This window comes from Salvelinus alpinus, chromosome 12 (assembly GCF_045679555.1).
Source record: "Salvelinus alpinus chromosome 12, SLU_Salpinus.1, whole genome shotgun sequence".
Taxonomy (NCBI): domain Eukaryota; kingdom Metazoa; phylum Chordata; class Actinopteri; order Salmoniformes; family Salmonidae; genus Salvelinus; species Salvelinus alpinus.
Window position 1 is genome coordinate 50277340 of NC_092097.1, and position 60948 is coordinate 50338287.

Below are 60948 nucleotides of genomic sequence, written 5' to 3' on the forward strand. Positions count from 1 at the left end.
GTATGTGTCGAACTGCTGTTCTTTAAGAAATTAAATTCACTACTCATTTAATATTTCCCTTTTCAAAAACATTACAGGCTACATAGACAGGCTCCTGGATCTCCTCATCAATGAGGTCACCCTTGATCCAGCGCCGTATGTGGGGAAGCTGTGTGATCTGTCCATCCCAGGATCCCTGTCTGCACAGTACGAGAGGCCTGATATGGACATTTATATTATATGTGACATTTGAAATCTTCTATAGATTCCCTGTTAATATGCATTGACTCCCGATTCAGCAGTCTCTAATCAATTATCTGCTTGCACCTGTTGGGCATATTACGCACATCAGGTGTTTCTTCTTAAGTACGAAGGCATAAGGCTGAAACGTATGCTCCGTTCCCTTTAACTGATGAAGGCATAAGGCTGAAACGTATGCTCCGTTCCCTTTAACTGATGAAGGCATAAGGCTGAAACGTATGCTCCGTTCCCTTTAACTGATGAAGGCATAAGGCTGAAACGTATGCTCCGTTCCCTTTAACTGATGAAGGCATAAGGCTGAAACGTATGCTCCGTTCCCTTTAACTGATGAAGGCATAAGGCTGAAACGTATGCTCCGTTCCCTTTAACTGATGAAGGCATAAGGCTGAAACGTATGCTCCGTTCCCTTTAACTGATGAAGGCATAAGGCTGAAACGTATGCTCCGTTCCCTTTAACTGATGAAGGCATAAGGCTGAAACGTATGCTCCGTTCCTTTTAACTGATGAAGGCATACGGCTGAAACGTATGCTCCGTTCCCTTTAACTGATGAAGGCATACGGCTGAAACGTATGCTCCGTTCCCTTTAACTGATGAAGGCATAAGGCTGAAACGTATGCTCCGTTCCCTTTAACTGATGAAGGCATAAGGCTGAAACGTATGCTCCGTTCCCTTTAACTAATGAAGGCATAAGGCTGAAACGTATGCTCCGTTCCTTTTAACTGATGAAGGCATACGGCTGAAACGTATGCTCCGTTCCCTTTAACTGATGAAGGCATACGGCTGAAACGTATGCTCTGTTCCCTTTAACTGATGAAGGCATACGGCTGAAACGTATGCTCCGTTCCCTTTAACTGATGAAGGCATAAGGCTGAAACGTATGCTCCGTTCCCTTTAACTGATGAAGGCATACGGCTGATACGTATGCTCCGTTCCCTTTAACTGATGAAGGCATAAGGCTGAAACGTATGCTCCGTTCCCTTTAACTGATGAAGGCATACGGCTGAAACGTATGCTCCGTTCCCTTTAACTGATGAAGGCATAAGGCTGAAACGTATGCTCCGTTCCCTTTAACTGATGAAGGCATAAGGCTGAAATCCATTTCTTTTAATATAGCACATTGCACTTTCACTTTTTGTATTCTTTCAAGCACAGATTAAATAAATAATATTATTTTGGATCTCGGCCTTCTTGGGTTATTCCTTTTCATAGTTGAGTGGGAGTACCTATTGGACTCCACAGATATTTTCTCAGCCACCCACCAGCTGCCTTTCATTCTAGCCTGAGAGCAAAACCCTCATACTGGCTTTCTACTGACAAGGAGGAGGATATAACTGGATTTGTCTCGCTCTTCATTCTTGGGGGTGACTGAAGCCAAGTGGGTGACTGAAGGCTGCTTAATTGATGTGGGGTATATAGTTGGTTGTATTTCCTAAAGCCTAAGTACTCCACTTTCATGTGATGTGATATTACATTTTGTATTGTTTTTTTTTCAAGCATTTGGACATTATTTCTCATTCGTGTTCATGTTGATCAATCATTGTAAATGATCAAATACATGTCAGATCAATACATACAATTGTGAACATATTGTTATTTATAATGCTAATGGAGAGGCACCAAAAAATTGTCCAGCACACTTATTGTATGTGTTTTCATGTACATTCCCGGATGTCTACGCTTGTAAGATGCTCTGGATAAGAGCGTCTGCTAAATGACTTAAATGTAAATGTAAATGTAAGATGACTCGGGCTTTACTAAGCATTGTGAAGTGCAACAAAAACTGTTAAATCCCCTTGGATTGATGAGGAATAAGTCTGGCAGCCCAACCGATTGGCAAACATACTGCAAATTGAGAAATCATGTGACCTAAACTAAATAAAAATAAACTATACTATGATACAAAGAATGATAGTAAAAAGCTTTGGAGCTCCTCAAATGACATTTTGGGCTAAAAGGCACTCGGCTCCATCATTCACTGAATCAGAAAATCACAAAACCCACTAATATTGCCAACTACTTTAATGATTTTAGGCATGACATGCCAGCCACAGACACTGACACTGCACATCCAAGTATATCTCATCAAGTTATGAAAGACAAGCATTGTACTTTTGAATTCCATAAAGTGAGTGTGCAACGCTTAACAAAGAGCTGCAGTTAGTTTCAGAATGGGTGCCAAGGAATAAGTTAGTCCTAAATATTTGAAAAACTTAAAACATTGTATTTGGGACAAATCATTCACTAAACCCTAAACTTTAACTAAATCTTGTAATGAATGTGGAAATTGAGCAAGTTGAGGTGACTAAATTGCTTGGAGTAACGTTGGATTCTAAACTGTCATGGTCAAAACATATTGATACAACAGTAGCTAAGATGGGGAGTAGTCTGTCCATAATAAAGCGTTGCTCTGCCTTCTTAACAACACTATCAACCAAGCAGGTCCTACAGGCCCTAGTTCTCGCACCTGGACTACTTTTCAGTAGTGTGGTCAGGTGCCACAAAAATACTATTGTCTCAGAACAGGGCAGCATGGCTGGCCCTTAAAAGTACACAGGGAGCTAACATTAATGATATCTATGTCAATCTCTCATGGCTCAAAGTAGAGGAGAGTTTGACTTCATCACTACTTGTTTTTGTAAGGAGTGTTGACATGCTGAATGCACCGAGCTGTCTGTTTAAACTACTAGCACACAGCTCAGACACCCATGCATACCCCACAAGACATGCCACCAGAGGTCTCTTCACAATCCCCAAGTCAAGAACAGACTATGGGAGGCGCACAGTACTACATAGAGCCATGACTACATGGAAACTCTATTCCACATCAAGTAACTGATGCAAGCAGTAGAATCAGATTGAGAAAAAAAACAGGTAAAAATACACCATTTGGAACTGCGTGGACTGTGAAGAGACACACACATAGGTACAGTGCCTTGCAAAAGTATTCATCCCCCTTGGCATTTTTCCTATTTTGTTGCATTACAACCTGTAATTTAAATGTATTTTTATTTGGATTTCATGTAATAGACATACACAAAATAGTCAAAATTGGTGAAGTGAAAAAAAAAAAAAAAACTTGTTTAAAACAATAAAATGGAGAAGTGGTGCATGCATATGTATTCACCCTCTTTGCTATGAAGCCCCTAAATAAGATCTGGTGCAACCAATTACCTTCAGAAGTCACATAATTAGTTAAATAAAGTCCACCTGTGTGCAATCTAAATTTCACATTATCTGTCACATGATCTCAGTATATATACACACACACACCTGTTCTGAAAGGCCCCAGAGTCTGTAACACCACTAAGCAAGGGGCACCACCAAGCAAGCGACACCATGAAGACCAAGGAGCTCTCCAAACAGGTCAGGGACAAAGTTGTGGAGAAGTACAGATCAGGGTTGGGTTATAAAAAAAAGTCTGAAACTTTGAACGTCTCATGGAGCACCATTAGATCCATTATTAAAAAATTAAAGAATAAGGCACCACAACAAACCTGTCAAGAGAGGGCCGCCCACCAAAACTCACAGACCAGGCAAGGAGGGCATTAATCAGAGAGGCAACAAAGAGACCAAAGATAACCCGGAAGGAGCTGCAAAGCGCCACAGCGGAGATTGGAGTATCTGTACATAGGACCACATTAAGCCCTATACTCCACAGAGCTGGGCTTTATGGAAGAATGGCCAGAAAAAAAGCCATTGCTTAAAAAAATTATAATTGGCATGTGGGAGACTCCCCAAACATATGGAAGAAGGTACTCTGGTCAGATGAGACTAAAATTGAGCTTTTTGGCCATCAAGGAAAACAGTATGTCTGGTGCAAACCCAACACCTCTCATCACCCCGAGAACACCATCCCCACAGTGAAGCATGGTGGTGGCAGCATTATGTTGTGGGGATGTTTTTCCTCATCAAGGACTGGGAAACTGGTCAGAATTTAAGGATTGATGGATGGCGCAAAATACAGGGAAATTCTTGAGGGAAATCTGTTTCAGTCTTCCAGAGATTTGAGACTGGGACGGAGGTTTGCCTTCCAGCAGGATAATGACCCTAAGCATACTGCTAAAGCAACTCCTGAGTGATTTAAGGGGAAACATTTATATGTCTTGGAATGGCCTAGTCAAAGCCCAGACATCAATCCAATTGAGAATCTGTGGTATGACTTAAAGATTACTGTACACCGGCAGAACCCATCCAACTTGAAGGAGCTGGAGCAGTTTTGCCTTGAAGAATGGGAAAAAATCCCAGTGGCTAGATGTGCCAAGCTTATAGAGACTTGCAGCTGTAATTGCTGCAAAAGGTGGCTCTACAAAGTATTGACTTTGGAGGGGGGGATAGTTATGCACGCTCAAGTTTAGTTTTTTTGTCTGATTTCTTGTTTGTTTCACAATAAAAAATATTTTGCATCTTCAAAGTGGTAGGCACATTGTGTAAAAAAAATATACACCCCCCCAAAAATCTATTTTAATTCCAGGTTGTAAAGCAACAAAATAGGAAAAAAGCCAGGGGGGGGTGAATACTTTCGCAAGCCACTGTACAGACACATGCATACGCACAAGCACTCTACACACACACACGTACATTGTAATTTTGTTGTATCGTGGTATTATACATTTTGTATTGTAGATATGTAGTGGTAATAATGTTATGTACTGTTTTATCTTTTGTTTTACATGTACCGTAAGCGCCTTAATGTGTTTGGACCCTTTGAGCCAGCTAATGGGGATCCCTAATAGATACAATAAGTGATCTGTATTCTGTATTTAGTTACAAAACAATTGAAATGCAATTGTGTATTGCTGCCGTTTGTCTGATATCCAACAGTGTAACGATCGTCGTGGGCTGAAGGAGTGGACCAAGGTGCGGCGTCATACGTGTTCATGATATTTATTTAACTCACTAAGAAAAAAATAACAAAAATAGACCAACACGAAACAGTTCTGTCTGGTGCAGACACAAAGACAGAAAACAACTACCCACAAAACCCATCTGGGCAAGAGCTACCTAAGTATGGTTCTCAATCAGAGACAACGATAGACAGCTGCCTCTGAGAACCACACCCCGCCAACCAACAAAGAAATACAAAACATAGAACACAGAACATAGAATGCCCACCCCAACTCACGCCCTGACCAAACCAAAATAGAGACATAAAAAGGATCTCTAAGGTCAGGGCGTGACAAACAGTCCATTATCAGCTCTTGACTATGAGAGCATTTTGCAGAGAAATGGGTTGAAGCATACAATTTAGGCTCTGAATTTACCTGGCCCATTGTTTACCTTGTTACCTCAAAGAGCAGTCATTCAAGGTGAGCTCATGAATATAAGCTCCCCACCCACTCAGGTACAATTTCTTAAATTCTGAGCATTTTAATAGTGTAAAACTATTATGTTTCGGTCGTTCAAAGGCTAAGGTTAAAAAAAATGGAGTAATGGGTCCACCACTTGGATCAAACACACAACCTTCTGATCCAAAGTCTTGGGCAAACCCAAACAGAATCTGCAGGGATTTTTCTATTTTCTGCAGCGATTTCTGCTGAAAATCTGCACAAAGCTTTTTTTTTGCCTCCACTGTAGTAACAATATTTAATTACACTGGGAACATGGTTTTATGTAACTGAATGCTTAATTCGGTGTATAAGATGACAATGAACCTACATTTTAGTAGAAGGATAACTGTAATAAAAAATAAATAAAAAACTCTACACAGACCCAACTTTTAAATTATAATTCTATTGGAAACGTTTCCTTATGGAAAAACATGATAGATAGAGCGTCATCAACAAAGTGCAAAGGCAAATAAAATGAGGATTCCATCTACTGTATAAATACAAACACCAAATAGATAAGATTAACAATTCTCTCTCTTCATTCCATTTACCATATAACTATTAATGAACAATTATCACATTTCTTCAAACCAAAACACGGAGAGTGGTATAGTTGTTGTGTGTGTGACTGACATGCTTTTTAGTGCCCAATGCTATTATACTTTGCAATCAACAACATTAGCATTTCTCTGTGAGGCTCCTTCTAAGCTGACTAAATAGCATCTGATAATGTGAGAAAAGTCTCTATACCTCCACTGAGGTAATGTGGGGACACAGATGTATCGCCGCAATGTGAGCTAAGGCTGTCATCCTATCCTGACTAGCAGCCCACCAGTCCACTGCACTCACTTCCATAGCATCTGCCTTGGCGATGTCTATTTATCTGTGCCACTCCTCTGCAGACACCTGGCTCAGAGCAGGGATGGCATGGACATAGTCCGTAATGTTCTTTCTTGCCACCTGGTCTTGATCTAGAACAGTTAGTGACGAGAACATGTGAAGGCAGGGGTTCTTCTCCAGCACAGTCTGCAACGTGGTGGAGCATGCTGCCATGGCAAACTGGAACAACTCAGTGCAGGAGAACCGGTCTTCCTCTGGAAGCTGCCCCAGCAGCTTAGTTGTATGAAGGCGCCAGTCATCAGCCACAGCTGTTCTGCCATACTCAAACTGCATTTGCAGGTCCTCCAGATTGCTGGTGATATTGTGGGCTGTTGGCACAGAGGTGTCCTCCAGCTCTGTCAGGTTAGCCACTCCACACAATGAACACTGCCTGGGCCTTCAGCTGGGCCTTGTGTTCCCTCCGCAGCTCACAAAGGTCCTGGACACAATTCACCGTCTCTGGTAAGGTCGTAGTAAAGCCGGTGAGCACATCCATGTACTCTGCCAGGTACTCCACAACACGAATCCAGGAGCCCCACCTGGTCTGCACAGCAGACAGGCATCACAGGAGAATGGCCATGTTCCAGGATGCTCTCAGCTCCAGACGACTCTGGGTTGCCTGACAGAACCCCTTCTTCACCACACACAGCCTATTCACGTCCTCAAACACCTCTGGAGAAACCTCCAGCGCCAGGCTCACGAGATGGGCAAAACAGGTGACATGTCCAGAGTTTGGGAAGAGGCACCTCAAATCAAATTTTATTGGTCACATACACATGGTTAGCAGATGTTCATGTGAATGTAGCGAAATGCTTGTGCTTCTAGTTCCGACTATGCAGTAAAATCTAACAAGTAATCTAACAAATTCACAATAACTACCTTATACACACAAATGTAAAGGGATGAATAAGAATATGTACATATAAATACATGGATGAGCGATGGCTCTGCAGCATAGGCAAGATGCAGTAGATGGTGTAGAATACAGTATGTACATATTAGATGAGTAATGTAGGATATGTAAACATTATTAAAGTGGTGTTAAAGTGACTAGTGATACCTCTATGTAAACATTATTAAAGTGGTGTTAAAGTGACTAGTGATACCTCTATGTAAACATGATTAAAGTGGCATTATTTCAAGTGACTAATGATACCTTTATATTCTGTTTATTTAAGTGGCCAGAGATTTGAGTCTGTATGTTGGCAGCAGCCTCTCCATGTTAGCGATGGCTGTTTAACAGTCTGATGGCCTTGAGATTGAAAACAGCTTCTGTCTCTCGGTCCCAGCTTTGATGCACCTGTACTGACCTCGCCTTCTGGATGATAGCGGGGTCAACAGGCAGTGGCTCGGGTGGTTGTTGTCCTTGATGATCTTTTTGGCCTTCCTGTGACTTCGGGTGGTGTAGGTGTCCTGGAGGGCAGGTAGTTTGCTTAACTTAAAACTTTCCACCTTCTCCACTACTGTCCCGTCGATGTGGGCGGGGGGTGCTCCTTCTGCTGTTTCCTGAAGTCCACGATCATCTCCTTTGTTTTGTTGACGTTGAGTGAGAGGTTTTATTCCTGACACCACACTCCGAGGGCCCTCATCTCCTCCCTGTAGGCTGTCTCGTCATTGTTGGTAATCAGGCCTACCACTGTAGTGTCGTCTGCTAACTTGATTATTTAGTTGGAAGCGTGCATGGCCACGCAGTCATGGGTGAACAGGGAGTACAGGAGAGGGCTGAGAATGCACCCTTGTAGGTTCCCCAGTGTTGAGGATCAGCGGGATGGAGATGTTGTTTCCTACCCTCACCACCTGGGGGCGGCCTGTCAGAATGTCCAAAACCCAGTTGCACAGGGCGGGGTCGAGACCCAGGGTCTCGAGCTTAATGATGAGTTTGGAGGGTACTATGGTGTTAAATGCTGAGCTGTAGTCAATTAACAGCATTCTTACATAGTTATTCCTCTTGTCCAGTCTTGATAGGGCAGTGTGCAGTGTCATGGCGATTGCATCGTCAGTGGACCTATTGGGGTGGTAAGCAAATTGGAGTGGGTCCACGGTATCGCGCATGCGTGAAGAAACCGGGTGGCTGTACCGACTCTGACAACATATCCCGAGTGAGCCATGTTTCCGTGAAACAGAGAATGTTACAATATTTCTGGAAGGCAGCTCGTGCCCTAATATCATCCACCTTCTTATCTATAGATTGGATATTGGCGAGTAATATGTTCGGAAGCGGTGGATGGTGTGCTCGCCCTCTAAGTCTGACCAGTAGGCCGCTCCGTCTGCCTCTCCTGCAGCGACAGCGTTGTTTTGGTGGGATAAGATCGCATGTCCAAGGTGGAGGTCCGAACAGAGGAGCCGCTTCGGGAAAGACGTATTCCTGGTCGTAATGATGGTAAGTTGACAGCGCTTTTATAGCCAATAGTTCTTCCTGGCTGTATGCAATAACACTTGAGATTTTCTGGTCTAACAATGTAAGAAATAATACATAAAAAAGAAAACTATGCAGTTATTTGTTTTAAGGACCTGAAATGAGGCGACCATCTCTGTCGGCGCCATCTTCAAGATGCTGGTGAAAGCCTTCTTCATGAAGCTAGCTGAGTCGCTTACAAAAGCCCACACATTGTTAAAGTCAACCAAATTGTTGTTGAGACAGGAAATGACAGCTTGGGACACAGTAGTAAAGTTGACTTTATCCAAGAAAGCCAGGTCTGTTACAACAGGTCGCTCATCCACTGGCTGGAGTAGGATGGCCAGTGCACGCACATCTTCCAACGGCAACGGTCATCTCATCAAGGATGACATAAATGTACTTTCCCTCAACAGCATCACCCTCATATTGTGGATAGAGCTCTGGTAGGTACTCTGATCGCTGATAGTATGGCGCTGGGGTAGACCCTCCCTGCTTGCAGTGTTTCTTTGGAAATGTGGAGAACTTGGGCCCCTTCTCAAGAGGTATATCTGCTTTTATTAATGTTCTTGTGAAGTCCAAGGTGAAGTCCTTTCTCTCAGCTGTGGAGGGGTTCTTTGCCAGACAGTCTTGTTTAGACTGAAAATTATTTAGAAAGTAAAGAACAATGGTTAAATTTGGTAAATTAGGAATTCTCAGGTTGAGTTCAATGGCAGGCCTACAGTGGATCTCAAGCTTTGAAGCTAAGCACACTCTCTCCTAAAGCATGACACACATGCACACAGCCCATAAACCTGACACAGAAGCCTGGAACACACAGACAGAGCCCATAAACCTGACAGTATGTCTCACACAAAAACCTTTCCAAACAATGACAGTTAACTACAAAAAGTCACACAAAAGTCACAAAAATGATGTCTGTGACTTGCTGCTTTTGTAATTCCTAACTTGTCACTTGTTTTGATAACTCCACCATGTCACTTTGACTAACTTGTTAGCTAGCGAGATACCTTAAATGACATGATGGAGTGACAACATGGGAAGCTTGCCTACCTAACATTAGCTAGCTAACTTGCCACTATGTAGATACAGCCAAAATTGTAATTGTCAAGAACAGATATTATCTAACCTGAGCAAACCTAGTAGCAAGTTAATATATCTGTATCTAGCTAAAGCATCAGAATGCTTACCTGGTCCACTAGACCTATTGTTGTGTTGGAGTGTCCTCAGGTGAGCCACCGCAGTTTGACCCCGTATGTAGACATTTGAATGCTGACAGACTTTGCAGAACAGTACTCCTCCATCCTCGTACAGTTCAACTGGAAACTCCCTGGCCCTGTCCCTGGCTGTTATTCTGGTTGCCAAGTGTTCACTCATCAGCTCCTCTGCTGTAAATCTGGGCATTTTTTGTTGTTAGATACTTCTCTTCTGAGACAGCTGTCATTCATTCACAGAGCTGTCTACCCTGTGGCTCTCACTCACACAGGGGAGGGGCTACGGTGAGGAGAATGGGCTACACCTCTGGCTACACTTTTCGGTGATTGAAATACATAAATGAAAACAGATGAAACTTAAATTCAACCAGTTAATTGAATGACCTTTGCGATCAGCTGTCAGTTTACTTTTAGCTTTAGAATCATGTGCATTCTATTAGGCCTCACTCCCCCTATCTGAGATATCTACTGCAGCCCTCATCCTCCACATACAACACCCGTTCTGCCAGTCGCATTTTGTTAAAGGTCCCCAAAGCACACACATCCCTGGGCCGCTCCTCTTTTGAGTTTGCTGCAGCTAGCGACTGGAACGAGCTGCAACAAAAATCAAACTAGACAGTTTTATCTCCATCTCTACATGCAAAGACTCAGTCATGGACACTCACTGACAGTTGTGGCTGTTTTGTGTGATGTATTGTTGTCTACCTTCTTGCCCTTGTGCTGTTGTCTGTGCCCAATAACGTTTGTACTATGTTTTGTGCTGCTACCATGTTGTGTTGTTACCATGCCGTGTAGTCATGTGTTGCTGTTGTCTTTGGTCTCTTTTTATGTCGTGTCTGATGGGTGTTTTGTCCCATATTTTTAATCCCAGCCCGTCCCCGCAAGAGGCCTCTCCTTGTTCGGGCAACGTTCCGCGGTCGAAGTCACCGGTCTTCTAGCCATCACCGATCCACCTTTCATTTGTTTTGTCTTGTCTTCCCACACACCTGGTTTCAATTCCATCAATTACATGTTGTGTATTTAACCCTCTGTTACCCCCATGTCCTTGTCCGGTATTGTTTATTGTAAGTGCTTGTGAACGTTATGTCTGGGGTTTTTGTCCAATTCTATATATTGTTTTTGTTCACTGTGATTTTTATCATTAAACTGCGCCGTTGTAACACAGTCTTTGCTCTCCTGCGCCTGACTTCTCTACTGCCAGTATGCACGCCTTACAGTCATTGTAAATAAGAATTTGTTCTTAACTGACTTGCCTAGTTAAATAAAGGTTTTTAAAAAACTGGTTTATCGGCAAGTCCCACTGCACAATGTAAAATGTCCTAGAGGTTAAGTGTTGGCCCAGTAATCCCAAGCCAACTAGGTGAAAAGTCTGTTAAATCGACTAAACCAAATCAATAAGGGTGCCAAATACAAATTAAATAAAACAGTTAAAATCAATAACTAAATCTAAAACCCAGTTGCGCCCAGTGCTGTCAAAGAAACACAACCATGCACACCAGAAATTATACCAGCAACTCTACAACTACAGCAAATCTTCCCTTCGCGTTACATGTACGTTGGCCTCCACTCTTCCACCACACATAGTAACGTTTGTGACAAGCTCACCGGACGCCCAGGAGTTGACAGGCTCTGTCGAACTCCCAGTGATACGTGGCCGCTCGTCTGCTTCTCATCCGTACTTCGTAGCTGACTGGATTGGTAGCTAACTGGCTGTGGCAATTTAGTGTGCATCGTCTGCCAGGAGCATGGAGTGTGTGGTCAATCACTGTTTACAGCATTTCTAAATCCTCCTACCTAACTTCAGAGAAAATAAAAAAAGAGCCCTATTAATTTCTAATAGACCCTCCCACATCCCTAAAATCCCTTCCAACCACTCCCCCCCAACCCTGTCTAACCTCATTGACCCTACACTTCAATCGTTCCCTCTTTTCAACATACCTACAACAATATAACACATGCTCCAACATTTCATCGATCATACACTCCAGACACAAACCATTCACATGCTTGCCAACCAGATGTAATGATGAGTTCAATGTACAATGTCCTAAGCGCAATCAAGCAAACACTACCTCTTCCATCCCTAATCTGACCTTTGAATCTTGGTCCACTGACCTTTCTTTGGAGGGCATATAAATGCCAGCGCTTGCACTTGGGTCTCTGTCAGAATGATACAGTCTCTTCTATTTCAAGGGAACCGCCACTGGCTGCAGGTGTATCAACTCAGGTAATCACCACGCAACCTAACTATGAGACGGGGCTCACATTCAGGGATGAAAAAGGGGCAGGTCAAACAGAAGACACGTTGTAACTCGCACATACAACACATCATATCCCCCTTTTTATCAGTGGTGTAAAGTACTTAAGTACATTTACGTCATTTAGCAGACGCTCTTATCCAGAGCAACTTACAAATTGGAAAGTTCATACATATTCATCCTGGTCCCCCCATGGGAATTGAACCCACAACCCTGGCGTTGCAAGCGCCATGCTCTACCAACTGAGCCACACGGGACCAAAGTAAAAATACTTTAAAGTATTACTTAAGTAGTTTTGGGGGTATCTGTACTTTATATTACTATTTATATTTTTGACAACTTTTACTTTTAGTTCACTACATTCCTAAAGAAAATAATGTACTTTTTACTCCATATATTTTCCTTGACAACCAAAAGTACTCATTACATGTTGAATGCTTAGCAGGACAGGAAAATGATCCAATTCATGCACCCCTACTGCCTCTAATCTGTCAGACTCACTAAACACACATGTATCTTGTGTAAATGATGTCTGAGTGTTGGAGTGTGCCCCTGGCTATCCGTACATTTAAAAAACAAGAAAATTGAACCCTATCCTGCTGTAAAGAACCCTTTTGGAACCCTTTTACTCTAGCTCCTTGGGTTTCTGTTGCTCCTTGGGTTTCTGTTGCTCCTTGGGTTTCTGTTGCTCCTTGGGTTTCTGTTGCTCCTTGGGTTTCTGTTGCTCCTTGGGTTTCTGTTGCTCCTTGGGTTTCTGTTGCTCCTTGGGTTTCTGTTGCTCCTTGGGTTTCTGTTGCTCCTTGGGCTTCTGTTGCTCCTTGGGTTTCTGTTGCTCCTTGGGTTTCTGTTGCTATTTGGGTTTCTGTTGCTCCTTGGGTTTCTGTTGCTCCTTGGGTTTCTGATGCTATTTGGGTTTCTGTTGCTCCTTGGGCTTCTGTTGCTCCTTGGGTTTCTGATGCTATTTGGGTTTCTGTTGGTCCTTGGGCTTCTGTTGCTCCTTGGGTTTCTGTTGCTATTTGGGTTTCTGTTGCTCATTGGGCTTCTGTTGCTCCTTGGGTTTCTGATGCTATTTGGGTTTCTGTTGCTCCTTGGGCTTCTGTTGCTCCTTGGGTTTCTGATGCTATTTGGGTTTCTGTTGCTCCTTGGGTTTCTGTTGCTCCTTGGGTTTCTGTTGCTCCTTGGGTTTCTGTTGCTCCTTGGGTTTCTGTTGCTCCTTGGGCTTCTGTTGCTCCTTGGGCTTCTGTATCTCCTTGGGCTTCTGTTGCTCCTTGGGTTTCTGTTGCTCCTTGGGTTTCTGTTGCTCCTTGGGCTTCTGTTGCTCCTTGGGCTTCTGTATCTCCTTGGGCTTCTGTATCTCCTTGGGTTTCTGTTGCTCCTTGGGTTTCTGTTGCTCCTTGGGCTTCTGTATCTCCTTGGGCTTCTGTATCTCCTTGGGCTTCTGTTGCTCTTTGGGCTTCTCTGTTGCTCCTGATATTTAACATCTGTCAGGTCAGAGACCACTCAGGTAACCATCTTTCCTGGATATATTAGTTCCTCATACCTCTTTAAAAGAAGTGGTCCTCCACTGCCAATCAACCACTGTCTTAGTTAAGGCAGGGGGATCTTCTCTAGTCCAAGGAGAGACATGGTCTACTCTACAGTCACCACTATCCATCTTCTGAAAATGTTTATTTTATGAAGAGAGTGCTATTGACTTCAGGACTTTTTATTTTGAATCAGTGTTGAAAGACATTTACAGAGGTCCTTTCTTATCCATATTTGACAGAGATTGAGGGTTACTTATTAAAGCGTTGCTGGTATTATTTTAGAACCAGAGTTAACAATACTATTGTTTGATGACTAATTGTGTTTGTTGTCATTCTAGAAAACCAACTTAGCGGTGACACTCATTAGTTAGAGTACATGATTGAAAAGTACTGTATTTGAGGGGAGACAGCGAAACAGACTAAGAGACTGTGGTATGTGGTTTGCTATCTCCATTATCCACAGACTGAGCAGATACCAGCAACAGACCAGAGACATGCCCCAAATTACTTGATTACCCAACTCATACTCAGTTTTGTCTGTCTGTCAGACAATCCATATTGGGCTTTACAATCAATTACTAAAAGACTTAGAAATCTATTTCAAATTACAAAAAATATAATGACAGTAAGGATCTTTAAAAAGAGCTTGCAGTGTTTTCTGTCTGTCTGTCTGTCTGTCTGTCTGTCTGTCTGTCTGTCTGTCTGTCTGTCTGTCTGTCTGTCTGTCTGTCTGTCTGTCTGTCTGTCTGTCTGTCTGTCTGTCTGTCTGTCTGTCTGTCTGTCTGTCTGTCTGTCTGTCTGTCTGTCTGTCTGTCTGTCTGTCTGTCTGTCTGTCTGTCTGTCTGTGTGTGTGTCTGTGTGTCTGTGTGTCTGTGTGTGTGTGTGCTCTGGTGGGGTCTCTGGAGCATCAGCTCTCATCCTGCGTCTACCAACAACATATTCTATCACCCAACCCCAGCATTCGGGAGAAAGTCAGCACAAACAAACCATGTGGTTCGAGACAAACGTTTGAAGAAGTTTGTTCTGTATTGGGTTCAATGTCCAGGGTTCGTATTCACTAAGAGTAAATGTATGGAACTGTTTGCAGAAATCGGCAAGTCTCTACTGGTGTCGCTACTTTGTAACATTTTGCTAACGCGATAACATTTTAGGCAGCTAGAACAGTCAGTTGCAGAACTCGGTGAACAAATCACAAAAGAACAGCAACTGCCTTAAAACTATCGTTTTCATGTTATTAGCTAGACGGAGGGAGCATTTATTCAGCATTTCGTTTTAACTGGTGCTGTAAGCATCACTTTTGGATTGGAGACTGGCTCAGCTAGCAAGTAAACCCTATTTTCATAAATACTGGTCCTACAACTGCAAAACTCCTTAGCTAGATATTGGATTAGGTAGTTATAAGACTTGCTCAGGAAGAAAACTTCAACATTTTGCCCCTTTTCAACTTTTAAGGGGGGCTGAACTTCCTGATTTTGGGATGTGGTTGTATTTGGGTGTTTCTTGGGTGTTTCTTTGCCTTTCAATCACAACAAACAAGGGTAGTCGTGAGTAGTGACAGCGAGGTAAGCTAATAGCGTTACTATTGAGAGAAGTTTTGAAGTTGACTCGCCATCTCAAGATGATCAGCTAATTCAGTTCTATGTGTAGGCTAAAGCCTGACCTCGTGACTAGCAGCTAGTTAGCATACTGCAGCTGGCTAGCCTATCGAGATAGATGATATTTCTATGTCAAATCCAATTATTCCAACAACATTATTCCAACAGCAAGAACCAGTGTCTGGAATGTGTTTCCTGAGACACTGGTTCTACAACACCTTGATACGAAAGTAGCTTGCAACTTGAAGTTTCATCACATCATGTAAATAAATGTTACAGTGGAAACGATGTCAACTACTGCGAGTTGAATGCCTGGTCTTCAGTCAGCTTACCTGTCTACACAATATTCTATAACAGGCTTTGTCTCATCTCAAGGTTCCGTTTTAGAACCACTATTGTTTTCATTATATATTTTAATGTCAACTTTCACTGCTATGCAAGATGACACACAGCTGTACATTTCGATGAAACATGGTGAATCTACAAAATTGCCTACAGTGGAAGCCTGTGTTTGAGACATAAGGAAGTGGATGGCGGCAAATGTTTTACTTGTAAACTGGGACAAAACAGAGATGAGTTCTGGGTCCCAAGAAACACAGAGATCTACTGTTTGATCTGACAAGGTACAGTCGTCTTAAATAAAACTGTGAAGGACCTCGGCGTTACTCTGGACCCTGATCTCTCTTTTGACGAATATATAAAAAATATAGGGCAGCTTTTTTCCATCTTCGTAACATTGCAAAAATCTTAAACTTTTTGTTAACAAATTATGCAGAAAAGCTAATCCACGCTTTTGTCACTTCTATATTAGACTACTGCAATGCTCTACTCTCCGGCTACCTGTATAAAGCACTAAATGATCTTCAGTTAATGCTAACAAGTTTTGCAATGGAGCCCTTTTCGTCTGAAGAAGTAAATGAACGTTTCCAGCGCTATAGGAGCTGTATCTACTACGCTTCCTTTCGGGACCAGCTGGATCACTCAGAGTTCCAATGTGACGATTGTTTTCTTGCCGAGGATTATAGGATTGAAGTGGCTTCCTTGATCAAGCAGGTCACCAGTCTACGTAAGAAACTGGGTAAAACGCAGAGTGGAATGTTGACCTTTTCTACTCCAGCAGCTTGACGGGGTCCGGGCTTGTTGGATGCATCTCCACCTTGCTGTTTTGTCGTTGTTCAACTGGCCGGTGTTGCCTGGAGTTTGTTCGCCAGAGGAGGCATCTCCTTCCTCTCCTCCTCCATCTGATGGTGGAGTAAAAGGTGCACAATAAGAGGAGCATGCCAATCAACGATGGTCACATGTCATGAGCCGTGGAAGCCGAAGACAGTGGCAAAGCAGGCTACACTCCCAACGAGAGGCCCGGAGCGGATACAAACAACTAATAGTTTTGCCTCCCTGGAGCCTGATCTTCCTGCATCTTCGTTGCTGGGGGTACCTGTGTCTGCTGTGCCTACTCTTTCCCTTACGATTTCAAATTAGATGTTGGCCACCTTCCGTCCCTGCTTTGGATCAAGCGGGGATTCTCCATCTGTCGGAGGCCTGCACCAGACTCCGGGAGCTACGGGCTCAAGTTATCCTGCCTCTTGCCCCTCCTTAAAGGTTTCTCAGAATCCTGTGAAGCATGCGAGTCTGCGTATTTCCTCATCCTTCTCACCAGCTGTGATTTTGGACAGCTCCATGGTAAGAAATGTCACTGTTCCTGGTGCAAAACAATGTCCTATCCTGGAGCTCAAGTAAATGCCATTACTAAGCTGCTCCCGAATGTTCTACACCAGGACATGGAAATTGATTCTATTGTAGTCTTTGTGGGCTTTAATAACATTATGAAGGGCAGCTATGAACAGTTGAAACAGGATTTTAAAGAGCTGATTGATTTCACTAATAAAAGACCCATCATATCTGGCCCTGTGCCATCTCTGAATCGTGACATTGAACGCTTTAGCAGTATTCTTTCTCTTCACAACTGGCTACGTGAATATTGCAGCTCAATGAGTGTAACTTTTGTTGACAATTTTGATACATTTTGGAAATAAAACACATTTTATAAGGAGGATGGAATCCACCCAAATAATTTGGGTTCCTGGATCCCTTCACAGCATTATAAGGCAGCCCTGAAAAAGTGACTGTCAGCACCAAGATATGCTAAGGTAATCAGTGACATTTACTCCGAGTGCTACTTTTCAGCTTCTGTTTTCAATACTGATAAGTGTGTTGAAAATAGTTATCCTGTGCCTGTTAATTTACCTCGCTGCAATGGCTCTGTTAATTCCAATGTTGAACCTACTGATTTTGTCAATAGTTTTGACAACAGTTATCTTTTGATTGCTGACCTAAATTCCACAAATAGTTATGTTAGCTACAATAGGGAGACCACTGTTATTAGCCACTCCAATACTATCAACAGGGTTGTATTTAGCTATCGTACTGCATGTGCTCACAAGCACAGAGGTGTTGTATACAGTATAGCAATCTTGTGCCCAATTCCTTGAAGTCTTCTGTTAGCGCCTAAACCACAAATCCAATATGTAATGATCTGGCTTGTGTTGATACACTACTGGAATACAAAAGACCGTAAAGGTTTGAAAATTATGCACTTAAACATACGTAGCCTATTGTCTAAAATGGATCACGTTAAGATCTGGCCCTTTCAAGCAAATTCAGATGTTTGTTTCTTGTCAGAGACATGGGCAACTGAGAAAATAATGGATTCTGAGATTGCTATAGATGGTTACAGAGTATTCGGGGCAGATTGGAAGGGTAAAGGGGGCAGTGTAGCAATTTATGTAAAATAATCACTTTTCTGTTTCAATGTTAGTCTGTCACCATCCCAAAGCAATTTGAATTTTTGGCCTTAAAAGTCTCCAATTAGGATGTAACTCTACAATAACAATCCTGGGAGTTCACCGTCCACCGTTGGCTAACAAATGTTTGCTATTAGAACTCATTGACTTAATAGCCTCCTTTTCAGCCTCTGAAGTGTTAATCATTGGGGACTTTACATTGCCTGGGGAAACCATGACTCTGTTGTGTTAAATTAAATTTGACCCAGATAATTAATGAGCCCATGTGTCCAAATCTGAAGGACCCGACAAAATCAACCTTGACCGTCCTTATATTTACAAATAAAGTGGGGTGTTTTCCTTAGATATAAGCTGTCCTATTGGATGTATCAGGGATGTGTGAATACCTAGATCCAAATCCCGTCTTACTTGAAAGAGGAATTTGAAACATTTCAATGAATTTATTTTTATTTTTTACATGATCTTCAATGTAATGACATTGACTGTATCAAATCAAATCAAATTGTATTTGTCACATGCGCCAAATACAACCTTGCCGTGAAATTCTTACTTACAAGCCCTTAACCAACAGTGCAGTTTTAAGAAAAATATGTGTTAAGTAAAAAATAGATAAGTAAAAAAAAAAATATATATATATATAATAAACAAATAATAAACAAATAATTAAAGAGCAGCAGTAAAATAACAATAGCGAGGCTATATACAGGAGGTACCGCTACAGAGTCAATGTGCGGGGGCACCGGTTAGTCGAAGTAATTGAGGTAATATGTATATGTAGGTAGAGTTAAAGTGACTATGCATAGATAATAAACAGAGAATAGCAGCAGCGTAAAAGAGGGGGTGGGGGGGCAATGCAAATAGTCTGGTTAGCCTTTTGATTAGCTGTTCAGGAGTCTTATGGCTTGGGGTTAGAAGCTGTTGAGAAGCCTTTGGGCCTATACTTGGTGCTCCGGTATCGCTTGCCGTGCGGTAGCAGAGAGAACAGTCTATGACTTGGGTGGCTGGAGTCTTTCGAAAAATTTTAGGGCCTTCCTCTGACACCGCCTGGTATAGAGGTCCTGGGTGGCAGGAAGCTTGGCCCCAGTGATGTACTGGGCCATACGCACTACCCTCTGTAGTGCCTTGCGGTCGGAGGCCAAGCAGTTGCCATACCAGACAGTGATGCAACCAAGATCTGAGGACCCATGCCAAATCTTTTCAGTCTCCTGAGGGGGAATAGGTTTTGCATTGCCCTCTTCATGACTTTATTGGTGTGCTTGGACCATGACAGTTTGTTGGTGATGTGGACACCAAGGAACTTGAAGCTCTCAACCTGATCCACTACAGCCCCGTCGATGAGAATGGGGACGTGCTCGGTCCTCCTTTTCCTGTAGTCCACAATCATCTCCTTTTGTCTTGATCACACTGAGGGAGAGGTTGTTGTCCTGGCACCACACGGCCAGGTCTCTGACCTCCTCCTTATAGGCTGTCTCATCGTTGTCGGTGATCAGGCCTACCACTGTTGTGTCATCAACAAACTTAATGATGGTGTTGGAGTCGTGCCTGGCCATGCAGGCATGAGTGAACAGGGAGTACAGGAGAGGACTGAGTGTTGAGGATCAGCATGGCGGATGTGTTGTTACCTACCCTTACCACCTGGGGGCGGCCCGTCAGGAAGTCCAGGATCCAGTTGCAGAGGGAGGTGTTTAGTCACAGGGTCCTTAGCTTAGTGATTAGCTTTGAGAGAACTATGGTGTTGAACGCTGAGCTGTAGTCAATGAATAGCATTCTCACATAAGTGTTCCTTTTGTCCAGGTGGGAAAGGGCAGTGTGGAGTGCAATTGAGATGGCATCATCTGTGGATCTGTTGGGGCGGTATGCAAATTGAAGTGGGTCTAGGATTTCTAGGGTAATGCTGTTGATGTGGGCCATGACCAGCCTTTCAAAGCACCTCATGGCTACAGACGTGAGTGCTACGGGTCAGTAGTCATTTAGGCAGGTTACCTTAGTGTTCTTGGGCACAGGGACTATGATGGTCTGCTTGAAACATGTTGGTATTACAGACTCAGACAGGGAGAGGTTGAAAATGTCAGTGAAGACACTTGCCAGTTGGTCAGCACATTCTCGGAGTACACATCCTGGTAATCCGTCTGGCCCTGCGGTCTTGTGAATCTTGACCTGTTTAAAGGTCTTACTCACTTCGGCTACGGAGAGCGTGATCACACAGTCATCCAGAACAGCTGATGCTCTCATGCATGTTTCAGTGTTACTTGCCTCGAAGCAAGCATAGAAGGCATTTAGCGCGTCTGGTAGGCTCGTGTCACTAGGTAGTTTGCGGCTGTGCTTTCCTTTTGTAGTCTGTAATTGTTTGCAAGTCCTGCCACATCCGATGAGCGTCGAAGCCGGTGTAGTACGATTTGATCTTAGTCCTGTATTGACGCTTTGCCTGTTTGATGGTTGAGGGTGTAGCGGGATTTCTTATAAGCTTCTGGGTTAGAGTCCCGCTCCTTGAAAGCGGCAGCTCTACCCTTTAGCTCAGTGCAGATGTTGCCTGTAATCCATGGCTTCTGGTTGAGGTATACACGTACAGTCACTGTGGGGATGACTTCATCCATGCACTTATTGATGAAGCCAGTGACTAAAGTGGTGTACTCCTCAATGCTATCGGAAAAATCCCAGGACATATTCCAGTCTGTGCTAACAAAACAGTCCTGTAGTTTAGCATCTGCTTCATCTGACCACTTTTTTTTGGACCGAGTCACTAGTGCTCCCCTGCTTTAGTTTTCACTTGTAAGCAGGAATCAGGAGGATAGAATTACGGTCAGATTTGCCAAATAGAGGGCGAGGGAGAGCTTTGTATGCGTGATCCAGAGCTGGCTCTAAAACATTTCTCAAATGTCTTCAATGTTATTGTCGATAAACATAATCCCTTAAAAACCATGAGAGTTAAAAGTAGGTATAACCCTTAGTTCACACCGGACTGCCAAAGTTATTCACAATAGAGACGCTGTCCGGGACAAAGCTAGATTTACAGACTCAAGCCCAGATTGGCAATCATTTAGGATATTGAGAAATCTATGTGTAAATCTAGTTAGAAAAGCAAAATCTGATTGTGCAGGGAATTCGGACAAGTTCTGGAAAAGTGTTAAATCTCTTAACTCTTCTTCTCCATCAAATTAATATTGTTTCTGGCACCATTACTGATCAAAATGTATATAATTAATGCATAAATGTATATATGTTTGACTCCGTTTCTAAGCCAACTCACTTTAAGTGTGGTCTGGATATTAATGGATGTACAGTTGAAGTCGGAAGTTTACATACACCTAGGTTGGAATCATTAAAACTCGTTTTTCAACCACTCCACAAATTTCTTGTTAACAAACTATAGTTTTGGCAAGTCAGTTAGGACATCTACTTTGTGCATGACACAAGTAATTTTTCCAACAATTGTTTACAGATAGATTATTTCACTTATAATTCACTGTATCACAATTCCAGTGGGTATGACGTTTACATACACTAAGTTAACTGTGCCTTTAAACAACTTTACATTTTTAAACATCAAATTCCAGAAAATGATGTCATGGCTTTAGAAGCTTCTGATAAGCTAATTGACATCATTTGAGTCAATTGGAGTTGTACCTGTGGATGTAATTTCAAGGCCTACCTTCCAACTCAGTGCCTCGTTGCTTGACATCATGGGAAAAGACCTCAAATAAGTAATTCTCTCTACTATTATTCTGACATTTCACATTCTTAAAATAAAGTGGTGATCCTAACTGACCTAAAACAGGGAATGTTTACTAGGATTAAATGTCAGGAATTGTCAAAAACTGAGTTTAAATGTATTTGGCTAAGGTGTATGTAAACTTCCCGACTTTAACTGTAATTTGTTGAATGATTCTCTGTTAAGGAAGTTAATACATTAAGACATCTGAAGGGACAGATCATTTGGAAACTGGTCTGCTAAAGTGTGCAGCGACCATCATTGCTGCCTCAGTAACTCATATTTGAAATTTGACATTGTCTTCAGGAATTATTCACAAAGTATGGAAACCTGTATGTGTTGACACTCCATAAATGTAAACCAATCAGGGTTTAGAACAGGGCATAACACTAACACTAAAATTAGTTGTTCTGCTTTGTTTGTAGACCTGTCTAAGACCTTTGATATTGTTGTTCTGGATATTCTGTTGAAGAAACTGTCATCAACAGGCCTTGGCTCTGCCGCATGTGTCTTTGTTTTCTGACTACGTTAGAGACAGAACTCAGGCCATTGTGTTTGGATGGAGTTAAGTTGAATTTTCTTGAGTTACATAAAGGTGTTCCACAGGGATTCATATTAGGACCTGTTCTTTTTTACGATTAACATAAATGCTTTTGGTCAATCTGTTGAAAATTGTGATCTTCATTTGTATGCGGATGATACTATTGTGTATACAATTGCTCAGACTGTTGATTTAGCTGTGTGAAGGTTAACGTCAGATTTTGCAGCTGTTCAGGAAGCCCTTATGAATGTAAAGCTTGTACTTAATACAGGCAAAACTAAATACATGCTGTTTTCAAAGTCTCGTAAAAGTATCTCAGTTAGGTTACATCTTCACTCCTTGAATGGTACTGTAATTGAACAAATCCCTGCATACAAATCACTTGGTATTTAGATGGACAATGATCTATCTTTTAAGAAACATACAAATGAGCTTGTTAAGAAGCTTAAATGTAAAGTGGGTTTCTTTATATAGAAATAAAGCTTGTTTTTAATCTGGCTAGCAGGAAGCAATTGTAGAATCAACTTTTCTATTTGTCCTTGACTATGGTGATACCATCTACCTGTGTGCAACTGATACTACTCTGAAATCCTTTGATTCGGTTTATAATAGCTCCTTTCGTTTTATTACATCTGACAGTTTTAATACTCATCACTGCATCCTTTACCAAAACAGTTGACTGGACCTCTTTGAAGACTTCATGATTCTCTTTTGTTCATAAAGCCCTACTCCACAAGCTTACAAAATACATCTTTGTTGAAATTTAGAATTTCAAGTTATAATACAAGGTCACAGGGTTGGTTAATGATGCTGTCTCCCTTGGTAACCACAGAGTAGGGGAGATCTGCTTTTTCATATCAGGCACCTCATGTGTGCAATAGTCTCCAGTTGGCACCTCATGTGTGCAATAGTCTCCAGTTGGCACTTTGTTTGGATGATTTGGTATCCCTGGGTCAATTTAGGAAATTGGTTAAGGATTTTATAGTGATGAATGTGTTTGTTTTATTTGATTGTAATGGCTAATGTGTATATTGCATGTATTTTGTATATAATTGTCTGTGTGCTAATGTGACTGTTGTTCCCGCTTGTGAATGAGACCTAGGACTCAATGTGTCTCCCTGTTTACATAAAAGTTCAATAAAAAAATACGGCTGCTAGAATCTTGACTAGAACCCCCCAAAAAATATCAATTTTCCTCTGCTAGCCTCCTGTTAAGGTTAGGGCTGATTTCAAGGTTTTACTGCTAACCTACAAAGCATTACATGGACTTGTTCCTATCTATCACTCCTATTTGGTCCTGCCGTATATACCTACACGTACAGTACGGTCACAAGACTCAGGCCTCCTTATTGTTCCAAGAGTTTCTAAGCAAACAGCTGGAGGCAGGGCTTTCTCCTATAGAGCTCCGTTTTAATGGAATTGTCTGCCTACCCATGTGAGAGACGCATACTCAGACTCGACCTTTAAGTCTTTACTGAAGACTCATCTCTTCAGTATGATTGAGTGTAGTCTGGCCCAGGGGTATGAAGGTGAACGACAAGGCACTGGAGTGACGAACCACCCTTGCTGTGTCTGCCTGGCCAGCTCCCATCTCTCCACTGGGATTCTCTGGCCCTATTGTATTTTTAAATGTATTTTTAGTATCTATTTTAGTCCTCATTTGGATTAATCTTCCAAGAGTCTTATTACGTGGCTAAGTCACCGGCTTACTCGTGCTCTCCCAAGCCATCCCTATGAGGGGTGCATCAAGTTGTGCCAGGCTTTTTTAGCTATACTTTGAGTCACTGACGTGATCTTCCTGTCCGGTTTTGCTCTACCTCAGGCTCGTGTGGTGTGGGAGATCTTCGTGGCTATACTCAGCCCTGTCTCAGGGTAGTAAGTTGGTGGTCTCTTGATATCCCTCTAGTGGTGTGCTTATCTGGCTGTGCTTGTCTGGTGTCCTGTGTGATCTTAAGTATGGTCTCTCTCTCTCTCTCTCTCTCTCTCTCTCTCTCTCTCTCTCTCTCTCTCTCTCTCTCTCTCTCTCTCTCTCTCTCTCTCTCTCTCTCTCTCAAAATTCAATTCAATTCAAGGGGCTTTATTGGCATGGGGAACATATGTTAACATTGCCAAAGCAAGTGAGGTAGATATTATACAAAAGTGAAATAAACAATACAAATTAACAGTAAACATTACACATACAGAAGTTTCAAAACAATAAAGACATTACAAATGTTATATTATATATATACAGTGTTGTAACAATGTACAAATGGTTAAAGCACACAAGTTAAAATAAATAAGCATAAATATGGGTTGTATTTACAATGGTGTTTGTTCTTCACTGGTTGCCCTTTTCTTGTGGCAACAGGTCACAAATCTTGCTGCTGTGATGGCACACTGTGGAATTTCTCCCAGTAGATATGGGAGTTTATCAAAATTGGATTTGTTTTCAAATTCTTTGTGGATCTGTGTAATCTGAGGGAAATATGTCTCTCTAATATGGTCATACATTGGGCAGGAGGTTAGGAAGTGCAGCTCAGTTTCCACCTCATTTTGTGGGCAGTGTGCACATAGCCTGTCTTCTCTTGAGAGCCATGTCTGCCTACGGCGGCCTTTCTCAATAGCAAGGCTATGCTCACTGAGTCTGTACATAGTCAAAGCTTTCCTTAAGTTTGGGTCAGTCACAGTGGTCAGGTATTCTGCCACTGTGTACTCTCTGTTTAGGGCCAAATAGCATTCTAGTTTGCTCTGTTTTTTTGTTAATTCTTTCCAATGTGTCAAGTAATTATCTTTTTGTTTTCTCATGATTTGGTTGGGTCTAATTGTGCTGTTGTCCTGGGGCTCTGTGGGGTGTGTTTGTGTTTGTGAACAGAGCCCTAGGACCAGCTTGCTTAGGGGACTCTTCTCCAGGTTCATCTCTCTGTAGGTGATGGCTTTGTTATGGAAGGTTTGGGAATCGCTTCCTTTTAGGTGGTTGTAGAATTTAACGGCTCTTTTCTGGATTTTGATAATTAGTGGGTATCGGCCTAATTCTGCTCTGCATGCATTATTTGGTGTTCTACGTTGTACACGGAGGATATTTTTGCAGAATTCTGCATGCAGAGTCTCAATTTGGTGTTTGTCCCATTTTGTGAAATCTTGGTTGGTGAGCGGACCCCAGACCTCACAACCATAAAGGGCAATGGGCTCTATGACTGATTCAAGTATTTTTAGCCAGATCCTAATTGGTATGTTGAAATTTATGTTCCTTTTGATGGCATAGAAGGCCCTTCTTGCCTTGTCTCTCAGATCGTTCACAGCTTTGTGGAAGTTACCTGTGGTGCTGATGTTTAGGCCGAGGTATGTATAGTTTTTTGTGTGCTCTAGGGCAACGGTGTCTAGATGGAATTTGTGGTCCTGGTGACTGGACCTTTTTTGGAACACCATTATTTTGGTCTTACTGAGATTTACTGTCAGGGCCCAGGTCTGACAGAATCTGTGCAGAAGATCTAGGTGCTGCTGTAGGCCCTCCTTGGTTGGTGACAGAAGCACCAGATCATCAGCAAACAGTAGACATTTGACTTCGGATTCTAGTAGGGTGAGACCGGGTGCTGCAGACTGTTCTAGTGCCCGCGCCAATTCGTTGATATATATGTTGAAGAGGGTGGGGCTTAAGCTGCATCCCTGTCTCACCCCACGACCCTGTGTGAAGAAATGTGTGTGTTTTTTGCCAATTTTAACCGCACACTTGTTGTTTGTGTACATGGATTTTATAATGTCGTATGTTTTACCCCCAACACCACTTTCCATCAATTTGTATAGCAGACCCTCATGCCAAATTGAGTCGAAGGCTTTTTTGAAATCAACAAAGCATGAGAAGACTTTGCCTTTGTTTTGGTTTGTTTGGTTGTCAATTAGGGTGTGTAGGGTGAAGGGTAGTCTCTCTCTCTCTCTCTCTCTCTCTCTCTCTCTCTCTCTCTCTCTCTCTCTCTCTCTCTCTCTCTCTCTCTCTCTCTCTCTCTCTCTCTCTCTCTCTCTCTCTCTCTCTCTCAGGACCTGAGCCCTAGGATCATGCCTCAGGACTACCTGGCCTGACGACTCCTGGCTGTCAAAATCCATCAGTTTAAGCTAGAGATATAGCATGAGCTGCGTCTCAATCCGCCCATGTCGGCCTTCCGCACCTGCGGTGGAAGGTGGCAGAGCTACAGCGGTGTTTGTCAGACCAGGAGACATTCTGAACCATTTGGGTTACAAACTAATATTACCCCACTTTGGAAAGGCGAGATTCTCACGAACATGAAGGTGTTCTCCGTTTTGCTCTACAACCCAAAAGTGTCACAGGACTCATCTGAAGGTAAAAGAAATATGGAGGTAGTTTTGTGGAAAAAATTGTGGTTAAATATCTGTCCAAAAACTAAAATATTTCCTGAGCTTTATTACATCTCCTAGATATAGGAAAGACACTTCAAAACCTTATTTCTTATGATTTATTTGTTGACTGTCAGAATAGCACATTCATAAATGGCAAATCGCCCTGCGCGTCGTCCTCCGGGTCGTCCTCCAGGTCGTCCTCCGGGTCGTCCTCGAGGCCGGTGTTGGCGCGCCGCTGGAGCCGCGCGTCAAGGGGGGGGGGGGGGGGGTACTGTCGGCTCCTCTCCTTGTTCGGGCGGCGTTCGACGTCACCGGCTTTCTAGCCATCACCGCTCCATTTTTCATATATCCATTTGTCTTGTCTTGTTTCCATACACACCTGGTTTTCACTTCCCCAATCAATCTACTTGTATTTAACCCTCTGTTTCCCATCATGTTTTGTGTGTAATTGTTTGCTTGTTTTTGAAAGAAAAGCGAATTATTTTTGAACGGCAGTGTATGTCTATCAGCTGTTGCTCATCTCAACTCTTGACTATCTATCAACATTTTCAGGCTGACACTCTCTCTGGAACATGCTTGAAGAACCTATTTCACACTTTTCTCTGGCTTATTCTTCATCACAGCGATATCACAGCTTCGCTTGCCAAATTTCCCTAAGCCAATTTAAGTGTTGGCAGTCAGAATGTGTGTGTGCGTGCATGCGTGTGTGTGTGTGTGAGATTGGGGACAGATGGAGGTCCTGTGGAATCCAGTTACAGATGTAGGATTTTAATTTGATCACCCTGTTGCAGGATAACTTTCCTGCAGGAAATGTAAAACGTGTAGTGTATTTGAGGTTTAAAAGTTTGTAATTTCCAGTTAGATATTTCAGACTTGATTTTCCCTTACGAAAAATGCATCAAAAACACAAAAATATATTTTAGTTATAATTTCCTGTTGCTGCAGGATTATTTTCCTGCTGTAGCAAACTGGCTCAAATTAAGATCCTACATCTGTTGCAGTGTATCTAAGTATCACCTCCAGAGACGGTGTTCGCTCATGTGCCTGTGTGTGTGTCAAAGTGTGACAGTCAATGACCAAGGGAATGTGTGAAATGGACCCGCTAACTTTTTTCCCCCTCAAACACGGTGTGAATCTGCAGCTGGCGCACATGCCAACCTCTGGAATGCCAATTGGTGTGCAGGAGGCTAGTTTGGCATTGGTGTATACGTATGGAATGGGGCCACAAACAACACAATGTTTGTCTAGAGCCTGTAATGGAGTGGTGGGAAAACAGGGCATAGGGACTCAATCTGCCCCATTAGGAAACATGTGTTTTAGGACTAAATCATTATGACTAGATAGAATTCAGCTTCATATCAAACATTATACTTAGTCCCCCTTGTCCTCCTCAGTGTGGGTGGAACATAAGACCGCAACAATCTTCTACCACTAGAATCCATCTCTGGCCTCAGCTTGTGCACTTTTCCATGAGAGACCCATCTTGTCCAGCTCAGCCATCTCTGTCCTGTCCCATGAGAGACCCATCTCCTTCAGCTCAGCCACCACTGTCCTGTCCCATGAGAGACCCATCTCTTCCAGCTCAGCCACCTCTGTCCTGTCCCATGAGAGACTCATCTCTTCCAGCTCAGGCACCTCTGTCCTTTCCCATAAGAGACCCATCTCCTTCAGCTCAGCCACCTCTGTCCTGTCCCATGAGAGACCCATCTCGTCCAGCTCAGCCACCTCTGTCCTGTCCCATAAGAGACCCATCTCCTTCAGCTCAGCCACCTCTGTCCTGTCCCATGAGAGACCCATCTCTTCCAGCTCAGCCACCTTTGTCCTGTCCCACGAGAGACCCATCTCGTCCAGCTCAGCCACCTCTGTCCTGTCCCATGAGAGACCCATCTCTTCCAGCTCAGCCACCTCTGTCCTGTCCCATGAGAGACCCATCTCTTCCAGCTCAGCCACCTTTGTCCTGTCCCACGAGAGACCCATCTCGTCCAGCTCAGCCACCTCTGTCCTGTCCCACGAGAGACCCATCTCGTCCAGCTCAGCCACCTCTGTCCTGTCCCATGAGAGACCCATCTCTTCCAGCTCAGCCACCTTTGTCCTGTCCCACGAGAGACCCATCTCGTCCAGCTCAGCCACCTCTGTCCTGTCCCACGAGAGACCCATCTCGTCCAGCTCAGCCACCTCTGTCCTGTCCCACGAGAGACCCATCTCCTTCAGCTCAGCCACCTCTGTCCTGTCCCACGAGAGACCCATCTCTTCCAGCTCAGTACATCATAGAAGGTTACACCATGGAAATATAATAATTGTATTTCTATGAGTTATACAGACCCGGTGGCAGAACCAACACTTCAGCCGTGCATTTAATTGTGTTGCCCGTTTTGTATGACAGACATATCAATGTTTAGTATAGAGAAATGTATGTGTGTGGGTATAGGATGTCGTGGTATCATATCGCCCAACAAAATACAGACTGTAATATGCAACGGAGAGTATCCTCTAATGTCTTTACCAACAACTCTCCACGCATCAGTAGCCATGCACTCAGTGCAAGGACACTGAGTTGGTTATGACTGTGTAATCGATGATCAGAATCTTGAATTCTGAATGTTCTGGTCAACACAATAACCACACCATAACCACATAAAACAGCAGATGTCGACCTTGACCACCACATTATGTCAAATATACTATTATAATCCTGAGAGGGATTTAGCAAGCAATATAGGCTACCAAACAACGCACAGTCCATTCAGTCCGATGCAAGCCTGAGTACCAATCTGTTTGTGCTATCATGCCAAATCCTTGCCGTTGTCATGCCAACGCAGTCAGAAGTTGAGCAGGCAGGTGGTCAACCTTGGATATGAATATTCTCATTAGCTAGAAACATTTTGAAACAACACCATTATAAATATCTGCATAATGACGTCGGGACAGGTAATAACTATCAAGCTTGGTAGTTAGCTGGGTTTAATTGGCAGCTAGGTTTGCTAGCTAGAAAAATACACCTCAATACCTCCTCTAAAAACGTTGATTAAATCTTGCCTGGGAAGATCCTCCTTTCAAATTATATCTGATAATAATTACAAGTGAGGTAATACATTCCATTTCACAGATAACTTTAGCTACTACTGTCTGATACCTGTACTGTGCCAGCCTGGGTAGGTAGCCTACTAGCTAACTAGCTGACATGTTCAGTCGATCGGTGTAACAAGTACAACAACAAACAAATGAACAATACAGCTCGAGGTACCCATTTCCTATCATTTAACATTTGAACATATGACTCTGCATAAGGGAATTGGCTACATATACAAGCAACTTCTGATTATTTCAACAATATCTCAAACAACATGAACAGGTAGGCCTCGAATTTTCAGCCACAAACATTTCAGGAGATTAAGGCTGGGCCAGTGACGGAGCGCTTGGAGGTCCACCCATAATGCCGGACCTGGTTATATTGCCTGTTTGAATAATACAATGTGGTAATAGTATTAGATGGAGATATATACTGTATAGAGACAGACACACGGACAGCTCAGATGAAGAGAGACAGACACACGGACAGCTCATATGGAGAGAGATAGCACAAAGAAGAGACAGCTGAACGATCGGATTGGATGTAGAGTGGGCTTAAAGAGGTAGCCAGGAGGAGAGATGAGAGGGGAGAGAGAGGACCCTCCTAGCGTGCTGATGGGTGGAGAGACAGACTGAGCCTTATGGGGGCGCTGTAAGCACATGTTGGGGCTTGGAGACACGTCTAGGCTTTTTGAAGGATCTGATACAGTATCTTAATAAAGTGGACACAGCTAGTACATGAATGGGGGAGGGAGAGAGTGAGAGAGAGAGAGTGCTGAAAATTGTCCACAGTGTTCCTATCATCCAGTTTTAACAGAGAGAGAGAGAGAGAGAATGTACACAGCATGTATGATATGTTCAATAGTGTTTATTTATTTGTGTATGCATATGTTTGTTCATTAGTGTGTGTGTGCGCACGTATTAAAATTCCAGCCAGGAGCCGGAGTGGATCAAAGCTCCACACACCCGAGGCAGAACTCTCCTCAGGGAACCAACTGGCTGATCTGGGATCTGTCCACATCTATTACCTATCTACCCCAGTCTTCCCCCTGATCCCAGAACCCCTGCCAACACCGCCCTGGCAGCCCCCTTTGAAACCCCAGCAAACCCCCACTTTGCCTCCGCAGTGGTCAGCAATGTCAACTTCGCTGCTTGACCACACGTAAGAGTATTTAACAGCGTGAGTGGAGGGTCTGTGTCTGTGTGTCCCTGTGTGTGTCCATGTGTCTGTGTGTGTATGTCTCAGCAGTAAGGTGTGATTTGGGGTGTGTGTATAGTGTTGCTATGTAGCTACCACAAATTAGAGGCAAAATCATTTAAGGGAAATGGCAACAGAAAAAAAACTCTTCATACAGAGGAATTCTCTCAGGCATGAAGACACATCCACCTCATAGATGTGTTGAGCCTTTGAGTGTTTCTCACTTGTTGTACTGTAGCCGTGTAGCTCTTGCTTTGCTCTGCCCTTTTGCACCTTACTCTGAAAACTCCCCCGAGGCTTCAGTTGGAGAAGTCCCCCCCCCCCCTCCTCTCTCTGTCTCTCTCTCTCTGTCTCTGTCTGTCTGTCTGTCTCTCTCTCTCTCTCTCTCTCTCTCTCTCTCTCTCTCTCTCTCTCTCTCTCTCTCTCTCTCTCTCTCTCTCTCTCTCTCTCTCTCTCTCTTTCTCTCTCTCTCTCTCGCTCTCTCTCTCTCTCTTTCTCTCTCTCTCTCTCTCGCTCTCTCTCTCTCTCTCTCTCTCACTCCCTCCCTCTTCTCTGCTCAAATCAACAGTCAGACGGGAGCACACACAGCCACACACAGCCACACACACAGCCACACACAGCCACACACAGCACGCAAACAGAGTGCGGCCCAGGAGCAAGATAGACATCTGAGGGAGGGAGGGAGAGAGAGAGAGAGCGCGAAAGAGAAGAAACCTCTTCTCTACCCTTGCACGCTGAGTTTAGTAGTGTGAGAAGGTTGTATCAAGCAGATGATTCTGACTGAGTGGACTGAATTTCATACCATGGGAGACACAAGCTGAAATAGAAGAGGAAACCAACACTCACCATCTGATCTGTAAAGGACCCCTGTTCAAATTGGATTATTGGACTTTCCCCTCTCAATCTTTGGCATGGTGATGTCCTAAATGACCAGCACGTATTGAAGAGGCTGCTTGTTCTGGACCACAGTGGACTTAGAGTTTTTTTCTTCCTGAGCGTGTGTGAGAGTGTGTATGTGTGAGCGGGATCATGTCAGGAGGACGTTTCAATCACCTGTTGAGGGTACTGTGGCTGTGGCAAGGTGAGTTCACGCCTGCTGTCTCTGTCCGGCTGTCTTTCCAACTGTCTGTCTGTCCATCTCTCTTTCGACCTGTCTGTCTGTCTGTCTGTCTTTCGACCTGTCTGTCTGTCCGTCTGTTTGTCTTTCGACCTATCTGTCTGTTTTTTCACCTGTCTGTCTGTCTTTCCAACTGTCTGTCTGTCCATCTCTCTTTCGACCTCTCTGTCTGTCTGTCTTTCGACCTGTCTGTCCGTCTGTTTGTCTTTCGACCTATCTGTCTGTCTTTCCACCTGTCTGTCTGTCTGTCTGTCTTTAGACTGTCGGTCTGTCTGTCCGTCTGTGTCCTCTGGTTGACCTCGACACCCAGTGACACAACAGTCTTTGTCCACTCACTTTGCATCTGGACAGTAACAGCTTTAACAGCCGAGCCTGATGAAGCTGAAGCCTCATTCTGTTTTCATTATGATTCAATTCTAATAGTTGATTTATATTAATTATGTAAATTATGGTGAATTTTCACTCAAATGTAATATTTTCAGAAGTGGATTCTATAGGCTACATGTATTAACGAATGTTATTTTATTTAGTGAACATAGACTACCGTTCAAAAGTTTGGGGTCACATAGAAATCTCATAGTTTTGGAAAGAAAAGCAATATTTTTGTCCATTAAAATAACATCAAATTGATCAGAAATACAGTGTAAACATTGTTAATGTTGTAAATGACTATTGGATCTGGAAACGGCAGATTTTTTATGGAATATCTACATAGGCGTACAGGCCCATTATCAGCAACCATCACTCCTGTGTTCCAATGGCACGTTGTGTTAGCTAATCCAAGTTTATAATTTTAAAAGGCTAATTGATCATTAGAAAACCCTTTTGCAATTATGTTAGCACAGTTGAAAACTGTTGTTCTGATTAAAGAAGCAATAAAACCAGCCCTTTTTAGACTAGTTGAGTACATGGAGCATCAGCATTTGTGGGTTCGATTACAGGCTCAACATGGCCAGAAACAAAAAACGTTCTTCTGAAACTGAGAAATGAAGGCTATTCCACGCGAGAGTTTGCCAAGAAACTGAAGATCTGGTACAACGCTGTGTACTACTCCCTTCACAGAACAGTGCAAACTGGCTCTAACCAGAATAGAAAGAGGAGTAGGAGGCCCCGGTGCACAACTGAGCAAGAGGACAAGTACATTACAGTGTCTAGTTTGAGAAACAGACGCCGCACAAGTCCTCAACTGGCAGGTTCATTAAATAGTACACACAAAACACCAGTCTCAATGTCAACAGTGAAGAGGCGACTCCGGGATGCTGGCCTCTTGTCCTCATTCTCAGTTGTGCACTGGGTCCTCCCACTCCCACAGGATCGGTGCCCCCCCCCCCCCCCCCCGCGGGATGGTTGAGCTAACATAGGCTAATGCGATTAGCATGAAGTTGTAAGTAACAAGAAGATTTCCCAGGACATAGACATATCTGATATTGGCAGAAAGCTTAAATTCGCTTAAATTCGTGTAATCTAATCTAATTGCACTGTCCAATTTACAGTTGCTATTACAGTGAAAGAACACCATGCTATTGTTTGATGCAAATGTACAGTTATGAACTTGAACAGGTATGAATAAACCAATAAGGCACATTTGGGCAGTCTTGATACAGCATTTTGAACAGAAATGCAAGGGTTCATAAAAATAAAAATCTGTCTAAAACTTTACACATGCACTGCTGCCATCTAGTGGCCAAAATCTCAATTGCGCCTAACCTGGAATAGCACATTATGGCCTTTCTCTTGTATTTCAAAGATGATGGTACAATTTTTTTTCTTTGTATTATCTTTTACCAGATCTAATGAGTTATATTCTCCAACATTAATTTCACATTTCCACAAACTTAAAAGTGTTTCCTTTCAAGAATATGCATATCTTTGCTTCAGGTCCTGAGCTACAGATTTGGGTATGTCATAGGTGAAAACTTTAAAAAAGGGTCCAATCCTTAATTAAGGGATCGTAGTTACAAGCATTCAATGGTTCACAGCTGCTGATCTGCTTTCAATTTTTTTTGTGAAACTTGTCTGATATGAATTTAAACTCATATAATAAATGACAGCGTCTCTATCCATGTCTATCAGAAAGAACATGGAGTGGACATTCAATAACGATAAAGAAATAAGCTGGGGGTTTCCTAAAGTACACATTTTAAACAAGCAATGATGCAACTTGATGATGAAAGATAAAACATTTTATAGCAAAGTCACATATTTAAAGTTATATGACCCTAATAAAAAACTGAATCTTGAAATTAGACTAGTCTGATTTCAAAAGGCTCTCATTCTCTCTCCGGAGAGACAAACTGGCGTAGTTAGCCTAGGACCCCTTGAAAAAGCCTTGGTGCGCCCAAACAATGGTTCCCCAGGAGCAGGGAAGCATGGCCCTGGAACTAATGTTGCCATTATGGTAATAGCTGGAATAACAGGACACTACCATTAACTGACCCTACCTCAGGATAGCGTTTAGAGTTCCTTGGGGAAGCTAAGCATTTTGCCCGTTAGGGCGGGTTAAGATGACAAGCCAGGAGACAGTGGAAGGCATCTGCCCACTCATAATCACCATAATAGCCTACACCCTGCTGCTCGGGGCAAATAGAATGGTATTTGAAGAGCTGTTTTTCAAGTAGGGGAGACAGGAGCATTTGAGTCCCTTGCCCCAGACACACGCCACGAGCACTTAGCCACAACCCCAGAAGATTTTTGTCATGAGCAACCCATTCATCATTGTCTGTGGATCAAAGATGGTATTCAAGGAACTTCCATTAACTTTCATTAGTGGTTGGACATATATGGTTATCTAAATAGCAACATTGAATTTGTAATTGTCTGCTTTATACAGATTCCTATCCTATATTAATTGTGTCATTTTTGTGTCAATTCCTAAACCTTTTGGAATGATGGTAAAAAAAAATTGGGGGGAGTGGCTAGGCACAGATTGTGCCTATTGCAATAACTTAATTCTGGTGATGAACTTTGTCAGGCAAACAATGCAAAACGACTTAATCAAAAGGGTTTCCAGAAATACAATAGCCTAAGGAATTACTTCAGACTCCTAAGAATCTTCTATATTGATCCAGACTTTTGGGCAACTCTACCTATCTTAATGTTGCAACAACACAGCAACAATGTCAATACTTGGCCTATTTACGTAACACCGAATGACCTTACCTCTTTATTAGTTGTACCCCTCTCCCCTCCTCCCGTATCGGTGAGATATGACTGAGAAACACGGTGTTTGAATGAGGCTAAATAGAGTGAAATAGAATATTGTCTGTGATTAAAAAAAATCATATCATATGAGACAAATGTTTGAGATATGACACTACCCAGCGACTGTAAGAATTTCACCAAACCAAAACAGCGAGACATTTTTACAAGTGAACTATTCCTTTAAGATGAAACCAACCCACTAATCAGCTCAGAGGAATGTCTGTGGGTGAATGTTGATAGTGTTTGGTGAGAGGAATGTCTGTGGGTGGATATTGGTAGTGTTTGGTGAGAGTAATGTGCAGTGTGGTGTTAGGTTAATGGGAGTCAGGGTGAACCACAAAGGAACTGGCATGTCCTAGTGGAAGAACCCCTTCACCCCTTGACGAAATCAACAGGGCTGCTGGATTAAGTCAAGTTGAACTTTTATGAAAAGACAACAATGGGGGGGCGATATGACTCGAGAGGGGAGACTTGAGAGCGGAGACTCGAGAGGGGAGACTCGAGAGGGGAGACTTGAGAGCGGAGACTCAAGAGGGGAGACTCTAGGGGGGAGACTCTAGGGGGGAGACTCGAGAGGGGAGACTCGAGAGGGGAGACTCGAGAGGGGAGACTCGAGAGGGGAGACTCGAGTGGGGAGACTCGAGAGGGGAGACTTGAGAGCGGAGACTCAAGAGGGGAGACTCTAGGGGGGAGACTCTAGGGGGGAGACTCTAGGGGGGAGACTCGAGAGGGGAGACTCGAGAGGGGAGACTCGAGTGGGGAGACTCGAGAGGGGAACAAATAAAACCAACCCGGTGCCCCCTGTGAAGAAATACCCTTATGAATGGCTGATGCTGAGGATGTCTTTGGGAATGTGAATAGCTGATGCTGAGGATGTCTTTGGGAATGTGAATAGCTGATGCTGAGGATGTCTTTGGGAATGTGAATAGCTGATGCTGAGGATGTCTTTGGGAATGTGAATAGCTGATGCTGAGGATGTCTTTGGGAATGTGAATAGCTGATGCTGAGGATGTCTTTGGGAATGTGAATAGCTGATGCTGAGGATGTCTTTGGGAATGTGAATAGCTGATGCTGAGGATGTCTTTGGGAATGTGAATAGCTGATGCTGAGGATGTCTTTGGGAATGTGAATAGCTGATGCTGAGGATGTCTTTGGGGATGTGAATGGCTGATGCTGCTGTAGAGAGAGGAGGATTTAACAGCATGATGAGAGATAAGATCGTTGATACATTGACACTTTTCTACGTCCCAAATGACAACCTATTTACTTTATAGGGCACGTCTTTTGACAATAAGGTGTCCATATATAATTGGGACATCATTGTAAAGGACTGTGTATTTTCAATAACTTAACTTGTTTAATGAAGGAAATACATAAATAAATAAGGAAGTAAAAACCTCTTTATACATACCAATGTGATACAATAAAATGTTATATCAGACATTTGATTATGAAATCAGCGCCTGGGAAAGGGAGATAGAAATGTAATGAATAGAGCTGACATTGTTTCCTGATTCTACACGTCAGAGAGGCGTGTTTGTTCCACATGATATATTTCTATCAGTGTAGTGTCCTGCTGAATACATTCATGCATCAATCAATACATGGTGGAAATATTAGAAGCCTTGTCCCTATTTAATTAATAAATAAAAAATGCAACCTTTATTTAACTAGGCAAGTCAGTTAAGAACCAATACTTATTTACAATGACGGCCTACCCCGGCCAAACCCGGACGACGCTGGGCCAATCGTGCTCCGCCATATGGGACCCTCAATCACGACCTGATGTGATACAGGGACTATAGGGACAGTAGTGACTCCTCTTGTACTGAGATGCAGTGCCTTAGACCGTTGCACCACCCGGAAGCCTATGAGGAGACCAGAGGATATGTTTTCACCATCAGTACATGGGTGGTGAGAGACTTTTTTTTCCTCCCCAATTTCATGATGGCGATCTTGTCTCATCGCTGCAACTCCACAACGGGCTCGGGAGAGGCGAAGGTCACGCGAAGGCGTCCTCCGAAACATGACCCAGCAAGCCGCGATCCTTAACACCTGCCCGCTTAACCCGGAAGCCAGCCGCACTAATGTGACAGAGGAAACACTGTTCAACTGATGACCGCTGTCAGCTTGCAGGCGCAAGGAGTCGCTAGAGCGTGATGAGCCAAGTAAAGCCCCCCCACCGGCCAAACCTTCTGCTAACCTGGACAATGCTGGGCCAATTGTGCGCCGCCTTATGGGACACCCGGTCACGGCCGGTTGTGACACAGACTGTAGTGACTCCTCTTGTACTGTGATGCAGTGCCTTAGACCGCTGTGCAACTCGGGAGGCCCTAGAGATACTTGTCTCTATAAAAGTGATGCTGCTATTGCAGTGCCTTCAGATATGTATTCATACCCCTTGACTTAATCCACAGTGTTGTGTTACAGCCTGAATTCAAAATGGATTAAACTGATTATTTTCTCTCAACCAACTACACACAATACCCCATAATGACAAAGTAAAAACATGTCTTTAGAATTGTTGTTGGGGTAAATCTAATTTACATAAGTATTCCTTTGGTGGTGATTACAGCTTTGAGTCGCCTTGGGTATGTCTGTATCAGCTTTGCACATCTGGATTTGGGGATTTTCTCCCATTCCTCCTTGAAGATTTTCTCAAGCTCTGCTAAAAACCCCTAGAGTCAATGTCCACGCCCACGTGGAAATCACATTAGTAACATAAAATAATCGGCATCAAAATCCGTCAGTTTAAGCTAGAGATATGTTTTTTGCTAGGTCTGCTTCTCAATCCACCACATCTGACGATGTCGCCCTTCCGCATCTGCGGTGAAAGGTACCAGAGCTAGAGCAGTGTTTGTAAGACCATGAGACCCTCCCGTAAACGGTCATCTCACGAAAACGTCTGTAGCGTCAGAACGGTTTGGTGTACTATTATGACCCCTCTATGGAAAGATGAGACTCTCACGGGTGTTCTCCATTTCGCTCTAAAAAAAACACAACTGTCATGGAATTCATCTGAAGTTGGTACAGCCGATCTGCCAAGTTCTGTCTGTAGAGTCTGAACAGTTTGGGTTACACTAAGATGGCACTTCTGTGGAAAGGTGAGTATCTCACGAACACGTACATGTCACTAGGATGCCCACAAGCCTCACAAGACTAGTTTGAAGGTAGCCTGGTACCAATTTAAGTTAGATGGAGAGTGGCGGTGAACAGCAATCTTCAAGTATTTCCACAGATTTTCAATGGGATTCAAGTCTGGGCTTTGGCTGGGCCACTCGAAGACTTTCACATTCTTGTTCTGAAGCCATTCCAGCGTTGCTTTGGATCATTGTCCTGTTGGTACGTGAATCTTTGCCCCAGTCTAAGGTCGATTGCACTCTGAAGCGGGTTCTCATTAAGGATTTGCCAATACTTGGCTCCATTCATTGGTCCCTCTATCCTTAGCAGTCTCCCAGTTCCTGCCGCTGAAAGCATCCCTATAGCATGATGCTGCCACCACCATGCTTCACAGTAGAGATGGTGTTAGATGGGTGATGAGCTGTGCCTGGTATTCTCCAGACGTAGCTCTTTGGATTTAGGAAAAATAGTTAAAGTTTTGTCTCATCAGACCACAGAATCTTTTGTCTTATGCTCTCAGAGTCTTTCATGTGCCTTTTTGCAAACTCTGCTGTCATCTGCCTTTTTCTTAGGAATGGCTTCCGTTTGGCAACTCTCCCATAAAGCCCAGATTGGTGAAGTGCTGTAGAGATTGTTGTCCTTCTGGCAGGTTCTTCCATCTCAGCCAATGAACTCTGTGGTTATGTCAGAGTGGTCATTGGGTTCTTGGTCACCTCCCTGGCAATGAGCACGGAGCAAATTTCAGGTCTGCTGAGTGCAAACTTGAACGTTGTGAAAATTCTGTGCAACTTCCAGCCCGCGTTTAATGTGAACACTGATGCTGTACCCACTATAAGTTACAGTTTAAACAGTGGCCAAGTAGGCTACTGTGGCTATTTGATCATAATGTAGGCCTACCAGAGTGGCCTACCATCAAAAACAATGGAGAAAATGCATCGCATAACATGTTAACATGGAAATAGCTGTTTTGAATTCAGGCTGTAACACAACACAGTGTGGAATAAGCCAAGGGGTATGAATACTTTCTGAAAGCACTCCATATCCCTGATCCTTGCTGTGGAAGCCAACACAGCACAGTCTCTGAAAAAGCAGCTGTGCTTGATGGGACCGGAGCCAACTCAACCTGCAGGACAGATTGTATCTGCACTGTACCACTCACACGGTGACGGACGCCCACACACACTGAAGCATGCATCCCATACATTTTTTTTTCTCAGTGGTTAGTTTATAAGGTACATCCATCTACTACCGGGTCGGACCCCCCTTTGCCTCCAGAACAGCCTGAATTATTTGGGGCATGGAAACGTTGCTCACTTGGTATTAAGGGACCTGATGTGTGCCGGGTAAACATTCTCCACACCATTACACCACCGCCAGAAGCCTGTACCGTTAACACCAGGCTTACGGCTAATCCTGACTCTGCCATCAGTATACCACGCTCGAAGTCGCTTAGGTCACTCGTTTTGTCCATTCTAATGTTTAATTGAACAGTAACTGAATGATTCAATGCTTCAACCTAGCTAATGCTTCAACCTAGCTAATGCTTCAACCTAGCTAATGCTTCAACCTAGCTAATTTCCGATTCATACGAAATTCTTTGACTATATAGGTAGCAAAACTGTACTTCAAATCTATGATACTCCACCACTTAACATACTACTTGACTAGTTGGGCCTAAGCTTGCTGTACAACATGAAAAAAAGCATTCAGTCTGTCTACAAGCAGGCTCTCAAAGTGCTTGATAGGAAGCCCAATAGCCATCATCACTGTTACATCGTCAGAAAACATGAGCTCCTGAGATGGAAAACTCTTGTGCACGATTCAAGATCCTAAATGGCCTGGCTCCCCCTCCACTCAGTACTTTTGTTAAACAGAAAACGCAAACATATGGCAGCAGATCCACAAGGTCTGCCATGAAAGGTGACTGTATAGTTCCCTTAAGGAAAAGCACCTTTAGTCAATCTGCTTTCTCTGTGAGAGCGTCCCATGTCTGGAGCACACTGCCATCAGACACATACAACTACACCACCTATCACACCTTCACAAAAAACATGAAGAGATGGACAAAGGCCAATCAGACTTGTGAACATAATCCCTAGCTGTGTATTGTCTCTTTTCATGTTATCTGTTGTCTGTAGCTTGTGTGGAAACGCTTTGTTGCTTTTATGTATTTTGTTTTGTTACTTTTTGTGCTGTTGCTCTGTCTGCCTGCTATGTGTTGCTTGTCCTATGTTGCTCTGCATGTGCTCACTGCTCATTGATTGTCTGTATTGTTATTGTAACTGTTTTTAATAACCTGCCCAGGGACTGTGGTTGAAAATTAGCCGGCTGGCTAAAACCGGTACTTATACTGAAATGTTGATTAATGTGCACTGTCCCTGTAAAAATAAAATAAAATAAAACTCTGCCTGCTTTATACAGCAAGCCACAGCCACCTGACTCACAGTCTGTAGAAGTGAACAAGGTGGTACATACATTTTCAGATGCATTTAGTATACTGTACAGTACCAGTCAAAAGTTTGGACGCACCTACTGCAGCAGAGGTAACACTGGGTCTTCTTTCCTGTGGCGGTCCTCATGAGAGCCAGTTTCATCATAGTGCTTGATCGTTTTTGAGACTGCACTTTAAGAAACTTTCAAAGTTCTTGAAATTTTCCAGAATGACTGACCTTCATGTCTTAAAGTAATGATGGACTGTCGTTTCTCTTTGCTTATTTGAGATGTTCTTGCCATAATAAGGACTTGGTCTTTTACCAAATAGGGCTATCTTCTGTATACCACCCCTACCTTTTCACAAAACAACTAATTGTCTCAAATGCATTAAGAAGGAAAGAGATTCCACAAATTAACTTTTAACAAGGCACACCTAATTGAAATGCATTCCAAGTGACTACCTCATGAAGCTGGTTGAGAGAATGCCAAGAGTGTGCAAAGCTGTCATCATGGCAAAGGGTGGCTACGTTGAAGAATCTCAAATATAAAATATATTTTGAATTGTTTAACACTTTTTTGGTTACTACATGATTCCATGTGTTATTTCATAGTTTTGATGTCTTCACTATTATTCTACAATGTAGAAAATAGTAAAAATAAAGAAAAACCCTTAAATGAGTAGGTGTCCAAACTTCTGACTGGTACTGTATATTGTGGTATATATACATTCGAAATGCATTCCGTAAGACACACACACACACACACACACACACACACACACACACACACACACACACACACACACACACACACACACACACACACACACACACACACACACACACACACACACACACACACACACACACACACACACACACACACACACACACACACACACACACACACACACACACACACACACACACACACACACACACTACTCCCCCCAGTAATCAGGGAACTGGGAGGCTCATTACACCAGATGAAGAAGCTTTCCTTCTTCTCCTTCCGAACCAACTGCACCTCATCAGGCCCGGACACACACACAAAAATGAAAATAAACCACGAAAACAAGAGAGAGAAAAAGAAAGACGCTGAAATCCATCCAAAAGACATGAGGCATAAACATGGCTTTTTCATCAAGTGAGAGCTAACCAGGAGGAGATGGGCATGACATGTGTTAGCTCCACACAATAGCCATGTAGCAGTGTATGGAGTCATTCAGGGTTTTGTCATCAAGCATTGGAGCAGTGAGAGGAGAAGAAGAGAGAGAAGCAGTGAGAGAAGCAGTGAAAGAAGAAGAGAGAGAGGCAAACTACAGAACAGTAGCCACAGGCTCTGGGATGCAGTCGAGTCTGACGGGCTGGCTGGCTTAATGATTGACTGACTGGCTGGCTGGCTGGCTGATTAGTTGACTGGTTGGCTGGCTGATTAGCTGACTGACTGGCTGGCTGATTAGCTGACTGGCTGGCTGGCTGATTAGCTGACTGACTGGCTGGCTGATTAGCTGACTGGCTGGCTGGCTGATTAGCTGACTGACTGACTGGCTGGCTGATTAGCTGACTGACTGGCTGATTAGCTGACTGACTGGCTGGCTGATTAGCTGACTGACTGACTGGCTGGCTGATTAGCTGACTGACTGGCTGGCTGATTAGCTGACTGACTGACTGGCTGGCTGATTACCTGACTGGCTGGCTGATTAGCTGACCGACTGGCTTGCTGGCTGATTAGCTGACTGACTGGCTGGCTGGCTGGCTGATTAGCTGACTGACCGACTGGCTGGCTGATTAGCTGACTGGCTGGCTGGCTGATTGGCTGACTGACTGGCTGATTAGCTGTCTGACTGGCTGGCTTACTGACTGCCTGGATCCTCGTGTGTGCGTTGCATTGGACAGTTCCAAATAGAGAGGTACACAAAAAATGATTTTTGCTCGGGCTCCGGTGGAAATTATACTTTTAATATTACGTGTTTTACTTTTCCATTATTTATCTATAGTCTTTCTCTCTGCATTGTTGGGAAGGAATAGGGTGTACGCATTTCACTGTTAGTCCACACCTGTTGTTTACTAAGTATGTGACGAATAAAATTTGATTTGATTTGAAGGAGACATAATATGGAGAGGCTCTTGTCCTCCAGCAGTGGAGGAGACATGAGGTGGAGGAGCGCGAGCTGCCAAACCCTAATCACAAACACAAACAAACAAATAGGAGCCCGGAGGTCCATCATAAATGGCATCCCTTCTATAAATCAATGTCTGCGGTGTGTATGTGAATGATCCTGCGATGGAATATCCAGGCAGGTAGATGACTTTGGCCAGGGTTCAGACATACCTGTCTGTCCGGGTGGCAGTGGTAGGGCCGGGCCGGTATCCCAAATGGAGCCCTCTTCCTTTTTAAACTGCACTACTTTTGACTAAAGAGCCCTGTTCAAAAAAAGGGAATAGGATGTCATTTGGGATGCATCCTGGGGGTTAGACCACACACGATTCACTACACTGCCCCCTGGTGGGTCTAACTGTAACCACATACTGGTCACACACTGCAGGTGAGGCCATTGATGAGCAGAGGCTTAGCGGCAGTACTGTGGCACCCTCCATAGGTTACAGACAGGACTGTGTACAAGTCTTTTGTAGACAGGTCTTTGGGCTCGTCCCTCTTCCTAGGCGTTGCTGACGCATGCCAGATCTTAAAATGCCCAGATAGGTATTTTAAAGGTGGAATGTGCAGAAATCCCTCTGCCATTTCCTGGTTGCTAAAATTCTAATAGTTTGTCTAATTTCAGTTTATATCACAAAAAAAGCAATGTAGAGAATCGTTGTACCATCTAAACCGCTGTGAAATATATTTTCCATAACTACAAATATTGTATTTTCCGTTGTTTGAAGCTGGTGTAAAAAAACAAAAGCAAAAGATGCAAAAATGAAACTTAAGAATGGGAAGCATAGAAATCTTAGACTTACTTTCAATGAGAATGACTGATCTATAACTCACATTTCTATGTGAATTTGGTTGGTTCACCCAAAAAAGTGACATATTGCAGCTTTAAGTATCATCTAACCACATCATATGTTATAGCAATCTGTCAGTCGATGACACAGTCAATGACGTGGCATGCAACCATTGGTTGATGCATGCAAAGTCTGAGCGACCTTACTCTGGTGGTCAGCCAGAAATTACATCAATTGGATGAGGCTGCAGAAATGTAACCATTCTCAAATTCATGGACCTCAGAGCTTTGGATACAAAGAGTGAACATCCTGAAACTAAATTATAGTTTTAACCATGTAATGAGGCTATGCATTGTTTGTTTACAATTACAATGTTTACTAACAAAGGAGTAAAACAAGCTTATATTTTGGGTGATGATGGGGTACGACAGTTGAACTACACTAATGAAGCATCTATAAGTTATATTCTTCAATAATCAATGGGTATATCATACATTTAAAAGTATAAAATGAATGTAGCAATTGCAGATTGGCCCTTTAAGGTACAATCTGCATTATGTACAGCTGTTTCATTTAAAGGGAAAATCTGGGATTGGTACATCTATTTTTTGGGACTTATAAGTTAATTATATATAGCCATAAATTCCTAAGGAATATAAATTCTAAATACCTCATGACATTAGAAGTCCAATAGTCTCAGATCAACCCAAAGTATGTTGTGAACAAACGATGTATAGTTTCAAAACATGTTTATTATTTTAATGTTCATCTCATGGACTATAGGTCCTTGCATCCATAGCTCCAAATTAAAAGTGGTTACATTTGTCCCTATTGCATCATAGCAAACCAAGTGGTAGAGCTGCTGATTGAATAACAAAATGGCCACAGGTGAATAATCAGTGGAAATTATTGAATTACTCTCAATAGATTACGGAAAACTACTAGGTTGCCTTGTAACACTAAGTCTAAAGTCAAGCTATGATACTCTTTTGTTAAATGCAACCATATGTCCCACTGGCATGAGATCCATGGAAGGAGAGAAACGGAATGACAACTCGGCCCAAATATCACACCCTAAAAGATTCTTCATAGTCATATCTCATAAGGCTTGTGCATTTATTGGAGTTTGGTGAGTAACTGTTTGGCAATTCACATTTTCTCTACTAATGCGAAACAGACCTGTCAAATGACCAAAGAGGAACAAATTAATTCATCCTGATTAGTATTTCAGCAAATCCCTCTCTCGGGAACAAAATGCGTCAGTTTGACGGTGACTCTCGCCAATAACAGAGACACGGAGAATAAATAAATACATCTTTGGGAAAATTGCAAACATGTTTTTCTGCTTTGGACAATTATTTTGTATATTAACTAATTGACTTTAATCTCAATAAAAAATAAGTGCCTCTAGACAAATCTTGGTAGTGCCTCCACAAACCACCCAAACAGAACATGGTGCTGAGTAGAGAGAGTATCTGAGTGAGTGTCAGACAGTGTTTATAAGGCAGCTGCAACGGCACGCAGAAACCATTCCAACATCTAAGGAACAAACATCCCCAGGCTGACTTTAAGAAGTAGACGAAAAATCTAGTAGGATGCCTTGGGGAGACTCGGGCGGCCCTCTCTCCTCGTCACCCTAAATGAGCTATACATGAGTGAAATGTAATTAACCAGATGCTTTCGAGCCAGAGCCTTCACACTGATACTTCCACAACCAACTCCCACTTCAACCTCGGCCTCAACTGGTGACGTCCCCTCGCAAACAGCAGAAGGTCGGGGAGCAAAGTGAGCTGTATCAGAGACAAACATGGGACGGGGCGACGAGCTTCCCGGAGCCGACCCAGATAACATCCGTAAAGCTGTCCACAGGGTCATGACGAAGCCCACCAACCCCCGGTCCTGAGGGGACAGACTAAGAGACAGGCTGATTGAAGACAGAGATGGGCTGATTGAAGACACAGAGACTGACTGATTGAAGTAACAAGCCAACCCTAGAAGCTATCGCCTAGGTGCATGTGGCCAGGGTCTGATTAAAATCGATATGTGCTTTGTAATGGAGGGAGAACAGACACAGAGACAGGGACACAACACAGGGACAGAGAAAGAGGTAAAGACAGAGAGGGAGGGAGACAGAGAAAGAGATAGAGAGGGAGACAGACAGCGAGAGAAAGAGAGAGCGAGAGAGAGCGAGAGAGCGAGAGCGAGAGCGAGAGAGAGAGAGAGAGAGAGAGAGAGAGAGAGAGAGAGAGAGAGAGAGAGAGAGAGAGAGAGAGAGAGAGAGAGAGAGCTAAGCAACGGAAAGAAAGACACAGACAAAACGGAGACATAGAAGAAGAAAGAGAGGGAGAGCAGGGTGGGTGATGTAGAGCAGGGTGGGTGATGTAGAGCAGGGTGGGTGAGGGAGAGCAGGGGAGTGATGGAGAGCAGGGTGGGTGATGGAGAGCAGGGTGGGTGAGCGAGAGCAGGGGGAGTGAGGGAGAGCAGGGTGGGTGAGGGAGAGCAGGGGGAGTGAGGGAGAGCAGGGTGGGTGAGGGAGAGCAGGGTGGGTGAGGGAGAGCAGGGTGGGTGAGGGAGAACAAGTGGGTGTCTGTGGGGACTCATCCCCTTGCTGTTTCAACATTTAACTGGGGAGATTGAAACCAGAGCCATAGTGTCTCTCTATCAAATAGCCATCCTCTTTCTGGATCCCGGTCCATCTCCTCACACTCACAGCATTTGGGTTCAATCAAAAAATCTACTAGGGCACGGTTGTCTTGGTCTCTGCTGAAATTATATGGATGTGGGCCTTGCCCCATCAAAAGCCAGTCTATACACATAAACAAGTACACAACAATATGTGGGTATACAGTAGCAGTCAACAGAAAGATAGAGATTGCAGATGTGCATGCGTCAGATCCCTTATGTTGATAAATTAGAGAAAAATGTATTGCTTTTGTTATGAGTCAATGCACCATGCTAATGTTTGTGTTTGCTGTTCTTGGTCGAGCTATGATTATTTCAACATTGGGAAAGTAATTAAAAAGTGCCAAAGAAGAGCCTAATTCATCTATTTTAATCTCCTTAGTTGCAGCCATTGGATGTAGTTCTTTATCTCTTCTTTTTTCTTCTTTACACACACACACACACACACACACACACACACACACACACACACACACACACACACACACACACACACACACACACACACACACACACACACACACACACACACACACACACACACACACACACATATTTTGGGGATATGTGTGTGTGTGTGTGTATGTGTGTGTGTGTGTGTGTGTGTGTGTGTGTGTGTGTGTGTGTGTGTGTGTGTGTGTGTGTGTGTGTGTGTGTGTGTGTGTGTGTGTGTGTGTGTGTGTGTGTGTGTGTGTGTGTGTGTGTGTGTGTGTGTGTGTGTGTGTGTGTGTAAATTGGAGTTAGAGGCCAGCTGTTGGCTGATTGAAGTGACAAGCTAACCCTAGAAGCTATCCTCTTGGTGCATGTGGCCAGGGTCTGATTCAAATCAATATATGGCCTATAATGAAGCCCATCACATCTCATTACATGGTAAATTACAGAAATGTGAACCCTTAAACTACTTCCAGTCAACCCGCATCTTGTTCGCAGCTGAAACAGGGGCGGACTAGGACCAGAAATCGGCATTTCCAACACACCGACCGTGTTTTCCTATAGGCCTACATTATAAGCCAAGTTAGACGGGCCCACTGGTCTAAAAATGTACCAGCCTGTCTGGCATTTGCCCGAAATGCCAGATGGCCAGTCCGGCCCTGACCTGAAAAGCTCAGGGAGTGAATCATTTCCATTGGCTATTAATTGTTCTGTGTGTCACCCCCGATTTGGGATGGATGAGGTTGATAATCATCTTCCAAGCATATAATGTTGTGTTTCTGTTTCGTGTAATGAACAGTACTCGGTGGATCGTTGATGTTATGTTTGTTAAATTAGTTCAAACAGATCCGGACTGCGGTTATCTGATTGAAATAGTGATAACCGGGAGTGTTCTTGTTTTCTTGCTTCTAGCTGTGCTTGTGTCAGGGAGCAAGCTCTGGGAGGTATCCACAGCCCCCTTAGGATTTTCCTCCAACCAAACAACCAGCCTGGAATGGGAGCCACAGTGTCAGTATCGCCACTTGCAGGATGGCGTCAGAATCACAGCCGACATTCCCCCAAAACTGGAGGGCAACTGGGTGTCAACCAGGCAAGTTCTCTGCATTGTTCAAAGAAATGCTCTGAATATTCACTTTTTTCTTATATATCAGGTTCAGGCAGTGTTGGGGAAGCTACTCTGAAAATATAGTTTATCAAGCTACCAATTCTTTCACACTGGAAGAAGTTAAGCTAAACTAAAGCTACCCTTAAGAAAAATATAATTTACTTCACTAAAGTTACTTTGAAAAAGTAGTTCACTACATCCAAACTACTTGGTGATACATTATCATATCTAAATCAGAAATGTCATAGACTTAAGGAAGTCCAGACAGGAAATGAATATAAAAAAATAATAATTCTGCTTTATGTCGAGATCACAACTTATTTATCTCATGATCACGACTATGGGATGGTACATTTCATGCTAACATCATGCTAGTTGGAGTTCATTATCAGTTTATAAGTAGAGAATGTTAGCATGCTAAATGTCCTTTACCTTGAGCTAAGACTTGGTGGGCATTTAAGCCCTGAACGATGGCTGACAGGCAACCATGTCTCCCAACCTGTGTGCCACCCACAAGACCACTTGGCTAGTCTTGTGAGCGAGCGAGCTAGATAGTTAGCTAGGTAGTCTTGTTGGCTAGATAGCTAGCTAGCTTGTTATCTATGCTTGTTGTTAGCTTGCATAACTGGTATGAGTATAATTGTAAGGAACACTTAAAATGTTTTAAGAGTGGGTGAGCTCCATTCCTGACAGGCTGATTTAGATTCAATAGCAGCCTCAGAGGCCGATAAGCCAGGATGCTGCCTTGTAGGCTGTCTGCAAGGTGCCTTACATATGAAACGGCCTGGGACACAGGGCGCCCTAACAAATTAATGGATAATGCGTGCTACTTTTGTTTATTGTTTGATAACGAGAAAATTATTTTGTGATCTCGACAAAACATCTCATAAGATAGACAAGTCGTGATCTCGACATAATGAGAGAACATTATTTTTTATTCACATGTCCTCTCTGGACTTCCGTATAGAGTACAAATTGCAAGAACACATCACTCTGGAGACAGATGTTATTAACAGAAGGTGTAATTAAATCAAATCAAATCAAATTTTATTTGTCACATACACATGGTTAGCAGATGTTAATGCGAGTGTAGCGAAATGCTTGTACGCGAAGCGAGGCGGCCATCTCGGTCGGCGCCGGAAGTTGCAGGTCTGATTAGGCAGGTCTGATGCTGAAACAGAAAGGAAATTCTTTCCTACTTCACCCATATTTTCTCTTCTTTTTGCAAAAACAGTAGTGTGTAGTTCCAGTAGTTAGCTACACCGCTACATGGTAAATCAGCAGTGTGTAGTTCCGGTAGTTAGCTACACTGCTACATGGTAAAACAGTAATGTGTAGTTCCAGTAGTTAGCTACACGGTAAAACAGTAGTGTGTAGTTCCAGCAGTTAGCTACACCGCGACATGGTAAAACAGTAATGTGTAGTTCCAGTAGTTAGCTACACCGCCACATGGTCAAACAGTAGTGTGTAGTTCCAGTAGTTAGCTACACCGCTACATGGTAAAACAGTAGTGTGTAGTTCCAGTAGTTAGCTACATGGTAAAACAGTAGTGTGTAGTTCCAGTAGTTAGCTACACCGCTACATGGTAAAACAGTAGTGTGTAGTTCCAGTAGTTAGCTACACCGCTACATGGTAAAACAGTAGTGTGTAGTTCCAGTAGTTATCTACACCGCTACATGGTAAAACAGTAATTATCTACCGAAAACACTATCTAGAGTTGAATTTAGTTCAAGTACCACCAAGCTACTGCAACATTTCAAATTACTAGTTGAACTACATGTAGTTCACTAGTCCCCAACACTGTCTTCAAGTAAGTGGTTAACCTAATGTAATGATAAATAGGGAAGCTCTTCTATAGGCCTTCTTTGGATTTGTGAAGGTGCTGCTCGGTCTTGGTGTCCTCCCAGGTGATTCAGACATCATTGTTTGCGCAACAATTCCATATAGTGAATTGATATATCAATCATGTATCCATCCATCTATCATTTTAGTAATTCATTCATCCATCTGTCATTTTAGTAATTCATTCATCCATCATTTTGGTAATTCATTCATCCATCCATCATTTTAGTAATTAATTAATCCATGCATCCTTCCATCATTTTAGTAATTCATTCATCCATCCATCCAGCCATCATTTTATTCACCCATACATCCATCGTTTCATTCAATAATTTCATTTCAGCCATCTGTCTTCAATCTCTTCATCCTGTGTAGATGTGAAGTTCGGCCTGGTCCTGAGTTTCTGACCCGGTCCTATACCTTCTACCCGAGCCACCTGTTCAAGGCACTGCAGCACTATTACACTGACAGCGGGTGCGAGGAGCCCACCTACTCTCTGGTGGTCCGGGGCAAGCTCCGTCTGCGCCAAGCGTCCTGGATCACCCGGGGTGCCACCGAGACAGAGCACCACCTTCACAAAGTGGGCATCGTCATCCACAGCCAAGGCGCCATGCACAGGCCGGCCGCCCGTCTACCCCCTGTGTGTGTGGGCCTCACCCTGGGTGGCATGGTGCCCGGGCGCCTGTATGAGCTGTACAATGCCCAGGCAGGGAGGGAATGCCTGGGTGCCCTGGGGTTCTCGATGATGGAACTGGGCTTGGTGAGAATGGAGACCCAGCATAAGCCCCATGGAGGTCTGGTTCAGGAGCTCTTCCTTGGGGACGTGCACACGGACTGGACAAAGAGGACGTACTATCGACCAACGGGTTACCAGCAACCATTGCAGAACGCTATGGTGAAAATATGAACACTCCATTAAGATACTGTAAAGTTTACTCCAATTAGGGGAGGGGGTGGTAGGGTTAGGAAATAATAATAAAGGAAAATATAAATACATTAAAAAAAAAATATATATATATATATATATATACTGTGTTTGGATAGATATGTGTTTACAAAAAAATATGGAAATGATGCAGACAATTACATTGTAGATTTAATCAATTTATCTGTAATATTAAAGCTGATCTACCCCCTCAAAATACTTTAAAAAAAAAAGTATCCTGTACATGTAGATCAAGGCAGGGATTTTAATTAAATGGTGTCTCAGGACATTATAAAGAAATGTAGTCATTCTCTCTCCATCCATTCTTCATCTGATGCTGAATGCATTCCATGGTGATTAACTAACTAACTCAAGCATTAAACTGTGTCCCAAATTCCAAACGAGCATACTATTTAGTATGTCTGGTCAATACATGGCTTCATACTATTTAGTATGTCTGGTCAATACATGGCTTCATATTAAGTAGCGTGCCATTTTGGATGACAGTTATATTGTATAATCCTAACCATTACCATTCCATATCTATTTCCATCAGCACCACATCCACCCCTGCCCGGCGTGCGCCCTGGTCTTCCGGGGCTCGGAACAACGCCCCCCGGTGTTGCTCCGTGTCCCTGCGTCGGCCCCTCCATCTCTGCACGGCCGCTGGGTGAGCCAACGCTGTGAAGCCCGGCCTGCCGTCCTCTTCCTCACCCGAGACTTCACCTTCCGCCCAGATGAGCACTCCTGGGAAGGCTTCTACCACCACTACTCGGACCCCTCTTGCAGCCAGCCCACCTTCACCCTGCAGGCCTCGGGCCACTACGCTCAGGGAGACCCCTCGGCCAAAGTGGCGGGAGGCACCGAGTTCGTCTTCAAGGTGACCCGTGTCAGTGTCACCATCCTTGAGGGGGCCACGGCCAGGGTGCTCAACGAGACCCGGCCGGGAAGCTGCGGGAAGGTGGGGGGCTGGGAGGTGGGGGTGGAGCAAGATGTGACCCCCACGGATGGGTGTACCGTCTTGGGGATTAAGCTGCCCCACAAGGAGTACGAGCTGTTCAAGACAGAGATGGACCATCGACGGCGCCCTCTGCTGTTCATCGGGGAGAGGCCGACGGATGGCTCCAGCCCCGACCGTCCCCAGAAGAGGCCCACGTCTTACCAGGCCCCCATGGTGCATTGTGGCGAGGAGGATGCCCCCACGTCGAATCACCACACCAACCAGCTCAAGCTAGCAGCTAGTGGAGCCAAGAACCTACCATGGCAACCAAGCTTTGTCCTTGTCCTGGTCTCTTTACTGTTGCTTTGGTACGATGGCGGAACTGCTCACAGTGTATGAGGAAGCTCCATGTATTCCTCCTCAATATCAAGATAACGGCAGACCAAATAAAAGATTGCTTTTCAGGAGAGAATGATTTGTAAAGGATGGTACTCTATGTTCAGCAACCTGAATAAGTCAATCATATGACAATGACATCAGCATTGTTGAGGCCCTTGACATTGTGCAAAAGGAAACTGACGAACGTTCAACAAGTGTCAACAACTGTCATTTCAATGGTATTCCAGTGAACAAAATGTACAAGAAAACTGTACATACACTGACTGTGTATAAAAGTTGCATATCTATCATATTATATACAGTACGTGTATCACTTTGTTTTCTTTTAAACCAGAGATGCCTTTTGGCAAATGCTTAAGACCCATAAGAGCTCCTTTCTCTAAAGATTTATTTTCCCTTCAAATTACATAAGGCAGTATATTTTCGAGCAAAACAAAGGACAATACTGACCGATAAATTCAATGCACAAGCAACCGACATTCAAATGTACTTCAGATTGTGTAAAATCAGGAACTGGATACCAAAGAGGAAACGTAATTGTGTGTCTCATCAACAGGTCCTAATCTAATGTGTTCATTTTTGATTGGAGGAAAACCCCACCTGAAAAGTGCACTAATTGGACACTAGTTTACAATGCTATCCTACAAACCATACTTATTGTCATTGTTAAATTAATTGGTATATTAAAAGGGAAGATATGCTGCAATTATTGCATTGTCTGTGTGTTTTTATATGTTATGTACAGTCTGTCCTGCTTCTTTCTCATCTTGCAAATATCTTCACAAAATCTATCATCTTGATTTACTAGATTTACCAGCTGCTTGAGAAATAATTTCTATACATTTCTATAATTTCTATAAATAATTTCTATCATTATTCTATCATTGACATGAATAATAATGAATCATAAGAATAATTAAGAATATTTAAGAACTGAGTGTGTAATATTCATCCTAAAGGCAAAATAGTCACTTCAGTACTACAGTAAATGCTGTATTCTTCAATCTAACAGGCTTTCCAAACAATGGTCCAAGTTTGAAAGGCCAGATGCTGGACATGAGTGCTGCCATGTGAGAACTAACTGGCATATGGCTCACACATGAAGCATTGCTATCCAGCTCCAATTTCTGGAGCATAACTCCCTGAGTAAAACACAGAGTAATATCTGGTTGGATGCATTTGATTAGAATGCTCAGCCTATAACACAATTTACCCTACTCAGCAAAATGACAATTATTTGCGATTTTGAAATATTGTAGATACTTTTTTAGCTAGAAGATCATTTGTAATAGACAGGAAACTTGGGTAACACTATAATAACTGTCATGAATTAACAATAAATCATGTATAAACAATAAAGTATTTCATTATTTGTAAAACTTTATAAACAATTATAAGCATTACAAATGTATGATGACTTATACTGAACAAAAATATAAACACAACATGTAAAGTGTTGGTCCCTTGTTTCATGAGCTGAAATAAAACGTACCAGAAATTTTCCATACGTACAAAAAGTTTATTTCACTCAAATGTTGTGCACAAATTTGTTTAGATCCCTGTTAGTGAGCATTTCTCCTTTGCCAATATAATCCATCTCTCTGACAGGTTCGACATATCAAGAAGCTGATTAAAAAGCATGATCATTACACAGGTACACCTATAAAAGGCCACTGTAAAATGTTCAGTTTTGTCACACAACACAATGCCACAGATGTCTCATGTTTTGAGGGAGCGTGCAATTGGCATGCTGACTGCAGGAATGTCCATCAGAGCAGTTGCCAGAGAATTTAACATTCATTTCTCTACCGTAAGCCGCCTCCAATGTCATTTTAGAGAATATAGCAGTATGCCCAACTGGCCTCAGAACCGCAGACCACGTGCACGCGAGCAATCTGGTCAGCATGTTACAGTGATGATGATCATTTTGGATTGGTAGTTGACCATTTCTATTATTTTTAAGTCTGCATTGGCGTAATAAAATAGGAAAAGACTGCGGTTGTTCTGTGAAAGAACGGACGAAAGATTGTAGCTGGCTCCGGTGGTGCAGTCAGAAAAAGCTCAAGAGGAGAAGATCCATATGAGTCACTTTCAAAGGCAACATACTGTTCAGATTAACTCCTCTCATAATAGTGATGGTGGCTGCTAGACCCATGAGGTCATCTTTCGGGTTTGAGCAAGTGTACTCCAGGCTTGGATTGAAAATCTAACGAAAAACCAAGAGGGAGAGAAAAAAAGACGGAAGATGACTGGCATTTATCAGAACACTAATGTACAGGATTGTCATTTAATGGACTCTAAAGCCTCCTAAATCCATGTTCCACAACTGGGCCAATAACAACACATGGATCCACCATGGTTATGTTCCAGGACGGCTAGGAGGAGGGTGGTGATGACTGAGGAAGGCCGGGGAACGACCGCTTTTTATAGTCTGTTTGCGGTTTCTGTTGCGCGCCATAAAAGCTGAGCGTCAGGCAAGGGCGAATTACGGGCTAACCTGTTTGCAATCAAGCCAGTGGCTCGTTAAAGGCATCCGTTAAAAATAAATTATAAAAGTGCTTTTAACTGCTCCCTATTTGGTGAAAGCGACTGCTTCCAGGGACATGCGTCGTTGTGTGCCAACTTGGCTGCGGAGTTAATTGAATGGGCTGTTCGTTGAGCAGTTGACTTTGGATGAACGTTTAGCCAGTGAGTTCTGTTAGCAAAATCAGAACCAGAACCATTGTAGTGCCATTGTACCTGATGCACAATGCTAATCTAAATACGTGCTCAGACAACCAATTATCTGGACAGCTTCACCAACTGTGGGAATGTCTGGATTCTGAAGTGGGGTCTCCGAAAAGTGTCACACTTCCTGCAGGAAAAGAATGCTCCGTAAAATAAGTAGAAAGAAGGCAAGCCAAACATGCTGAGAAAGGTTTCCTTTCAGCGAAACAGGTTTTCCAAACCTCAGACATTTCGGTGGGTTTGTTTTACTAATGCCCTGTGAGAGAACACTTGATCCAGTCTTTAGAATGTACAGTCTTGGCCAAAAGTTTTGAGAATGACACAAATATTAATTTTCACAAAGTCTGCTGCCTCAGTTTGTATGATGGCAATTTGCATATACTCCAGAATGTTATGAAGAGTGATCTGATGAATTGCAATTCATTGCAAAGTCCCTATTTGCCATGCAAATGAACTGAATCCCCAAAAAACATTTCCACTGCATTTCAGCCCTGCCACAAAAGGACCAGCTGACATCATGTCAGTGATTCTCTCGTTAACACAGGTGTGAGTGTTGACGAGGACAAGGCTGGAGATCACACTGTCATGCTGATTGAGTTCGAATAACAGACTGGAAGCTTCAAAAGGAGGGTGGTGCTTGGAATCATTGTTCTTCCTCTGTCAAACATGGTTACCTGCAAGGAAACACGTGCTGTCATCATTGCTTTGCACAAAAAGGGCTTCACAGGCAAGGATATTGCTGCCAGTAAGATTACACCTAAATCAACCATTTATCGGATCATCAAGAACTTCAAGGAGAGCGGTTCAATTGTTGTGAAGAATGCTTCAGGGCGCCCAAGAACGTCCAGCAAGCGTCAAGACCGTCTCCTAAAGTTGATTCAGCTGCGGGATCGGGGCACCACCAGTACAGAGCTTGCTCAGGAATGGCAGCAGGCAGGTGTGAGTGCATCTGCACGCACAGTGAGGCGAAGGCTTTTGGAGGATGGCCTGGTGTCAAGAAGGGCAGCAAAGAAGCCACTTCTCTCCAGGAAAAACATCAGGGACAGACTGATATTCTGCAAAAGGTACAGGGATTGGACTGCTGAGGACTGGAGTAAAGTCCTTTTCTCTGATGAATCCCCTTTCCGATTGTTTGGGGCATCCGGAAAAAAGCTTGTCCGGAGAAGACAAGGTGAGCGCTACCATCAGTCCTGTGTCATGCCAACAGTAAAGCATCCCGAGACTATTCATGTGTGGGGTTGCTTCTCAGCCAAGGGAGTGGGCTCCCTCACACTTTTGCCTAAGAACACAGCCATGAATAAAGAATGGTGCCAACACATCCTCCGAGAACAACTTCTCCCAACCATCCAGGAACAGTTTGGTGACGAACAATGCCTTTACCAGCACGATGGAGCACCTTGCCATAAGGCAAAAGTGATAGCTAAGTGGCTTGTGGAACAAAACATCAATATTTTGGGTCCATGGCCAGGAAACTCCCCAGACCTTAATCCCATTGAGAACTTGTGGTCAATCCTCAAGAGGTGGGTGGACAAACAAAAACCCACAAATTCTGACAAACTACAAGCATTGATTATGCAAGAATGAGCTGCCATCAGTCAGGGTGCCACGACTGTAGACTACAGAGAAAATGGACAACAAGGGCCAACGTGCCTAAATTGTTTTTGGAGCATCTCACCTCATCATATGGATATGGATGGCCGCCTTTACCCCTTTATACGCAGCAGAGCCCACACATTAACCCTCGCCACAAAGCCAAACTGGTGAAAAACTTTACATCACTGTTTGCACCCATGACTTCGATAAACTTCCTCTCTCACACTTTTGTTCTCATTTCAAGCTGTTAAGAAAATCCCATTATTTCTGTGCGTATATGAGCTAAAAACATCAGCTGTACTTTAGCTTCTCTGGCTCTGAGAATGCATCGCTATTATAAAATGTTAACTCCTTTCCTTGTCGAAACAATTAAAGTGCTGTGTACGACCACAGATCTGCTGCATTATGGGTACTGTACTGTTGCCTCATCAGCTGCCAGGAACAAGGGCCTGTATATCATGACCTAATGTTAATCTGGAAAAATGGAGGAGAAATCCTCATTAAGTTACTTTGAACGAACCTATTAGGTCCCACTAGTCAACAGCCAGTTATGTTGTCTCCCACTGAGAAACAAAATTAACCTTTGTGGATTGAAGGTACCCTAAAACAGCTACTGTTTCTATTGGCAACGCTCTATATCACAACATGTGCATCGAAGAGCCATCACAATGTTTCTGGAAAAGCTTCAGCAGTTGTCCCCCCCCCCCCCAAAAAAAAGACGCAATGAGTGCTAGTTGTCATGACTCCAAAAGATCTGGCATACTCCTGCTTCCAAATCCTATTTAGACAGTAATGGTCCCATGTATCAAAATTGTAACATGGTCTTTGCATATTTACAGGCTGAAATGTGTTTCATGCAATCGGCTTCCTCGTTAGACAAATATTTCTGCCTTGAGGGCCATTAAAAATGTTCAGGGTTATACTTACAGTGGGGCAAAAAAGTATTTAGTCAGCCACCAATTGTGCAAGTTCTCCTACTTAAAAAGATGAGGGAGGCCTGTAATTGTCATCATAGGTACACTTCAACTATGACAGACAAAATGAGGGAAAAAAATCCAGAAAATCACATTGTAGGATTTTTAATGAATTTATTTGCAAATTATGGGGGAAAATAAGTATTTGGTCAATAACAAAAGTTTATCTCAATACTTTGTTATATACCCTTTGTTGGCAATGACAGAGGTCAAATGTTTTCTGTAAGTCTTCACAAGGTTTTCACACACTGTTGCTGGTATTTTGGCCCATTCCTCCATGCAGATCTCCTCTAGAGCAGTGATGTTTTGGGGCTGTTGCTGGGCAACACGGACTTTCAACTCCCTCCAAAGATTTTCTATGGGGTTGAGATCTGGAGACTGGCTAAGCCACTCCAGGACCTTGAAATCCTTCGTTGCCCGGGCGGTGTGTTTGGGATCATTGTCATGCTGAAAGACCCAGCCACGTTTCATCTTCAATGCCCTTGCTGATGGTAGGCTTTGTTACTTTGGTCCCAGCTCTCTGCAGGTCATTCACTAGGTCCCCCCGTGTGGTTCTGGGATTTTTGCTCACCGTTCTTGTGATCATTTTGACCCCACGGGGTGAGATCTTGCGTGGAGCCCCAGATCGAGGGAGATTATCAGTGGTGTTGTATGTCTTCCATTTCCTAATAATTGCTCCCACAGTTGATTTCTTCAAACCAAGCTGCTTACCTATTGCAGATTCAGTCTTCCCAGCCTGGTGCAGGTCTACAATTTTGTTTCTGGTGTCCTTTGACAGCTCTTTGGTCTTGGCCATAGTGGAGTTTGGAGTGTGACTGTTTGAGGTTGTGGACAGGTGTCTTTTATACTGATAACAAGTTCAAACAGGTGCCATTAATACAGGTAACGAGTGGAGGACAGAGGAGCCTCTTAAAGAAGAAGTTACAGGTCTGTGAGAGCCAGAAATCTTGCTTGTTTGTAGGTGACCAAATACTTATTTTCCACCATAATTTGCAAATAAATTCATTAAAAATCCTACAATGTGATTTTCTGGATTTTTTTCCCTCATTTTGTCTGTCATAGTTGAAGTGTACCTATGATGACAATTACAGGCCTCCCTCATCTTTTTAAGTAGGAGAACTTGCACAATTGGTGGCTGACTAAATACTTTTTTGCCCCACTGTATGTCTGCAAAGGACAACAAATAAAATCTAAACATATGCTGGTTTACTTGTTGCTCAAACTGTTAGAACCAGGAAGGTGGGTTATTTTCCCCATGTACTTGAACAAGTTACAAACAATGGTCCGCACATTGCCAATACTAATTATGACATACAGTTAACACCAATAAGCCTATTTGATGGTGAATAAGTGTGCTTGATGCATAGTTTAATGTAGTGCACTTGGACAGTTAATTTTTTATATGTTTTTTAACTTGGAAACGCAGCCAGACCTCAGTTTTATTGAAAAAACCTCAATGAGTACCAGATTCATTAAAATAAAGAGGTGATTGAGCTAGACACTAGCACATTAGAGGCTGCTGCCTATATTAAGACTTGAAATCACTGGCCACTTTAATAAATGGAACACTAGTCACTTTAATAATGTTTACATATCTTGCATTACCCATCTCATATGTACAGTGGGGAGAACAAGTATTTGATACACTGCCGATTTTGCAGGTTTTCCTACTTACAAAGCATTTAGAGGTCTGTAATTTTTATCATAGGTACACTTCAACTGTGAGAGACGGAATCTAAAACAAAAATCCAGAAAATCACATTGTATGATTTTTAAGTAATTAATTTGTATTTTATTGCATGACATAAGTATTTGATCACCTACCAACCAGTAAGATTTCCGTCTCTCACAGACCTGTTAGTTTTTCTTTAAGACGCCCTCCTGTTCTCCACTCATTACCTGTATTAACTGCACCTGTTTGAACTCGTTACCTGTATAAAAGACACCTGTCCACACACTCAATCAAACAGACTCCAACCTCTCCACAATGGCCAAGACCAGAGAGCTGTGTAAGGACATCAGGGATAAAATTGTAGACCTGCACAAGGCTGGGATGGGCTACAGGACAATAGGCAAGCAGCTTGGTGAGAAGGCAACAACTGTTGGCGCAATTATTAGAAAATGGAAGAAGTTCAAGATGACGGTCAATCACCCTCGGTCTGGGGCTCCATGCAAGATCTCACCTCGTGGGGCATCAATGATCATGAGGAAGGTGAGGGATCAGCCCAGAACTACACGGCAGGACCTGGTCAATGACCTGAAGAGAGCTGGGACCACAGTCTCAAAGAAAACCATTAGTAACACACTACGCCGTCATGGATTAAAATCCTGCAGCGCACGCAAGGTCCCCCTGCTCAAGCCAGCGCATGTCCAGGCCCGTCTGAAGTTTGCCAATGACCATCTGGATGATCCAGAGGAGGAATGGGAGAAGGTCATGTGGTCTGATGAGACAAAAATAGAGCTTTTTGGTCTAAACTCCACTCGCTGTGTTTGGAGGAAGAAGAAGGATGAGTACAACCCCAAGAACACCATCCCAATTGTGAAGCATGGAGGTGGAAACATCATTCTTTGGGGATGCTTTTCTGCAAAGGGGACAGGACGACTGCACCGTATTGAGGGGAGGATGGATGGGGCCATGTATCGCGAGATCTTGGCCAACAACCTCCTTCCCTCAGTAAGAGCATTGAAGATGGGTCGTGGCTGGGTCTTCCAGAATGACAACGACCCAAAACACACAGCCAGGGCAACTAAGGAGTGGCCTAGCCAGGTCCTGGAGTGGCCTAGCCAGTCTCCAGACCTGAACCCAATAGAAAATCTTTGGAGGGAGCTGAAAGTCCGTATTGCCCAGCGACAGCCCCGAAACCTGAAGGATCTGGAGAAGGTCTGTATGGAGGAGTGGGCCAAAATCCCTGCTGCAGTGTGTGCAAACCTGGTCAAGAACTACAGGAAACGTCTGATCTCTGTAATTGCAAACAAAGGTTTCTGTACCAAATATTAAGTTCTGCTTTTCTGATGTATCAAATACTTATGTCATGCAATAAAATGCTAATTAATTACTTAAAAATCATACAATGTGATTTTCTGGATTTTTGTTTTAGATTCCGTCTCTCACAGTTGAAGTGTACCTATGATAAAAATTACACACCTCTACATGCTTTGTAAGTAGGAAAACCTGCAAAATCAAATACTTGTATCAAATACTTGTTCTCCCCACTGTATATACTGCATCCTATACTATTCTACTGTATCTTATTCTATGCCGCTCTGACATTGCTCATCCATATATTTTTATATTCTTAATTCCATTTCTTTACTAGATTTATGTGTGTTGGGTATATGTTGTGTAATTGTTAGATATTACTTGTTAGATATTACTGCACTGTCGGAGCTAGAAGCACAAGCATTTCGCTACACCCGCAATA

The 60948-nt window shown here is 43.2% G+C and overlaps 1 protein-coding gene across 2 annotated transcripts; it reads left to right on the plus strand.

Moving 5' to 3' along the window:
- The first annotated feature begins 31597 nt into the window (after positions 1-31597).
- Positions 31598-53739, plus strand: LOC139536316 (protein APCDD1-like). 2 transcript variants are annotated; one of them, XM_071336753.1, is made up of 4 exons: positions 31602-32166; positions 47934-48111; positions 50344-50863; positions 51450-53739. In XM_071336753.1, the coding sequence occupies exons 1-4, from the start codon at positions 32115-32117 to the stop codon at positions 52230-52232; spliced, it is 1533 nt and encodes a 510-aa protein (XP_071192854.1). In that variant the 5' UTR covers positions 31602-32114; the 3' UTR covers positions 52233-53739. The 2 variants fall into 2 exon arrangements, with proteins under 2 accessions (XP_071192855.1, XP_071192854.1); XM_071336754.1 differs by lacking the exon at positions 47934-48111 and having other exon boundaries at positions 31598-32166.
- The last annotated feature ends 7209 nt before the right edge of the window (positions 53740-60948 follow it).

What these genes read in the sequence shown, in the direction of transcription:
- LOC139536316 (XM_071336753.1), top strand. Translation starts at nt 32,115, where the DNA reads ATGTCAGGAGGACGTTTCAATCACCTGTTGAGGGTACTGTGGCTGTGG. An exon ending in GGTACTGTGGCTGTGGCAAG is followed by an intron (nt 32,167 to 47,933) that starts GTGAGTTCACGC and finishes TCTTGCTTCTAG; the next exon opens with CTGTGCTTGTGTCAGGGAGC. An exon ending in AACCATTGCAGAACGCTATG is followed by an intron (nt 50,864 to 51,449) that starts GTGAAAATATGA and finishes TATTTCCATCAG; the next exon opens with CACCACATCCACCCCTGCCC.